This window comes from Lithobates pipiens, unplaced genomic scaffold (assembly GCF_037356315.1).
Source record: "Lithobates pipiens isolate NorthernLeopardFrog02 unplaced genomic scaffold, aLitPip1_a1.2 Scaffold_28, whole genome shotgun sequence".
Lineage (NCBI taxonomy): Eukaryota > Metazoa > Chordata > Amphibia > Anura > Ranidae > Lithobates > Lithobates pipiens.
Genome location: NW_027507789.1, coordinates 16353212 through 16425300, shown reverse-complemented (window position 1 = coordinate 16425300; position 72089 = coordinate 16353212). Strand labels below are relative to the sequence as shown.

The 72089-nt window shown below is 44.2% G+C and overlaps 2 protein-coding genes across 3 annotated transcripts; both read right to left on the bottom strand.

The window, feature by feature from the left end:
* Positions 1-1790: 1790 nt before the first annotated feature.
* On the bottom strand, positions 1791-9559 carry WFIKKN2 (WAP, follistatin/kazal, immunoglobulin, kunitz and netrin domain containing 2). Its single transcript, XM_077458774.1, has 3 exons — positions 9168-9559; positions 8649-9075; positions 1791-5030 (listed from the first exon to the last, which is right to left on the bottom strand). Exons 2-3 carry the CDS (start codon positions 8847-8849, stop codon positions 3528-3530), a joined length of 1704 nt encoding a protein of 567 aa, XP_077314900.1. The 5' UTR covers positions 8850-9075; positions 9168-9559; the 3' UTR covers positions 1791-3527.
* Positions 9560-14557: 4998 nt separating this feature from the next.
* LUC7L3 (LUC7 like 3 pre-mRNA splicing factor) lies at positions 14558-60855 on the bottom strand. Of its 2 annotated transcripts, XR_013263464.1 has the most exons (12): positions 60673-60855; positions 54633-54699; positions 51715-51754; positions 51470-51614; positions 48478-48552; positions 47369-47473; positions 45695-45856; positions 43379-43698; positions 38171-38325; positions 33042-33232; positions 31511-31575; positions 14558-14824 (listed from the first exon to the last, which is right to left on the bottom strand). XR_013263464.1 is itself a non-coding variant. In XM_077458773.1 (11 exons), exons 1-10 carry the CDS (start codon positions 60769-60771, stop codon positions 33075-33077), a joined length of 1326 nt encoding a protein of 441 aa, XP_077314899.1. In that variant the 5' UTR covers positions 60772-60855; the 3' UTR covers positions 31110-31575; positions 33042-33074. The 2 variants fall into 2 exon arrangements, 1 of the variants encoding a protein (XP_077314899.1); XM_077458773.1 differs by lacking the exon at positions 14558-14824 and having other exon boundaries at positions 31110-31575.
* Positions 60856-72089: the final 11234 nt, after the last annotated feature.

Here is a 72089-nt window from a genome sequence, read left to right as displayed (position 1 = left end):
ACTTGCTATAATTGATGGAACAGTTAAATGAAAAAAAGGAGTAGATTGAGGAGAAGGACCTCCAAGGTAGTTTTCTTTGAAATACTACCTGTGCCTTGAGCCACACCAGAAAGGCAGCAGGAGCTTAGGGAACCGAACAAGTGGCTGAGGAACCGGTGTAGAAAATAGGGGGTTGGGTTCCTTGAGAACTGGGCTGACTTCTCAACCGGCTCTTTTGTAAGGATGGGCTGCATCTTAAAGGGGATGATGCAGCTCTATTCGGAAGAAAGATGGCCACAAAGTTGGAGAGGCTTCTAAACTAGAGACTGGGTGGGGCAGAGAAGGCAATAGCTGGCAGTGAGCAAAGGACAGAGGGCAACTTCATGTCCCAATTGGTTTTCCCAACTAGAAAGAATGCCCTGCTAGATTACGAATGATCCAAGTATGATCTCAGATGTGGCAATACAGGACACCTCGGGATCTAGCGATCATAGGTTGATAGCATTTAGCGTAAACCATAGAAGAATGAGGCACAAGGGATAGCACAAGAACACTAAATTTCAAACGAGACAATTTTTCAGAACTGCGGTCATTACTACATGACATCAATTGGGACCAAATCCTAGAAATATTGAACAAAGAAGAAAAACGGGAATGCTTTAGTAGCATATTAAACAAAGGTATCACACAGTGCAATCCAATGGGCAATAAATATAGAAGAGCGAAGGTTAAATCTGGGTGGCTAAAACGTAATGTAAAAAGCCTCATTAAAGAGAAGAAAATGGCCTTTAAAAAAATATAAAGGGGATGGGTTACAGTCAGCATTCCAACACTACAAGGAATACAAGAAGAAGTGTAAGAACGCAATCAGGGGGGCTAAAAATGACTATGAGAGACACATAGCGGAGGAGAGTAAGAAAAATCCAAAGGAATTTTTTAGATATATTAACAGTAAAAAGGTGAGATCAGAGCACATTGCACACATAAAAGGTGAGGATGGGAGGATGATTACGGATGACACAGAGAAGGCAACTGTACTAAATGCCTTCTTCTTCTCAGTTTTTACACGGAAAAAGGAGGGGTATACCGAAAGGGACAGTACCGTTAGTGACACATCACTAGGCATACCCTCGTGGCTAATAGAGGCCGGATTGAAGTAAAGACTTAATAAACTTAGTACAAAAAAATCACCAGGACCAGATGGCTTACACCTGAGAGTCCTCTGAGAACTCTGTCAGGTTATAGCCAGACCATTGTTCCTAATCTTTGCGGACAGCAGACTGATAGGAATTTTACCAATTTTACCAATTAAAAAGCAATTACTTTTTACATTGGGCCAGGCAGGTTTGGACAGCTTTTTTCCCTAAATAAATTAAATGATAATTTAAAAACTGCATTCTGTATTTACTCGGGTTATCTTTGTTGTGTAATATTAAAATTTGTTTGATTATCTAAATCATTTAGGCGTGACAAACATGCAAAAAAAGAAAAATCAGGAAGGGGGCAAATACATGTATACAGCACTGTACGCCTTAACACATGGCAATTAGTTCACCACAATGGAAAGCCTAAATGTGAATAGACCTTGCAGAATTAATGGATAAAGTCTAAGGCTGGATTCACACCTATGCAGTTTTAGTGCTTTTTGCATTTTGCAGATTTTCTCTACAGAGCGTGTTCCATAGTAAACCATGGTAAATGGACTGTAGTACAAATCTGCAAAATGCAAAAAGTACTAAGAATGCATAGGTGTGAATCCAGCCTTAAAGCACATTCACCCACCCGGCTTGAAGTATCAACACAACCACGACTGGGACACAAAGACATTTAGTAAGGAAGATGAAAGAAAACACAAGCTGGACTAGAGCACAGTACAGGATACATTATGTCACCATCACAGTGATATATAAGCTTTGCAAATCTTTAGTACATGGGATACGGTGAGAATATGTTACAAGGACAACAAAAATGTTACTTCTGGTCAACCATCACAGTGCTATGATCTAATCTGCAGGTATATAATTGCATACAACTTACAATATCAAGACACAATGAAATGTAGACCCTGTTAGTGGCCATCAGAGGCAAGGACGGAAAACTCACAACATTCCTTAGTAGTCAAAAGACAAAAACACAGAACAAAGCTTAAGGAGAAATATTATAATTCATAACGTTTGCTAACTATGTATCATCAGCCATTAAATGAAATGCATAGACCCATTCACACCTTTGCATGCGTTGGGGCGAGTTGTTTTAACGCACTCTATTCCATTTCTCATCATCAAAGTAGCATTCGGTGGTGTGAGCTTTGGAAGAGGTAAGTAATTTCTTCCTTATAAAGATAAACTATATTGTCAAAAGTATTGGGATGCCTGCCTTTACACGTACGTGAACTTTAATGGCAACCCAGTCTTAGTCCGTAGGGTTCAATATTGGTTTGGCCCACCCTTTGCAGCTATAACAGCTTCAACTCTTCTAGGAAGGCCGTCCACAAGGTTTAGGAGTGCGTCTATGGGAATGTTTGACCTTTCTTTCAGAAGCGCATTTGTGGCTGAGAAGGCCTGGCTTACAGTCTCCGCTCGAATTCATCCCAAATGTGTTGTATCAGGTTGTGGTCAGAAATCTGTGCAGGCCAGACAAGTTCCTCCACCCCAAAGTTGCTCATCCATGTCTTTATGGACCTTGCTTTGTGCACTGGTCCAAATAATTTGGTGTGGGGTTGTTTTTCAGGGGTTGGGCTTGGCCCCTTAGCTCCAGTGAAGGGAACTTTTAAGGCGTCAGCATATCAAGACAATTTGGACAATTTCATGCTCTCAACTTTGAGGGAACAGTTTGGGGATGGCCCCTTCCTGTTCCATAATGACTGTGCATCAGTGCACAAAGCAAGGTCCATAAAGACATGGATGAGCAAGTTTGGGGTGGAGGAACTTGACTGACCTACACAGAGTTCTGACCTCAACCCAATAAAACAACTTTGGGATGAATTAGAGCAGAGACAGTGAGCCAGGCCTTCTCTTCCAACATCAGTGCCTGACCTCACAAATGCGCTTCTGGAAGAATGGTCAAACATTCTCATAGACACACTCCTAAGCCTTGTGGACGGCCTTCCTAGAAGAGTTGAAACTGTTATAGCTGCAAAGGGTGGGGCAACTCAATATTGAACCCCATAGACTAAGACTGCGCTGCCATTAAAGTCATTCATGTGTGTGTAAAGGCAGGTGTTCCAATACTTTTGACAATATAGTGTAAATTTCATTTAGCTAAGCAAATTGTTCCTTGTGCATGCAAAAAAAATGTCCCAAACTTTCCTTGCACACAGCCCACTGCATGGAGAATCCCAAATCACATGTTAATGTTTAAGTCAAAGTGAAATTACAATATTAGTAAGTTAGAAAAAACAAATGGATCTCCCGAAACTGTCCTGCACCAGGAAACATTCAAAAACTTTCAATATTTTGGGATTTAAAAAATGTCAGATCCTGAGCCTGGACAGTTTTGGAATCCCCAGAAATGTTTGAAGGTACTGCACATGCTTATACTGATATTGATTACGGTTGGCTTAAAATCTCCTTCAGAAGATCACATGTTTTACTGTGGATGACTTCACGCAGTTTGCGCACGCGGCGAGCGCTCGACATGCCAACAAAGCTGTGCGGTTGTAGGACAGCCATGCCGTTATGCACATCACCCATTATAATGATCTGACCACTGACAGAAGTCATGTTGGGACACGGACAGCTCCAGTCCATGTTCAGCAGGGTGACTTCCAGCGGCTGCTTTCCAAGAAACTTAAGTCCCATTTTTTCATCTTTCAGGATATCTTCAACCGAGACCAGGGCATTGCCTGAATCCTGGTCTTCAGTCAGCTCAATGATGCGCCCCAGAATGGCGAAGTCACTTTTGCAGAAGCTAGTGACCAGTTTCTGCCGAGGTTTACACACTTTGCACTTCTGGTTCTTGGGGAACGGGCACATGTCTTCACACATCTCTTTGCTCTCAAAGTTGTTTTCATTACCTCCGCAGCCACCGTAGATGAAGGACTGGCACTGGCTCAGTAGTTTGTTATAAGCCCATCTTGGCTCATAGGCCTTACAAGGGCCTTGTAGAGCAGGGTAATTGCAGAAGTTGACGGGTCCATTCATGCAAGTCATCATACACAACTCATACGTTTCAAAGTGGTTCCAGTTGCTGTTGCAGTTACCATAAACAAAAATAAAACAGTTGTTTTTCTTGGCATCAAAGTACCACCGAGTCTGTTCCTCCCCACAGTCCTCACTATCCGGTGGCTTCAGGCACTCATTAGTTGGGAAAAAAGTTTTGTTGGATTTTTCCTTAGCAGGCTGTTCCTTGACTGACAAGGGGAAGTTGACCTTGATGAGGCCTCCAGTGTTCTTGGCTGTACACATGTAGACACCGGCATCTTGTATCTGAGTATTGTAGATAACTAGCTGAGCAATGTTGGTGACCACTATATTTGCAACAACATGGTTGGGTCGCATGACCAGATTTTCCTTCCCCTCGATTTCCTTCTCCCATGTTATTTCTGGTTTGGGTTTGCCAGTGACGTCACAGTGAAAACTGACAGTATCCCCTACATGGACCACCTTGTGAGTTGGGTTGCTGACTAAAGTGGGCGGAATCACATTTAGGATGGCTGTCTCAACCGAAGGAATGGTTGGGTTAGCCGTTGTCTCTGAAGGCAATGGGCTTGTATGGGGCCAAGACAGGTGATATTTACAGGTGACCACAGTTAATGTGATCCCCTTTGTACAAGCTTCAGCATCCATAAAGCATTTGTTGTAGTAGGTAAGTCCGTCGGAGGCACAAGTAAAGCTGGGTTCCTTCTCACATCTGTCTCTGCATTTGCAAACCGGTTGCCCATCCCAAATTTCGCACTCGGAGCCTTGCTGGGTGCACATGAAGAGGTCGCACGTTGCTTCCTTCGGCATGGCGACTGGACCTTTCTTTCCTTTTAAATCCATGTATCGCGCTGCCACGCAGCTCTTGGTCCCACATACGTTAGGACAGCACTTTTCATAAGTCTCACATTCCTACAGAAAAACAGACCATGTTACAGCGTTGTATCTAATTTCTTTAAACATTCCTCCTCTGCTCTGGCTTGTCACTTTCTACTTGTGACAACTAAACCTACCAACATTGTCATTAGATTAGATATTGGGGTAATACAGGTTTCGATACTCTGAAATTTCAAGGAGAAATACTCCATGAGGAGATAGTGAATGACATCAAAACCTGAAGACCATGTAAAGGAGTAATATGTGACCACTGTGCTGTGCTATCCATATTCCCATTGCCAGTGCCGGGACAAGGTCATTCATTGCCAAGATGCCAAACTGCACCCCCCCCCCCCCATTCATGATGTGCAAGCTTGGGGAATCCTAAGACCACCAGTCAACCGCTTGTCAAAATCACTGTGCAGCTCACTTTTAACATGCTTGTGTTGATGGCTCTTTCCTTGACACTTCAGCGCTGGGTGGGGTGAGCTGTGCTCTCTCTCCCACTCATTCTTTCTTCTAGTGCAGCTCCTGTGCATCTGTGAACACCGCCACCTGCTTGTTAATACAGGAGCACTACACTGGCAGGAAAGAGGAGGGGGAGCAAGAACACAGCCTACATCACCTCCCAGCTCTCTCCTCCTCTCCTTGCTGCTCCCAGCACTGGGTTGACAGGAGTAGTGATGCCGTTATCACTACTTCTGTCAGCCCTGTAACAGAAGAAAGGCATCACTATCCCTACAGTAAACCATTGTGCCACCCTCCCCCGCCCACCCCTTGTCCCATCCCTGCCCATCACACAAGTTCCTGGAAGAGGCTGCAGGATACTTGGTGCTGCAGCAACCACCAGCTGGAGTCTGGACCATGCATGACATGGTGTAGATATTTGTCAGCACATCAATGATATTCAAGTTAAGTCCAAGCGGTTTTTATCGAAGTATGATCACATCACAAACAAGAGTCCAAGCAGGCTTCTGACAAAGGGGTCCTGTGTGATTCTGAAACGTTGCACTCTCTTATTTGTGATCATACTTCAATAAAAAAAAGTTTGGACTTATCTTGAAGATGCGTGGTGTGCTGGCAAATATCTACACTGTGTTGTGCTAGCTCCTAAACAGTCAGCATCTGAATATCTGTATGCAAAGTTATGCAAAGTTACACAAAACCCAACAAACCCAGTCCTTTGGAGTAATCGTTGCACGTCATACTAAGAGGAACTATTGATGTGCCAAAATCTATTGCAACATAAGACAGCCTCGCTTTGTATGAAACCACAAAAATGAAGCTAAAAAGGAGAAATCTTCAGTGGCTTATTCTATCTGAAGCATCGAATATGTCAGCACACCATAATGAAATATAAGTGTTTTTGTATTAATTTGTGTATATAATAAAGCTGACATTTTGGGGCGAATGAGAACCTCTTTCTTAAAGTGCCATGACCAGCTTGAGACAAAGCGGGACATCTCCCTTTTTTGATGATTCTGACTACGGTGTCTCTTTGTTCCTGCACTTGAGTGATAGACAATAAAAAGTGAAACTTTTAGCAAACTAAAAAATGACATAAGATGTAGTCTATCAGTAATATTAATACAGTAGTTTTTGTTTGAGTCCCCTCCGTAACAGTTTTATTATTTCCTGATCCTGCCAGTGGATATTATTTTTTCACTTCCTGTATATGAGTGACAACACTGTTCATTCTGAAGTAAAGTCAACCAGCAGCATTGTAACCCTGTGGACTGGGTAGCCCTACATGGACATGTCAGTTTAAATGCACTTTAAGTATATTGTGTCTTGGCTTGGATTTTTGTCTTGTATTGTGTATGATACTTTGGAAAACTTTTCAATAAAAGGATAAAATCTGTAAAAAGAAAAAAATGGACTTTAATCACTTCCATACTGGGCCATTGTCATATGATGTCCGCAGGAACACTATGTTCCTCTGGGCGGGCGTCATATGATGTCCTTGGCTTCCTGCCGGTGTTGTGTCGAATACTGTCCCCCGTCGGCTAGTGTCCGCCCTGTACTGCGCTTGCGCAGTACGGAAGACAAGGAGACGCCAAAAGTCTCCGAAGATGAATGGCGTCTGCGTCCAGCCTCAAGCCCCACCATCCAAGTGGACATAGAGTTAGAATAAAAAATTGCAGAGCGAAGTGAGGCCGTGCCCAAAGCGAGCGAAGCATGGCGCGCGAAGCAAGCCCACGAGGGGCCCTGTTACTAAGTGCTGCAGTATGTCAACTTGGATGGTGGGGCTTGAACCTGGACTCAGTGCGCAGGCGCCGTTCATCTTTGGAGACTTTAAGAGTCTCCTTGTCCTGCGCCTGGGGTGGACACTATGCGATGGGGGGACAGTTTTTAGCAGAACACCAGCATAGGGGCACATGCGCTCCCGCCAGCCACGATGTCTGCCAGGCACACGCTATCGCCAGTGGCCACCATGCTACAGCTCAGTTTTAGGCTCTTCGCAATCTTCTTATAGCCTAGGCCATCTTTATGTAGAGCACCAATTTTTTTTTTTTTTCAGATCCTCAGGGAGTTCTTTGCCAGGAGATGCCATGTTGAACTTCCAGTGAACAGTATCAGAGAGTGAGAGCGATAACACCAAATTTAACACACCTGCTCCCCATTCACACCTGAGACCTTGTAACACTGACGCGTCACATGACACTGGGGAGGCAAAAGGGCTAATTGGGCCCAATTTGGACATTTTCACTTAGGGGTGTACTCACTTTTGTTTCCCACGGTTTAGACATTAATGCCTGTGTGTTGAGTTATTTTGAGGGGACAACAATTTTACACTGTTATACAAGCTGTACACTCACTACTTTACATTGTAGACAAGTGTCATTTCTTCAGTGTTGTCACATGAAAAGATAGAATAAAATATTTACAAAAATGTGAGGGGTGTACTCACTTTTGTGAGATAGTGTGTGTGTGTGTGTGTGTGTGTGTGTATGTGTGTGTGTGTATATATATATATTTTTTTTTTGGGGGGCAGCTTGGTCTATTACAGCAATTAGAAAAACAACAGCTCTATTGGCAGGATAAAAAGGTAATAAAATTACAGGGAAGACTCAGAAAACAAAAGCTGTGTTAATGCAACTGACAGACTGCATCCTAAAGCCCCATACAAACTATCAGATTTTCTGCTGATTTTTGCCTTCAGATTTTTTTTTTTTTTTAAAAGGTGTTTATTTTTGATTTTATAACATAAAAAAAGCGATACAGAGAAGGCAACAAAAGAGGGACTGTAAGTACAATTGCGAAAGGTGTATTTGTCTTCAGATTTGCCAAAACCATATAATAGGACGTCAAACCTTAGGAGTTTCAATTTGTATGCAATCAGGCAGGGCCCCTTCCACTACATGGTTTTGGTAAATCTGAAGACAAAAATCAACAGAAAATCCGATCGTGTGAATGGGGCTTAAGTCTTTTATTTTGCTTCTGTTACATTTTTCTCTCAAAACAAGTTAGGTAGCCTCTTCTACTATCACACAAATAAAAATATCTGAGAAAAATGTAGGGGTCTGCCATTGCTGGCCACCTGAACCCCCTGCTTGCCTAGCTGCTATGCTGACCCCCCCCTTGACTTCAATACCGAGTTGTGGAGCAAGCATACGGATCGTTACTGTATGGGATGATAAAAAAGGGACTCACCTGGTCGGCGTCACATTCGCGATGGCAGGTGCTTTGCGCATCCACCCACAGGTTTGGATTCATTTCATTGGGACATAAACCGGCATGAGAGTACCTCACATGCGGCAATGCATCTCCTTCTCCAAGCAGGTTGAGTAGAATCAATATGAAAGTCTCTGCCGGCAACATCCCGATCCAGGTACAACAAATTAAACGCCGCATTCTGGCTTGCAGTAATTCACTTAAAAATTCTAAAAAATACGAACGAGTCTGACGGCTGTGTCCACAGTGAACACTGCGATCCCCCCGTCTGGTCCGAACTGCACCGGATTAATGGTCTTATTAAAAAAATAACCCTTTAATTTCACACTTTGCATACGATTTATTCCATGAATTAATTCGGGAAATCTTGATTTTTCTGACAATACTTTTTTGTGCTCGGTTTAGTCTGTGAATTTCAGAAAAAAAAAAAAAAAAGTTGGAAATAGTTTAAAGGATTCAGCATGCCCCAGTAATGTACCCACCCCACCTAAGACCTACTATTGTTCTGTTCACGGGTGAACGGTTCTTAATTTATGTAATATAATGGAAGGTAGAAAGAAAAAGAAAAAGGAACGGCGAGCCCTATAAGATATCTGAATTTAATCAGAAGAGACATATTTATATATTACGGTTCCTTTAGTTTAGCACAGAAACTTTATATATCAAATTAAGAGATTAATAAATTCCTCTGTGGGTATTATGAAACAACACCGTTGTTCTTTGTTCGATCTCGGTGGAACGTTAAAAGGCGGAAAATCCTAATGAATGAGCTGCCTTCGCACAAGCTATTTTTATGCTATTAATTTCTCTGTCTGAGCCGATTTGGAAAATCCAAAACACAGACTGCCTACTGACGACATTTGGCATCGAGTACAGGAGTGAAAAAAAAAAAGAAAACGGGGGCTACAATGGGAGCTGGGAACCGTGGGGCCATTCCATTCATCCTGTGAAGGCATCGACTAACCATTCCAACAAATTAACAATGGCCAAAGTCGCCCACCTCTCCCCCAACTTTGTTTTTTATTTGCCTGAGAATTTTCAAGGCAGCCCCGAGGGGATAGAAAACAAACTTATATATCATTTCACTTGCATCTGTTATAATGGGACAACAACAAAAAGCAACTTGCAGTCCTCACCAAGGTGTTTGCTGGAAAGTATCGGCTGTTCCCATGAGGCACACGGTATATGTGTATGCAGGTTTATCGTCAAAGATTTGCGTCGTGAATGGATTGTTTTTTTTTTTTTAGGTAGGTTTATTTAGCAGGATAACGGCAAGAGAATTGCAGATTGCCATAAAACGTTTAGCCAGGTGCAGTTTTAAAGCTTTTGCCAAAATTTATAACATCAAAGTCTCCTTTTTTTATATTTTGTAAAAATACTGTAAATGAAGAATGCTTTCGTAAACAGGAGTGTTAATAGTTTGTTTTTTTATCAATTAAAGCGGAGGTCCACCCTAAAATGGACCTTCCGCTCATTGGAATCCTCCCCCCCTCCGGCGCCACAATTGGCACCTTTCAGGGGGGAGGGGGGTGCAGGTACCTGTACAGTACAGGTATCTGCACCCACTTCCGGCGTAGATTCTGCAGAAGGTACGCCCCTTTCCGCAGAATCGATGCCCCTTTCCGAAAGTCCCCCGCTGCCTGCTGGGAAACACACGGATCCCAGAGACAGCGGGGACTATCCTTATTGCACAGCGCGACTCGCGCATGCGCAGTAGGGAACCGGGAAACGAAGCCGAAAGGCTCCACTTCCTGATTCCCATACCCAAGATGGCGGCGGCAGCACCCGAGAGACGATCGAGAGATCGGCTTCGGGTGACGACATCGCGGGCGCGCTGGGCGGGTAAGTGTCACTATTTTAAAAGTCAGCAGCTGCAGTATTTGTAGCTGCTGGCTTTTAAAAAAAAAAAAAACGCGGAACTCCCGGCGGACTCCCGCTTTAACAAAATGGAAAGTAAATGAAGAGAAGAGAAATCCGAATCAAAATTTGGTGTGACCGCCCTTTGCCTTCAAACCAGCATCAGTTCTTCCAGGTAGACCTGCACATAGTTTTTTTTTTTTTGAAGGGACTCGGCAGGTAGGTTGTTCCAAACATCTTGGAGAACTAACCACAGATCTTCTGCGGATGTCGGCTGCCTCAAATCCTTCTGTCTCTTCATGATGTTGAAATCGGGGCTATGTAGGACCCAAACCAGGACTCCCTTGTTCTTCTTTAGGCTCGGTTCACACATATCTGGTGCGAATTTCCCCTCAGTTTTCTCTGCAAATTTCCAAAGCAACCATTCAGCGTTTCACCTGCGATTTAGATGTGGTTCAAATGCGAATTTTTGGAGCCGGCGGCCACCATCTTTGACATTAGTTGGTTGTTAAGGAGCGGGCCTGGAAGCCAGTCGCCTCGTCCTTAACAACCCCCGCTGACAGCTGAATGTAAAAAAATATAAAATAATAAAAAAAATTGCCGGTAAGAAAAAAATGGTGTGGGGGGGTCCCCACCCCCATATCCATACCAGTCCATTATCCAAGCAAGCAGCTGGACACCCCCCTCCTAAACCATACCAGGCTACATGCCCTTAACATGGGGTGGTGCTTTGTGGCAGGGGGGCTCTGCTCACCCTACCCCCCACCCCAAAGCACCTTCTCCCCATGTTGATGTGGACAAGGAAGGGCCTCTTCACCACAACCCTGGCTGGTGGTTGTGGGGGTCTGCGGGTAGGGAGCCTATCGGAATCTGGAAGCCCCCAGATCCTGCACCCCCCCCCATGTGAATGACTATAGGGTACAATGTACCCCTACTCATTCACCAAAAAAGTGTCAAAAAGAAATAAAAAAAAAAAAAGACAGTTTTTGACATTTGCTTTATTAAAAAAAATAATAATTATGTCCCTGGTGTAGAGTCATCGTCAATCATGACGGCCACCACTGACCCCCCCAAAAAAAGGGGGGGGCGACATACGCACATTTTTTTGGTTCGGGTTGCATTCGTGTTCAAAACTGATGAGATATGTGATTCAGATGCGTTTCCATAGAAGACAATGAGCCTGGAATTCACATCCCTCCCTTACATGCAGGCCATGTGCTCGGGACACAGACCCACATCTGTCTGATGGACAGATCAGTCTATATACAGTAATACAATGTCAGTGACTGTGTTTCACTCTGGGGCTCTGCTCTGCATCCCATGACGTGACCCTGCCAGTGCGAGGAACAATTTCAAACTCTGCCGCAGTGCCTCCTCCACCCCAGGCTCCAGCTGTCACCAACCCTGAGGCGCCAACTACTCCGATCCGATAGGCACTACAGTGCTGCCATCGCTGTTCAGGACAGGCATAACACCAGGAGAGAAAGTGGCATCTACGAGGGGGGTCAGGAGTCACATGACCCGGTATAGGAATCACGTATCGTATGGGCAGAGGCAGACCTGGCTGTACTAGGGCAGGCAATAATCACTGAGAGATTGGTGAGATAGCAGGTCACCGATCATAGAGGCATGCAGGGGATGTTGATTGCTTCCGTTCCAGCATCGGGACATAGCTCTCCACCGCCGTCTGCCTGCTGCGAGTTAGTTACATGCTGCAGAGCCAGGAGAACAGTAGGACCACCAGCGGCTGCCAAGTTTGCCTAGTGGTAGCACCGGCCCCCGTGATGACTAAAAAAAACACACACCTACTGCAGGGTTGTGCAGTGGAGTGCCGTTCATTTTGAATAGACAAAACCTGTATAAAGTAAGAGTTTATAAACTCTTATGCCGCGTACACACGACCGGACTTTTTGAGGGACTAGGTCCGACGGTCTTTCCCGAATGAACGGACTTAGCCACACATAATCACACCAAAGTCCGATGGATTCGAACGTGATGACGTACGACCAGACTAGAATAAGGAAGTTCATAGCCAGTAGCCAATAGCTGCCCTAGCATCGTTTTTTTGTCTGTCGGACCAGCATACACACGAACTGATTTTTCGGTCCGGCGGGAAAATTTAAAACATGTTTTATTTCTAAAGTCCGCTGGATTTTTGGCAAGCAAAGGTCCGATGGAGCCCCCACACGATCGAATTGTCCGACGGACTTGTTCCGTCTGACCTTTGCTGTCTAAAAGTCCGGTCGTGTGTACGTGGCATTACTTTATACAGGTGGGTTATGAATTTTTTTTACAAATGTCATGCAAGCACAGTGCCTTGAAAAAGTATTCACACCCCTTGAAATTTTCCACATTTTGTAACGTTACAACCAAAAACATAAATGTATTTTATTGGGATTTTATGTTATAGACCAAGGAGCATTCATCAGAGAAGCAGCCAAGAGGTTCATCTTAACTCTGGTGGAGCTGCAGAGATCCAAAGCTCAGGTGAGAGAATCTGTTCACAGGACTATTAGTTGTGCTCTCCACAAATCTGCCCTTTATGGAAGAGTGACAAGAAGAAAGACATTGGTGAAAGAAAGTCATAAGAAGTCCCATTTGTAGTTTGTGAGAAGCCATGTGGGGGACACAGCAAACATGTGGAAGAAGGTGCTCTGGTCAGATGAGACCAAAATTTTACTTTTTGGCCTAAACGCTATGTGTTGCAATAAGCTAACACTGCACATCACCCTGGACACACCATCCCCACCGTGAAACACGGTGGTGGTGGCAGCATCATGTTGTGGGGATTCTTTTCTTCAGCAGGGACAGGGAAGGGGCTCAGAGTTGATGGGAAGATGGATGGAGCCAAATACAGGACAATCTCAGAAAAAACCTGTTAAAGTCTGTGAAAGACTTGAGACTGGTGCGGAGTTTCACCTTCCAGCAGGACAATGACCCTAAACATACAGCCAGAGCTACAATGGGGTGAATTTAGATCAAAGCATATTCATGTTTTAGAATGGCCCAGTCACAGCCCAGACCTACAGTGCATCTGGAATGTATTCAGTCTTCACTTTTTCAACATTTTGTTATGTTACAGCTTTATTCCAAAATGTATTCAATTCATTATTTTCCTTATAATTCTACAAACAATACCCCATAATGACAACATGAAAGAAGTTTGTTTGAAATTTACAAATTTATAAAAAAAAAAAAAAAAAAAAATCACATGTACGTTTTCATAGCCTTTGCCATGACACTCAAAATTGAGGCATTGGATAGAGATACAGTTCTTGACATCACCACGCACCAGCTGGTTGGCTGTTTGAATGTACCGATCACCTTTTTCTTGGATGTTAGTGCCTTACGAATTTTAATAAAATGGAGTTCTGCACCATGACGCCTCCTCTTTTTACCTTATTTGATATATTACACTATGAATAAGCACTACAGCTAGTGCGAAACGTCAGCAATTTTTCCTTCTTCGCTGTGTTTGTTGAGCTGTGATATGATTTTCCAATAAAAGAAAGTGGTCTTCTGAAGAGTGCGGCAGTCCAGAGCTTGTTTTTCGTCTGATGATATATTCCACTGTTGGAGATTACCTGGGGAAGGTTATTGCCATTTCTGTGAGGAATATTATATCATTGTATAGCCTGCCGCAGGGGAGAGAATCCCTTTACTGGATGAGCTCCTGGAGGTGGTTTCCTTGGCTGTGGGATCCCTGCGTGAGCCTTTCTGATCTCTATAATTTGAGATCCAACAACTCTAGTAAGCAGCAATGGGGGTTTTTTTTCATGAAAAGAACAGAGTGATCCTTGAAGTGTCCTTTCACATTATTTGCCCTTATTAAAGCACTTTATGGACTTTATTACAATTGTTGTTTTGGAAACAGGAATTAAAGGGGGGATATCGATAAACACTAAGTGGTCATAGTGGATACCCCAGCATGGTTAAGAATAGAAGAGAGTGCCAACGTCCAGAATGACTGGATACAGAAGAATTATTGGGGGACTTTGTGGACTTTATAGGCACTGAGAGGGAAACAAGTATTTAATTTATAATTTTATTATTACAAACAGGCAGTACAAAATTTAATTAAAAACACACGTTGAAGAGAATACTTCAATAGGGCCATAATCAGCATAACAAATCGATAAACAATATCACATGAAACAAATCCTTGACTAATTAGCCATAGTTGTGTTACAGATTGGAGCATAGTGTACGTCCGAATCGATGGAATGCTGGTATTGGTCCCATGCCCAACATGTTTTGCATCAGATAAACGCTTCTTCAGGGGCTTAATAAATTAAATTCTTAAAATCAAAAGAAAAAAAACACATATAAATGTTACAGATCATATAAAGCAGTTACAAGTGATATATATAAAACAAAACAACTCAGTTTGGGTACCACCGAAAAAGGGATTAGATTGAAGCATACACCATGAAGATAGTCATATAAGAACAACTGTGGGGACACATAGCCATATAGTATAAGGAAAAAAGAAAAAGGTATGTAGATAATAAAATTACCCTTTCTATGGAGACACGTGGCCAGATTAATGAATATTCAGAGGGCTCGAACAATTATACAGAAGTTATAATATATAAAACAAGGGGCTGAAAAGAGAGAAATTATTATATAACTTATATAAAAAGTGTAAAGTATTCGGGATATGTGTATATATAAATATAGTGTACAGTACTATGTTGAGATAGGGAGGCTCACCAAAATTACTCGTTTAGCGTTCCAAAAGGCAAGGTGACTTGTAATAGGATTCAATCAGAGGGGTGGTAGAAGATCAACCCTTTTAAGGGAAATGTTCCATAGGTAGATTCAAGGAAAGATACAAGCAGGCGAGGCAAAATTTCCAAGCCTTGTTATAAAGGATATCTGAGGGATAAGACCAATATGATATCCATTGGAAAGTAGCACATAAAATAAATATCAAAGAGCTCAAACTCCATAAACATATATTTGGCCGGTAAAAGTTACCTTTACCTTTAGATATAATGTATAGCCAGGTGCAGTCATTCAGACATCCTTACGGCAAAGGGAGAGCAGCATGTAGGTACTCCATGGTAGGGAGACGCCAATAAGGCATCTCCTAAAATGCCTGTGTCCCGCCCGGTGACGTCTGACAAGCCCCGATGGCCGTGATGATGTCAGGACGGGCCAGCCGGGAATCTCCGCCGTACGTCACATGCGTCCCCCCGCCCTGCGTCTGTGCCAGACCGACAAGCGGACGCAGGGCGTGGAGGAGGGTGCCGCGACATCGCCGGAGGAGGTCCCATTCGTCCCCTCCACTGCGCGTGCGCCGAGCCGGCAGGTATACGCAGAGAGCGGAGGAGGATGCCGCCGGAAGAGGTCCCAGCGGCCAGCCAGTAGGAATTCGCCGGCCGCATAGGGAACTCAATGCGTCGACATGGCAATGAAGCCTGTGATGCTGGGCGGCCGCACAATGTCTAGACCATCCGGGTGCATAGTTCAAAGAACCCCCACAGTGGCAACCTCAGACCTGGTATATACAGAATCCACAATTAAGGGAAAAAAGAAAAAAAATTATATATACATCATAAAAATTTATTTTAAACCATAAAGCCAATAAAGTATTATTGTGGAGTGGACACAAGGAAAAAAAAAAAAAAAAAAGGAAAGAGTGATAATACAAAAATTAGCAATATATTATATTAGTACAGAAATTTTTTTTTTCAAACAATCAAAGCTAAAGTGACAAATCGAAGTAAACAATCGTCTCGATTGTTTACTTCGATTTGTCACTTTAGTTTTGATTGTTTGAAAAAATTTTTTAACAATTTAACAAATTGCGCATATATCAGAGGTTATATTAAGATAACATACTGTATCAAAACTAGAATGAATTAAAAAGTTGATGAGAAAAAAAAAAAAATAATGTTTTAGAGGAACGGTTCATAGGACTGAGACTCATTGATACCGAGAGCATGTGTGGCATTCAAACTCTCTTTTCTAATGCCGCGTACACACGAGCGGATTGTATGGCGTACTTAGTCCGTCATACAATCCGACGGACAGTCCGTCGTACTTTCCACTGAACGGACTTGACCACACACGGATACACAAACAGTCCGTCGAAAGCTTGCGCGATGACGTGTACAGCACGTACGACGGGACTAGAAATAGGAAGTCCAAGACACAGCAAAGCACCCTTCCGCCGTGTAAATCCTTTCTGGGCATGCGCCATTCTTAGTCCGTCGAACTAGCCTACTGACGACCGTATTGTCCGCTGAAACCAAAGTACGACGGACAGAATTTCGAAAAAAACTAAATTCTTAGTACTCCGGACTGCACGCTGAAAAAGTCCGCTGAAGCCCACACACGAGCGGATTGTCCGCTGAAATGTGTTTCAACGGACTAAGTACGTCAAACAGTTCGACCGTGTGTACGCGGCATAAGGATGGATTTGTCCCAATCCCCACCCGCATATTGGGGGGGGGGTCACATCAAGTGCGATAAAGGTAATAACTGAAGTGTCGAATTTGTGATACAGATCTAAGTGTCTGCTAATAGACGTCACCATCTTGCCTCCCAAAGAAAAATAAACGTGATCTTTAATCCGAGCACGGAATTGCCTAATAGTTTTTCCTACATAGAAAGCGGAGCATCTGCATGACATGAGGTAAATTACTCCACAATCTGCATAGAATTTAGGAACAAATTTCTCTCCATTAGGAAGTGTAAAACAATACCCAGTTTGAATCAGGGGGCAGAAAGGGCATTTGCCACATTTAAAAATTCCATGACGGGGGCGATTGTGGGAAGTATGAGGGAAATGACTGGAAGTCAATTGGTCTCGTAAAGATCTAGATCTATGGAAAGTAATGTTAGGTCTGGAGTCAATATATTTGGCAAGAATAGGGTCTTCTCGTAAAAGGTGCCAGTGTGAGGTTAGTACTTCGCGTAATTCAGTATGATGATTAGAAAACCAATTGTTGTTTTGTTTTGCCTAATCCTATGTTTTTTTTTATCACTTTGTGTTATAACTCCCTTAATGCAGAAAGGGGGATAATATCATTTGGTCGTGCACTTTATTCTATACACATATTTATTGGCTGAATATTCAGGCTATTTTTTAGTTGCAGCACAAGTTTGCCATCACAAATTTGTTTTGGGTCAGTGCAGATATTCCACTATACACAAGACTTGAAAATTGCTCTGTCAGATTGGATGTTCTCCAAGGACGGGCAAAATGTCACTCTAGAATAGATCAGCATTTCCCAAACTTTTTTCAGTCAAGGCACCCTTTAAAATTAGACAGCTAATCTCAAGGCACCCTTTAACCACTTGCCGACCGCTGCATGCCGATATACATTGGCACAATGGCAGCGATGGGCAAATGGGTGTACCTGTACATCCCCTTTAATTGGCGGGGCTAGCTGGTGCCCGCCGCGTACAGCGTGACTGTGCCCGTGGGACCTGCGGCCACGATGTCCGCCAGTGTCCCGGCGATTGTGGCACGGAGCCTCAGAACAGGGAGATGCCTATGTAAACAAGGAATTTCTCTGTTCTGCCTAGTGACATGACAGAGATCACTGCTCCCTGTCATCAGAAGCAGTGATCACTGTCATGTCCATGGTACCCCCCCCAACAGTTACACTCACTCCCTAGGACACACTTAACCCCTTCCTGCCAGTGTCATTTATACAGTGGTAGCACTGATCACTGTATAAATGACAACGGCCCCAAAATAGTGTCCGCCATAATGTCGCAGTCACGATAAAAAGAAATTGCAGATCGCCGACATTACTAATAAAAAAAAAAAATGAATAATAAAAATGCCATAAAAGTATGTCCTATTTTATAGCCACTATAACTTTTGCGCAAACCAATCAATATACGCTTATTGAGGTTTTTTTTTTTACCAAAAATATGTAGAAGAATACATCAGCCTAAACTGAGGAAAACATTTATTTTTTTATAAATCTTTGGGGGATATTTATTATAGCAAAAAGTAAAATATATAGTTTTTTTCCCAAAATTGTCGCTCTTTTTTGTTTATTGCGCAAAAAATTAAAACTGCAGAGGTGATCAAATACCACCAAAGGAAAGCTCTATTTATGGGAAAAAAATGACATCAATTTTGTTTGGGTGTAACGTCGCACGGCCGCGCAATTGACAGTTAAAGCGACGCAGTGCCAAATCGCAAAAAGTGCTCTGGTCAGGAAGGAAGTAAAAATCTTCCGGGTCTGAAACAGTTAAAATTATGAACGGTCTCAAGGCACACCATTCTAAAAACGTTAAAAACAATTCTAACCGTTTTACATAAGGCAGCAACATCCAGATGTAGGATACCCAATGTTATGCCGTGTGCACACGGTCGGACTTTCCGGCAGAAAAAGTCAGACGGAATCTTTTCATAGGATATTTTCCGATCGTGTGTGGGCCTCATCGGACTTTCTTATTTCGAAAATTCTGACGGACCTAGAAATAGAACATGTTTTAAATCTTTCTAACGGAATCAATTTCTATCGGGAAAACCGTTCGTTTGTATGCTGTTCCGACGGACCAAAAACAACGCAAGGGCAGCTATTGGCTACTGGCTATTGAACTTCCTTTATCTAGTCCCGTCGTACTCGTTGTACGTCACCATGTTCTAGATTAAGGATCCTCAAACTACGGCCCTCCAGCTGTTGCGAAACTACACATCCCATGAGGCATTGTAAAACTCTGAGATTGACAGACATGACTAGGCATGATGGGAATTGTAGTTCCTGAACAACTGGAGGGCCATAGTTTGAAGACTCATGTTCTAGATGATCGGACTTTGGTGTGATCGTGTGTAGGCAAGACCGTCAGAGTTTATTCTGATGGAAAAAACGGTCGTGTGTACACGCCATTAGAGTTGATTTATTCTTTCAAAGCAAATACACTTTTGCACACTGGTATTGACTAGTATTCCAATGTTTCTCTTCTCCCACAATTTCTCTCCATCAATCAGCTAATGTGACCCCAGTGCTGATGTAGAGGAGGGTCAAACAAGGATGCTGTGGAGGAAACAGACATCCTCCTTATCAACTGATGATGCCATTGGTTGTTAGGATGACAGTGTCTAGTTGTAATGGGGGCATGATGAAAACCCGTGGCTTTGTTTAACTAAGGGGCAGGCTTGATCCACTTGTGTACAACGTTCAATACATTTTTAGGCATTTTGCCAAGGCAACCCTGGAAAAACTCCAAAGCGCCCTGGTTGAAAAAGGCTGCTCTAAAATGTTCAGGCTGGAAGAGACATACCCAAAAAGACTTGCAGCAAAAGGTGGTTCTACAAAGTATTGACTGGCAAACTGTGGTGTGCAAAAGTATTGCACGCCACAGTTTTTCATATATTTTTTGAAAAAAAAAAAAAAATGTAACCACTTAAATACCTTCCTGCCCAGACCAATTTTGAGCTTTCAGCGATGTCGCACTTTGAATGACAATTGCGTGGTCATGCTACATTGTACCCAAATTAATTAATTTTAATAATTTTTTCCCCCACAGAGATTTCTTTTGGTGGTATATGAGCACCTCTACGGTTTTTATTTTTTGCTAAACAAATAAAAAAAAGACAGAAAATTTTGAAAAAAAAATATGTTTTTTTGTTTCAGTTTCAAAACGTTGTAAATAAGTAAGTTTTCTCCTTCACTGACGGCCACTGATGAGCTGGCACCAATGAAGTGGCACTGATGAGGTGGCAATATGTGGCACTTATGGGCGACACGGATGGACACTGATAGCTGGCATGGATAGGCGGCATGAATGGGCATGGATAGGCGGCACGGATGGGCACCGATAGGCGACATTGTATGGTTTTGTGCTGATGGATGCCAATCAGTGCCAAACAATAATGCATGCCAATCAGTGATGCCCATTGTGGGCACTGATTGGCATCCATTGTGGCACTGACTGGCATCCCTGGTGGTCTAGGGTGGCATACCTGGTGGTCTGGTGGCGTCCCTGGTGGTCCAGTGTGGGCATCCTGGGGGGGGGGGCTGTGCTGATAATCGATCAGCACAGACCCCCCCCCGTCAGCGGAGCAGCCGATCGGCTCTCCTCTACTCGTGTCTGACAGACGCGAGTGAGGAAAAGCTGATCACTGGCTCTTCCTATTTACACTGTGATCAGCCATGATTGGACACGGCTGATCACATGGTAAAGAGTCTCCATTGGGGACTCTTTACCGAGATCGTAGTTGTGGGGTGTCAGACTGACACACCGCAACAACGATCGCCGCGATGTGTGCCCCCCGGGGGCACGCAGCAGCTCAAAATCCTGAGGACGTCCAGTCAGGATTTTGAAACCACTTTGCCGCCGTCATTTGACAATAGGCGGGCGGCAAGTGGTTAAAAAACATTTATAATTTTCCTTCCACTTGACAATTATGTGCCACTCTGTGTTAGGCTGTGATAGACCTTCTCAACCTTTTCAACACAGAGGAACCCTTGAAATAGTTCTCCAGTCTCAGGGAACCCCTTCTAAAAATTTGAAATCTACAACTCGTGATACATTAGTGTGATGGTCAGTGGGAAGAATGATCCTTACACTTGTGGTCATTGGGAAGAATTATCTCCTTACAGATAGTTAAAAAGATCAATGGTTTCAGTGGGAACTTATCTGAGAGGCAGAAATTGCCCAATGCCGAAGGAACCCCTACAACCTCTGGAGGAACCCTAGGATTCCACGAAACCCTGGTTGAGAATCACTGGTGTATCACATAAAATCCCCAAAAAAATACAATTACGCTTTTGGTTGTACCATGGCAAAATATGGCATATTTCAAGGGGTATGAATACTTTTTCAAGGCACTGTATATATCCCATCCATTACCAAACTTGTCATATTAATAAAATTCTCTCCATCTTTGTTCACAGGGGAAAAACAAAACAAAAAGGGGGCAGACTTGATTGATCACTTGGCCTTTTTCTGCGGTTACTTTTAGGTTTTCTATGAGCCTTCATACTTCCCATTACAATTGCTACTGTTTGGGTTTTTTTTCCTTTAAACTGGCAGTCATGTTTCATTATGATGATAATCACCCCAATTATGATCAGACATTAACACAGCAAAAAGTCCGATTGGACTGGCTACTGCTGAAGTTTAGCATTAACGTCTTAAGCGAGTTCTAAGCCGTTTCCGGACATATAATCACAGTCACAAGGGTGAACAGCTCTAAAAATATTATCCCCAGAAATCATTTCATTGTCAGAGAGATTGGGAGATAGATTAAAATAAAGAAAGGGGGGGGGAAAAAAAAAAAACAACAACATTGTTTAAATTTATTGCCAACTGAATACTCTAATAGAGAGGAATGTTGGCTAAACGTTCATGGCTATTAACCACTTCAGCTCTGGAAGATTTTACCCCTTCATGAGAGGCCATATTTTGCTATTCAGCACTGTCACAGTCACGTAACACTGTGCCCAAACAAGATTTATATCATTTGTTTTTTTGATTTACACAAATAGAGCTTTCTTTTGGGGGTATTTGATAACCATTGTTTTGTTTTTTTTGTATGCGATATACAGAAAAAAAATAAATAAATACTGAAAAGTAAAAAAAAAAAAAAAAAAAAAAAAAAAAAACATTTTTACTTTGGCTATAAAACATATACAATAAAAAAAAAAAATACAAAATGTACAGACGTGTACTCACTTTGGTGAAATACTGTATACTGGAATTTTCTATTTATTTATTTTTTTATATACTAATGGAGGTGATCGGCGACTTGTATTGGGACTGTGCAATGGGCACAGTGATCAGTGCTAAAAATATTCAGTCACTGTACCGACACTGGGTGGCAAGGAGTTAACATCTCTGGCGATCAAAGGGTTAAATACGTGCCTGTGTAATGTGTGCTGCTTTTTCTAGTTGATCTCCAAGTTTCTCGTCCCTGCCCATTCCCTGTGTAAAGAGCTCTGTGTTAAATGTCAGCACAGAGCTCTGGGCTGTGATTGCACACAGACGATCAGCAGGTACTGGCCGTGAATCATTGGTCAGGACTTGCTGACAGGCTCCCGCTATGTACAACCTGTAAGTAGGCAGTGACGTACAGGCATGGTTTTGTCTACAGCAGCCGCTTGTCCAGGAGGGCAGTCCGGTCGGTCCGTAAGTGGCTAAAGTGTATCTTTTTTTTGGATGACAGTTATCAGGGTTAGACCCTCCATTTATCCATATGACCATCACTGAGAGAAAATTCGAACTTTTAGAGTTGTCTCCAGAACAGGAATAGAGGAGAATCTTTCAATTGGGACACTTGCCCTGGGAGGTTTCCTCTAACTTTATTACGGAGACGGGAAGTGAAGGAAAATGTCACTAACAGTGCACACACACACAACACAGACAAACACATAACGAGTAGGGATGGGCTCAGGCGTGTTCGCATGGTCCACGTGCAGAGCCCACCAGGAAGTCGGCGCAGCGCTGCGCTAATCACAGGCAGTGAGACATTGCCCCGATCTCTGCAGCCACGTTGGGGCAACATCTCACTGCCTGTGATTAGAGCAGCGCCGACTTCCCGGCAGGCTCTGCACGTGGACCATGCGAACACGCCTGAGCTCATCCTTAATAACGAGTATCTTAAGTCTCATGTACACTGCTGCTGCTGAATGGATGTTTAGGAGTAGTTGGGCATTTTTTTTTTCAACTGCTCCCGAACTATGTTATTTTTATCAGTACATGTACACAGGGCCGTTTATAGTAGTTTCTAGGCAAGCGAGTTTAGAGTCCTTTTTTGGAAAACAAAAAAATGCGTTCAGATGCTGAGTTTAGAGGCATTCCAAACGCTATACACGATAACTCGCGTTTAGCCACTTGTCGTTTACAGGCGTTTTTCATTTTTTGCTTTTTCTGTAAAAAAAAAAATTTTTGTTTGCACACGCGGCCTGTACACATGGCAAAATTGATGTTTTAAAGAGGAAGTAAACCCTGATGAGTTTACTTCCTCTTTCATTCCCTGCAAAGGCAAAGCATAATGGACTACTATGCATCGCATAGTAGCCCATTATGTGTCACGTACCTGACACAGGAGCCAGCGAAGTCGCCGCTGTCCCCTGTAGTCCGCCGCATCCATCTTGTTGGTGGGGTCTCGCAGCTCCGCCGCTGTCATTCGGGGGAAGCCGCGATGACGTCAATCCCGCGCATGCGCACGGGAGTCGACACACGCGGCAGCTCCATTCTTGGAAATGCCGCGCTCAGTGTGCCTGCGCGCCGCTGTCTACGGCGCATGCGCCGTAGACAACGGTGCCCGTTTTCGGGCAAATATCTCCTAAACCATATAGGTTTAGGAGATATTGCTTGGACCTACAGGTAAGCCTTAATCTAGGCTTACCTGTAGGTCAAAGTGGTTTGTAAGGGTTTACAACCACTTTAAGTGTAGGTTACTATCTATCAAGTTAAATCGTTCAGGAGAGGTTGTAAAAACATCCCATGTACATTAAGCCTGAAGCAGAAAGTATATTATTTTGGGGTCAATTTTAATTTTATTTATATACTTTAAAAATTTTCAAATCACATACATATGAACATTTTTTTTGAACAAAATGTGTAATTGTATGTACAGTGGGTATAGAAAAGAATCACCCCCCCCCCCCTTTAAAAAACAAAACAAAAAAAAAAAACAATTTTGTTGCTTTGCAACCTGAAATTAAGACAAGACAGGTTTTGTTTTATCCAGCTGTATTTACTCAGTGCAATATATAACCACCAAGTGAAAGATATAACCAACATGTCCAAAAAAAAAAAATCATCAAAAACAGAATCACTGAGTTGGAAAAAGGCTCCCCCTCCTTATGTCAGTATTTTGTTGAACCACCTTTTGCTTTCATTCCAGCCTTTGTGTATCTACTAACTTTGCACATCTAGACTTCACAATATTTGCCCACTCTTCCCTGCAGAACTGCTCAAGTTCAGTTACATTTGATGGCGACCATTTGTGGACTGCAGTCTTCAAGTCATTCCACATATTTTTCAATGGGGTTTAAAGTCTGGGCTCTGACTTCAACCATCATTTTTGCTATGTGCTTTGAGTGATGGTCATGTTGTAATGTGAACCTTCTTCCCATTGACCGCTCTTTTTCATAAATTCCTAAAACTTCTTGAGAGTTGATGTAGGCCTCTTTGACCAGTCTCCTCCTGGCCGTTTAATCCAGTTTGGAGTGACATCCATATCCAAATACCTTCCACTTAATAATAAACTTCACTGTACTATGAAGCTTTAATAAAGCCTGTCCATAGCTTTACCCCCGGGAGATCTTTTGACCTGCCTTGCCACCCATAGATGATCGTTTACTTCAGTTGCATTACCAGGAACTGAAATGCTCCATGAAAGTTCTTTTCATGCTGAGCTAATCAAAATGACACAAGCTGATCACAGTTAAAAGTCAAACGGCTTTGTGTGCTATTGAAAAGGTGATTCGTTACACCTGATTGATTGTACGAGCCCTATTTAGGAGGGGAGGGCGTGATCCTTTTTCCTTTTCCCTGATGTGTTATATATTTTACGTGGATGTTAAAAGTTGCACTGAGTAAATACAGCTGGATAAAACAAAAATGGTATCTTGATATATGGGGGCAGAAGGGCACGTACAGGCAGAATCACGTACCTGTACATTGCCCTTTAAGAGGAGGGTTGCACGCACAGCGCCGGAAGCTTCGTAAGTGCAATGGCAGCTCCCGCAGCCTTAATGTCTGCGGTGATCATCTCATGGAGAGGAAGAACGGAGGGAAATGATAATGTAAACAAGCATTTCCCCGTTCTGCCTAGTGACACTGCCACCACTCCCTGTAATCAGGAGCGGTGATCAGTGATGTGTCACACACAGCCCTACCCCTTCCACAGTTAGAATCACTCCCTAGGACACAACCCCACCTAGTGGTTAATCCCTTCACTGCCAGTCACATTTACACAGTAATCAACGCATTTTTTTAATTGCATTGATCGCTGTATAAATGTGAATTGTCCCAAAATCGTGCCCGTTGTTTACGATCTGTCTGCCATAATGTCGCAGTCACGAAAAAAAAAAAAAAAAAAAAAAATTAGAAAATTATAAATAAAAATGCCATAAAACTATCCCCTATTTTGTAAACGCTTTTGCGCAAACCAAACGCTTATTGCGATTTTTTTTTAACCAGAAATATGTAGAAGAATACATATGGGCCTAATCTGAGGAAAAAAATAAGTTTTTGTATATTTTTATTATAGCAAAATGTAAAAAAATGTGTTTTTTTTCAAAAATTGTGGCTTTTTTATTTATAGCGCAAAAAATAAAAACCGCAAAAAGGTGATCAAATGCCACCAAAAGAAAGCTCTATTTGTGGGGGGGGGGAGATGGATGTCAATTTTGTTTGGGAGCCACGTCTCACGGTCACGCAATTGTCAGTTAAAGCGATGCATTGCTGAATGGCAAAAAATGCTCTGCTCGATGGCCAGCCAAATGGCCCGGGGCTTAAGTAGTTAAAGGACTCTAATTTTACAGTTAATACGTAAAAAAAAAAAAAAAAATTAAAAAAAAAATAAATTTGGTTTACCTGTAAAATCCTTTTCATGGAGTACGTCACGGGGGACAGAGTACCTTCAAGGCCATTATGATCGGGGTATGCTGCCAGCTTCAAGTGATTGGACAGTAGCAAAAAAAAAAAAAAAAAAAAAAAAGGAGAAGGAAGAAGAAAGGAAATACCCACCCAGCCATAACACCCACACGCTAGGCTTGGCTTCAGTTTTGTAACAAGCCATTAATCAAGTAAGAGATCCCTGTGAACTGTGGTGCAAGACAAGAAAAGGATTTTACAGGTCAGCCAAAAATCCCATGTGCTTTAGGCTAGGTTCACACTGCTGCCAATTTTATTGTGAATTTGAGCCATTGCGATTTCTTAAATTCGCAAGTCATTTAAATTACATAGATTAACATTAGTGCCGTTCACATCAATGCATTGCGAATAACCTGCGGGGGAAAAAAGGTCCGGTGCGAGTTTGATCCGTGTGCGATGCGAATTCAGCTCCATAGACTGCAAAATTTGCAGTAGAATCGCAAGAGCGCATAAAGAATTCGCAACGCGATCGGATAAAAATCTAGCTAAATTTGCACCGCAGCAGTGTGAACGTAGCCTTATTGTACATACAACCCAGGGCACAGGGTATCTTCATAAGCATTACTATAGGGATGTCACAGCACTGAATGTGAAGGGAGGGCAACATAGAAACAATCCAACAAACTCCAGAACAGGTTTGACCCCCAAGTAACCTACAATAGACATCAAGGTTGCATCCACAGAGGCCTGGACATCCACATGGTAAAACTATATAAAAGTATGAACCAGGTAGCATCCTTTCAAACTTGAGCTTGATGCTGAACAGCCCAGGAAGCACCCAGAACTCTGGTTGCATTAGCCATCACCAAGAACAGCAGAAATTTGCTTTCCAGACCACAAAACATTAAAAGATAAAGTTGATGGATTCAACAAGAAAATGGTAGACTTTGAAGCTGTGTGCCCCTTTAGGAAACACAAAGGAGGGAGTCAGATTGATAAATTGCAACAGTTGTCTTTTGGTAAACCTTGACTGCATTAACCACATCCAATGCATGAAGATCCTTGTTGCCTGGCTTCTATAACTTATGCCCTTTTCACACTGGTGTCTTGTGCTTTTCTAGGGTGACAAAACATAGGGGGGGGGGGGTTTCCCATTAAATACTATGTAACTGTTCACGGTGCAGGTGTGATGTGCTTTGAAAAGTCCCGCATGCTGCATCTTTGGTGAAGTTTTTCAAAAGCTTACAAAAAAAAAAAAAAAAAAAAAGCCCCTTCCATTGTAAGTCAATGGGAATGCATCAATTACATCAGTGTAAAACAGCCCTTGCGGCAGAGAAAAAAAAAAAAAGAAGAGCACACATCACAATATCCTGGGTGAGATGGATGAATGAAATACTTGTATAGCGCACAATGCGAACTGAATCGCCTCTAGGCGCCGTAGCGAGCTTCGATCATCTGCTAAAAAGAGGAAGGTCTTAAGTTTTTTCCTAAAAGCCAGGTGATTTTCTTCCAGGCGGATGTTGATTGGTAGAGCATTCCTTAGCCGAGGCCCTTGGACAGCGAATCTTCGATCCCCCTTGGATTTATACCGGGCTTTGGGCACAAGGAGGAGGTGGTTTTTGTTGGCTGATCGAAGACTGCGGTTTGGTGTGTAACGATTTATTTTCTCCATTAGGTATTGCGGAGCTTCTCTATGCACGCATTTGTGGGTGAGGCAAAGGGTCTTGAACGTGATCCGATTTTTTACGGTTAGCCAATGTAAGCTCCTCAGCGAAGGAGAGATGGATTCCCAGGTTTTTTTTTTCCTGTTTTCAGCCTTGCCGTCGTGTTTTGGATCAGTTGTAATCGCGCAAGTTGATATTGTGGTAATCCTATGTAAAGCGAATTTGCGTAGATGGAACAAGGAAAACCGCCTTAGGTAGAAAGGATGGCTGAGGCCACAAGACCACCTTGTCACGATGACTCACAAAAACTTTTACAGGCAAGAGTAGCCAATTCAGAAATTCGGTGAGCCAAAGGGCAATCAAAAAAACAACCTAAAAAGGAATATCCTAATATCCCTGATGGGTTAAAACCAAAGATCTCCAGCACAGAAAAAAAAAAAAAAAAAAAAAACACACCACCATCATCTAAGACACGCAAAACAATTTAAGCTATGCCTAGTTGGGAGGGGATTCTGTCTCTTTTGTTCTGAAGTTGACAGCATAACACAATGGATATGAAGATATCCTGTGTCCTGGGATGCACGATAAAGAAATCTCATTTTCTTTTTTGCTCACAACATAGGAATTCAGATACTGTCAGAATGTACAAAAAAGCAGGCCAACTGAGGGGTGGGGAAAATAGCAAAAACCATAACAAGCCCGCACAGAACTGGGGGCCACCTGCTGCCCAATTGCTACCTTAAGGACCAACACCTGAATCTAAACTGGATGAAGCCAAGTCCCCTACCAGCTAGGAGAACCTACCAACACAAGCATCCGAAGTGCACAAAGAACCAATATTATGGCAAGGACATAAAAAAGGTCACCACCTGCAGAAAACAGTTCCACACATAAGGGGACACCGAAACTGAATCAGCAAGGAGGTAATCAACCAGAACACACAAAAACCAAAAAGGGAAACCAAACCAAATTTTCCCATCCGAGAACAGGACTCAACCCTGATGGGGACCTTGGTGAGCACCCCTACCTGCTTAGTGGTTTTCTTATTATCACCACTGGCAGATTCACAGAGGGTATAGAGCACTGCTTAACATTTGCTTCATCAAAAAGGAAAAAGGTTTCACAACACTTTCAGGCGAGGCCCAGGACGCCTGAGGGTGCTTCCCTTCCACAGAGAGGAATACCTTGAATAGCAGATGCAATGGAAAGGTCCTTACAGTTGTAAGAGCTTGAAAGACCCAAGGCTGGAGACAGCAGATGGATCCTCCAAATCCAGGGTAGTACACGCTGCATCAATAAGGTGTGAAACAACCCCTTATTCTTCTAAAATAACTGCAGTGCTTCACAGGCAGTTCAGACATAGACTGTAGGGACTCAATCCAAGTCAGATGGTCACAGAAACAAGTAGCCAGGAATGTTCAGAAGAAGGCCCTGGAGCAAGCTTTGAGCCTCTGCGGGAAGTATATGCGTTCAATTGGACAAATATGGCCACAAATTCCTAAACGACTGCAGTAGAGATTCCTTACAACAATGTGTGGGACTAGGCCTTGTCCAGTTGAGCGGAAGAATACGCCAATGGTTTAGTCAAAGGAATTCAGACTGCAGGTGTTGGTTGCAGAGGATACCGAGTACATGCCCCTGGAAGAGTTAGAAGAATATGAGCCAAAGTCACTCAATGCAGAACTGTCCCCTTTGGGCAGACAAGTTGCACCTGCATGGCAGTGATGCAACTTGACCCAAATGCGCAAAGCAAGGCCTCAGGTACTCAACAAATGCAGAAAGTTGGAGCGAATAAGGGTCAGGCAGTAGAACGTGGTAGAACGGCAGTAGAACGTGGTACAAATCAGAAATCAAATTTCCATGTTATTCTTGAGAGGAAGGAGAAGCTGCAGGATGATGCTTCTTTAATGATGATCAATAAGACAGAATACAACGCGACGCTCCACCCAGTGGATGCATGTCAGCCCTAAGTTCCTCAAATGTTAACCCTAATTACAGTAAAACGGTTGATGGTGGGAATTTAGAGCTGCTCAGTGGCCAAATAAGGGAGCTCCTTGATGCTCAGCCTGAATGGTCTACTCACGCTGACTCTTTAAGAGCAGTGCAAATGCGGAGGCAATGCCACAGCTCTGAAACTGTAAAAGCAGTTCTGTGGCCAATTTTTACCAGTAGTTGATGTGTGGAAAGCACCACAAGCAAAAACCAGTGACCGAAAACCACTCTCAGGCTAGACCTGCAACATCTAGTCCAGTGGGGTCTGAATATGGCACTCCAAAATCAGGCTGAAGAAAGGTCTAGCAAAAACTAGTAAAAAGGTTGGACTATTCTCAGCAGTGTCCTCTGGAGTCGCCCTTACATCCAGGAACTTGAGCTATTCCCCTACACCAGTGATGGCGAACCTTGGCACCCCAGATGTTTTGGAACTACATTTCCCATGATGCTCAACCACACTGAAGAGTACATGAGCATCATGGGAAATGTAGTTTGAAAACATCTGGGGTGCCAAGGTTCGCCATCCCTGCCCTACACCATGTGAATCAAAGTGCAGATCCCTGTAGCCTAGGATTATAAAAACACTCCTCTGCACCTCCCCTTCCTTCGCCTAGATAACCGATTAGCAGGGGACTGCACTGTCCACTGTTCATTCCTGTGAGGACCGGAAAGTTCAGGGAAACCGCAATGAAAAAGCAGGAGCCAGCAGCACTAAAAGTAATAAACTGCATGTTCTGGAGGTAAGAATATTTTCAAAAGTTGAGGATTACTACTTTAATCTCATTTTACTCCTGACCCGGGGATCTTTTTCATTAGGGAGTTCTATCAATTTACCTTAAAATGATACTAAAAGCTTTTTTTTGGTTTAAAGAGAACATACATGTTATGTTATACTTATCTGCTCTGTGCAGTGCTTTTACATAGAGCAGCCCAAATCCTCCTCTTCTTAGGTCCCTTGAAGGCGATTGGGGCCCCTCCCTCCTACTGAGTGTCCCCACAGCAAGCAACTTGCTATGTGGGCACCCCAAGCCGAACCGCTGCTCTGTGTGATCAGACACAGCCACGGCTCGTCCCCATCCCCTCTCTCCTCATTGGCACACTGACAGCAGTGAGAGCCAATAGAGGGAGAGGCCGAGGCCGTCGTGCAACATCGCTGGATCCAGATGGGGCTTGGGGTATTAGGGGGACCCGAAGGGGCTGCTGCACATAGGTTTTATTTTTTTTATCTTAATGCACAGAATGCATTCAAGAGAAGAAGGGACAAAGCTGCGAACAGGTAGGGTTTGTATTAGGGTGAATTTTTGTACAAAGCTCATTATATACTTTCTTGCCTGGCCATCGATAAAGATTAGAGATGCGTTTCAAAGAAATATTTTATTTAGAAAAAAATAAACTGCACAACTTTAAACAGTAACACATTTATTTTAAAAAGCATTTCATACCAAGCCAAAATGACATCAGCGCACATTTACAAGAGAAATTAGAAGTTGCGTTTATTTATAATCTATTTTCTACTAGTAAAAAAAACAAATTAACGTGGTTCACAATTATCTTGTGTTTCCAAGTCCGAACAAAAAAAAAAATAATAAAAAATAATAAACTTCTGATTTAATATGCAAGTCATGGCTGTTACACTTGCTTGCGTTTGTTTAAATTAATTTTCTTGCGCCCTGACATTTGGGCAACAACATTTAACCAGAGACTGTACTGAATCGACTCTACAGAAATACTTCAGTTCTCAATGTAATAGTTTAGAACCAACTCTAACCGAGTTTTAATTTTCATTTTTACAGGTTCTGTCACCTCATTTAAAGCCCATCTTCGATTAAGACATCTTGTGAGGTCACCTTGATCTTCGCAATGCAGTCCTATTGGGTAAAATACGAAGAGAAATAAAACAAAAATGCTAAATTAGTTGCCATTCCAAGAAATAAGATCTTAAAATCTATCAAAGAAAAAAAACAAAAATCATCTGGCTCTAGACTCGTCCCCCATTCTCTAGAACTTTCATGCAACAGGAACCGAAACGATCTAATACTAGATCGGAAAAAGGGATCCGTGGAAAGAAAAATTATATATTTTTTTATTTTTAATTTAAAATTTATCGATCCCAGATCTCTGCTTTTTCCATCAAAAGTCCAAAATAGCGGACTACCGTGTAAACTGCCTGATACAATTCCTCCTACCTGGTAGGAAAAATTTAAAGACATACCTCTGTAAAAGCTTGCACTGAATGTAACAAGTCGATTACTAGCGAGCATAGACAGATTTGCATTTAAAATCTTTAAATAATTTTGTTTTACTGACTGGGCATCATTGCATCCCTAGACACAGTCAAAAGAAAAATTGCCAGAACTGTTAAAGATGTTAAGAACAGCAAAAGTCTAACATAAAATTAAAGAAAAACTAAAAACAAAAAAAAAAAAAAACAAACCAAAAAAATAAAAAAATATATAAACACTCGTTTGTGGCTTTGCTTGGTAGACAAAGACAAAAGTAAAACAAAAAATACACAAAAAAAAAATAAAATAAGCTTATGCTATTACAGGTAACATCATTCAAACATGGATTTTGGAAGAAAGGAGTACCTTGCAAGAATACCTGATTAGTATGACTGAATCCTTGATTTTTAATTTGGCATTTTCAGGGGCCCGCTTACAACACCAACGCTGCATGAGGTATGGCAGACAGCTTGAAATTATTCATAAACCCTACACTTCGAACAATCCAATTCTACAGGCTCTCGAGTTACAGAACAAACTGCATTAGAATGCAAGGCAGTAAGGCAAATGACTCCAAAAACATCTTTCACAATTTTTTTTTTGTATTTTTTTTTTTTTAAAAACAGCTTTTATTTATTTCTTTCAACAGTAAAATTACGGCTGGTTTTAAAAGTGCCTTAAAAAAATAAAAAAAACGCGCCTCTTAAAATTAAACATTACTGCCGATGAATTAAAACTGTCTTTAAAACAAGTTTATAAAAATGTATGATCTGTGTGTTATTTACGCCAGTAACTTATCAAGCAATTGAAAAACGGAAAAAAAGAAAAACTAAAACATGTCTGATTGAAATAAGTTTAAGATTAGAGATTCTGGGATGGCTTATGTGACAAAGAGGACGCGTTATGGTGGCAGAGAGGGAGGAGAGAGATTTGGATGGGCGCGGGTCACTACGAATACAGAATAAAGGAGATACCTCTACATGTGTGATGGGGCTACACAGCGCTCTCCCTTCATGGCAAGGCTTCCTGTCTTCATCTGTGCATACTTACGCTGCACCGTAAAATTCTAGCAAAACATAAGAGCTATAAGAGAGAGGCACAAAAACACTTACCTCCGGCTGATCAGAGGTCAAATCAGATCAGTTTTAATTGGACTGAGTGTCACCTTCAGATTTTATGTCTTCGCTGGACCCGTTCACAGAGGTCAGGGTGGGCAATTCCTTAGAGTCGGATTTGCGAGATTCGCTTTGCCCATCTCGGCTGCTGGACTTGTTGCTTTTTCTGTCGTCTGAACTCCTTTTTTCTACGGATTGAGAAAACCGGCAAAATTGATTAACAGTGGCTTAACAAGAACAAGATAAAACATGTAGGTGTAAATATTATGCATAGATGGATGTACAATGCATACTTACACTAGCAATAAACATCAAGTTATTCATACAAATCACATATAATATAGAGGCTGTCCAGCAGGGAGGAGGAAAACACATAGGCAGGAAGAAGAGATGTAGATTTTAATTAATGGGAGCATTTTTGTCTATATAGCGTATATCGTCTTCGATATGTATGGCTAAAGCCCCGTACACACTATCAGATTGTCTGCTGATTATTTCCTTCAGATTTACCAAAACCATGTAGTAAAAGGGCCTGCCTGATTGCATACAAATTGAAAATCCTAAGGCTTGACCTCATATTATATGGTTTTGGTAAATCTGATAGTGTGTATGGGGCTTTATTTAAACTATTGTGGTCCTCCCTCTTTAACCTATTGAGTTTATTTATTGCGGCTACTTTGATTTTTATTCATGTAGATCTATCCCTTTTTGTGTGAACGCGTGTGTTGATCCAAAACGATTTACGTGTAGCCGTTGGATTGCATACATCCTTTTTATCATTATTTACTATGGTTCGGGGCTGCTTGCTTGTATGGCCCCTTCTCTCTCTTCCTAGCAATGCACTTTTCTCCTCCCAGCTGGACAGCCTGTATTATATGATTTGTATGAAAAATATGATTATTGCTGGTATATGTATGCATTGTACATCCATCTATGCACGATATATACACACACACCTATGTCTTTGATTTGTAGAGCTAAATCATATGCAATAAGGCATCTGGAAAATATGAATCCCGGGAAAAGCAGTAGGGACCATGAAACACGGTGACATTTGGATATAGGATAATTGCTTTGTTTTTATGATATGTTTATTTAGGTCATCACCTTCATGACTATTTTAAATAATTTTCTTGTAATACTTTTTTTTTTTATATTTGGTGCTATATACACTAATCCAATACCGGTCAGTCATCTGTGAATACCCCAGATCATTTTCAGCTTTTTCTCTAGGGACACTGGCTGCATAGAGGAAGCCTGAAAAGGGGTCCAGAAGGAAAAGCAGCGTGAACATAATTAAAGTGATTGTAAAGTCTCTTTTTAAAAAGTAAAATAAAAATACAAATGTCATACTTACCTGCTCTGTGTAGTGTATTTGCACAGAGCAGCCCAGATACTTCTCTTCTCCGGTACCTCTTCGATGCCCCTGGCCCCTTCCTCCTGCCCCCCCCCCCCCCCCACAGTAAGATTGCAATGGGGGGGCACCCGAGCCAACCTGCAGGTCGGCCCCGCCCCTCTCTCTCCCACAATTGGCTGGCTGAGTGACAGCCGCGGGAGCCGACGGCGCTGCTGCTGTGTCTCAGCTAATCAGGAGGGAGAGTCAGGCAGCCGACGGGATTTGTGGACATGGCTGGACAGAGAGGGAACTTAAGAGGGTGATGGGGGGGGGGGGGGGGGGGGAGAGGAGGCTGCTACACACAGAAGGCTTTTTCCATGGATGCCCTCCCTCCCGACATTTTAAGCCCATGCTGGAGCCATCTTTTGGCTATAGTGTGGGCGCCAATTGGTTAAGACAGTAATGGGGAAAAATGTCAGCTCTAGGAACTATATAGGCAATAAATGACGACTAGCCCTTTGATGGCTTTTTTGGGGGACGGATTCCACAGTTAGAGTGAATGTAAACCCTCCTATCGTTTTCAGCCAAGGAAGCTTCCATCTTGACCTCGGTTTAATCTTCAACAGCAACGGTGCTGCACATGTGATCAGATATGACACCACCCAATGAATGGTTTGACGGTTTGGTCGAGAGAACCACCAGTGTAATCGTTACGGAAACACAACAGTTTTCTGTACCTGTTAAATCAATGGGTATACTTCAGCTTTAGTATCCTCTTTAAGCGAACAATAACGGTGAAGTGATTCAGAATACTGTAGCGAGAAGCTCGGTATGGCAAAACATTGGCAGCATTCAATGCCAGAAATTGCAGAATTTGTATTTCTTTCCACTCAGGACAAAAATCCTTTAATAATCTCCAATGACGCCATGTTCCAGACCCAGACTGTACACAGCATCTAGGCTTCTGCTCAGCACCCCCCTGGCACCATGTCATTTAACTGTATCATTACAGAGCCTCTGTGGCCCCAAAAGGCACCTTTGCCATTTGACAATAGAATGGCAGGCAGGAAATGTAACTGCATATGCTGGATTCTTGCATCTCTAGGCAACTGCCTCTGTTTTCCCCGGACCCTTTTCTGCCCAGCTTGGAGCATTCCATGTTTTCCCACCAGCCCTGGAGTTCACGCATTCTTCAATGAAGGAAATAAAAATCCTTGTAATGGCTGCAACAGTTATGCAGATCCAGAAACATATCCAAAGAGCTCCATGGTAAGAAACTTGCCATCAAAAAAATAAATACAAACAAAATATAATATATATCTCCTTTTCCTCTCTATCCAAAATGTGAAAAAAAAGAAAACACTTTAACATTAATTTCATGTATTAAAAGGTTTGTGTGTGACTTTTGTAAGAGTAAAACAGACCCCAAACCATTACAATTTGCTGAGAGAGAGAGAGCGAGAGAGAGAGAGCGAGAGAGCGAGAGAGCGAGAGAGCGCGAGAGAGCGAGAGAGAGAGAGCGAGAGAGCGAGAGAGCGAGAGAGCGCGAGAGAGCGCGAGAGAGCGAGAGAGAGCGAGAGAGAGCGAGAGAGAGAGAGTGTGAGAGAGTGTGAGAGAGAGAGAGTGTGAGAGAGAGAGAGAGTGTGAGAGAGAGAGTGTGAGAGAGAGAGAGAGAGAAATATATATATATATATATATATATATATGTAGAGATAGAGAGCGCGAGAGATGTAGAGATTATATTCTATATCTCTAGAAAAAAAATAATAAATATATATATATATATATATATATATATATATATATATATATATATATATATATATATATATATATATATATATATATATTTATATTTATTATTTTTTTTCTAGAGATATAGAATATAATCTCTACATCTCTCGCGCTCTCTATCTCTACACATATATATATACACACACACCGCCCACTTTATTTAGGTACACCTGTTCAATTGCTCGTTAACACAATTTGCCAATCATATGGCAGCAACGCCATGCATTTAGGCATGGTGAATACGACTTGCTGAAGTTCAAACAGAGCATCAGAATGGGGACTTAAGTGGCACGGTTGTTGGCGCCAGACGGGCTGGTCTGAGTATTTATAAAACTACTGATCTACTGGGATTTTCACGCACAACATCTCTCGGGTTTACAGAGAATAGCACAAAAAGAAAATATCCAGTGAGTGGCAGTTGTGTGGAGGAAAATATATGTCTTGTTGATGTCAGAGGAGAATGGGCAGACTGGTTCAAGATGACAGAAAGGCAACAGTAACAAAAATAACCACTCGTAACACCCAAGGTATGCAGAATACCAACTCTGAATGCACAAAATATCGAACCATGAAGTAGCTGGGCTACAGCAGAAGGCCACACCAGGTGCCACTCCTGTCAGCCAACAGGAAACTGAAGCTACAATTTGTACAGATCACCAAAATTGGACAATAGAAGATTGGAAAAACGCTGCCTGGTCTGAGGAGTCTGGATTTCAGCTGAGACATTCAGATGGTGGGGTCAGAATTTGGCGTAAACATGAAAGCATGGATCCATTCTGCCTTGTATCATCAGTTCAGGCTGGTGGTGGTGTAATGGTGGGGGGAATATTTCCTTGGCACACTTTATGCCCCTTAGTACCCAATTGTGCATCATTTAAACACCACAGCCTACCTGAGTATTGTTGGTGACCATGTCCATCCGTTTATGACTACAGTGTCCCCATCTTCTGATGGCTCCTTCCAGCAGGATAATGCATCATGTCCAATCCTCTCACCACTGGACAATGAGGTCACTGTACTTCCAATGGCCTCCACAATCACCAGATCTCATCCAATAGAGCACCTTTGGGATGTGGAACGGGAGATCCGCGCCATGAATGTGCAGCCGACAAATCTGCAGCAACTGCCTGATGCCATCAGGTCACTATGGATCAAAATCTGAAGAATGTTTCCAACACCTTGCTGACTCTATGCCACCAAGAAGGCAGGAAAAGGGGGTCCAACCCGCTACTAGAAGGTGTACCTAATAAAGTGGCCGATGAGCAAGCACACGCGCACACACCTGGCCAATGCCCCTGGAAGCTGGAAAAGTGGGACATTGATGTCACGCTCTTTGCCTCATCCACAGAATGCTTTGCATATATTCAAAAGAAATGCTAAGCGTTCTCCAAATCGTGCTTGTGCCAAGTGGCAGAGGTCCTATGTTCACAATGCCTGAGGCCGACCACTCGGCAGGGGACCAAGGGGATGAAGATCACTGAAAGTAGTTGTGTTTTCCAGGAGCATCAGCTAGGTATGACAGACACACACACACACACACAGTTACTACGTATAAAATGCCTGGAATTTTCAGGGCCACATTCACAGAGCTGGTTATTTGCGCCCACCAGATTCCAGGGACAAGGACTAGAGGACTTTTGCAGCTGGAATGGCGGCGACATGCGATCTGCATTCCCTGGTCATTCCAGCTGAGAGAAATACGATTTTTTTTCCCTCCCCCTGCAATCTAGCTGCTGTTCGCATGTTGCTGCACATGGAGCAGATGGATGAAGTCTGAGCCTGGAAAATCAGCAGTATCCAGGTTTGGACATCTGTCCCTAAGCTGCAGCTATCCTCTGTGTGGCTACACGTGAACAGCAGCAGCCGCTGTCACCCGGCATGCCTCAGTCATTTCAGTCTCAAGAATACGCCGATTCTTATAGCTGGAATCCGATGGGCACAGGTAAACCAGCCACGTGAAAAAGAGGCTTAAAAGAAAATAAAGGGGAGGACATACCTTTCTCCTTGGATATGCGCTCGCGCTCTCGGCTCCGGCTCCTGTGTTTGTAAGACTTGCGTTCCTTACTCTTTGACCTTCGCTTGTCTCTGCTGCGTGATCGGTGTTTCCTTTCTGTTCGATTGTGACTGCGGCTTCTCTGATGCTCTCTACTCCTGTAGAAGAGGGAATAGGAGAAATACAAATTATAGAATATAAAACAACCTGTGCTACCTCTAGCAGTTAACCACATTCATGGATCATCGGCAAAATTATCTGTCACCATTGCCATGCAGGCAGAGCTCACCAATCAGCATCTACACCTCAATATAAATGCCAATTATCTGAGATGAAGTATCTAATGGACTTGGCAAAGATCACATTACCTTTCAACAAAGGGGACTCAAATCACAGTTTCATCTTAGTAATTTTTCACTCTCTCAATTCCTTGTAAAATTCAACAGCTTCATTACAATTTAGCAAAACACTTGTTTTACATTAACCACTTAAAGTTAAAGCTTACAAACCACTTTGACCTACAGGTAAGCCTAGATTAAGGCTTACCTGTAGGTCCAAGAAATATCTCCTAAACCTACACGGTTTAGGAGATATTTGCCCGAAGATAGGCACCGCTGTCTACGGCGCATGCGCCGTAGACAGCGGCGCGCAGGCGCACTGATCGCGGCATTTCCAATAATGGAGCTGCCGCGCGTGTCGGCTCCCGTGCGCATGCGCGGGAGTGACGTCATCGCGGCTCCGCCGAATGACAGCTGTGGAGCTGCGAGACCCCACCGAAAAGATGGATGCGCCGGACTACAGGTGACAGCAGTGACTTCGCTGGCTCCTGTGTCAGGTAAGTGACACATAATGGGCTACTATGCAATGCATAGTAGTCCATTATGCTTTGCCTTCGCAGGGAATGAAAAAGGAAGTAAACCCATCAGGGTTTACTTCCTCTTTAAAGACCGAGGCTCTGAGATTTGGTGTTTACAAAGTTAAAGTTTTTTTTTTTTTTATGCTAGAAAATTACTTAGAAAAAACAAATATAAAACGTTTGGGGGTTCCAACAGCTTAGAGAATAAAAAATGGCAGTCGTTGCAATACTTTATGTCAAACCGTATTTGCACAGTGGTCTTACAAGCGCACTTTTTTTTGGAAAAAATACACTTTTTAAATGGAAAAAAAATTAAAACAGTAAAGCTAGCCCAATTTTATTTTTTTTTTATATTGTGAAAGATAATGTTATGTAAAATCGATACCCAACATGTCACGCTTCAAAAATGCACCCGCTTGTGGAATGGCGACAAAAAAAACTTTTACCCTTAAGAACCTCCATAAGCAACAAAAAAAAAAAATAATAATAATAATAATAATAATAATAATAATACAGGTTGCATGTTGAGTTTTTTTTGTTTTTGTTATTTAAATTTTATTTATTTATTTTTAAGAAAAATAAATAAATTAAAAAAAAAAAAAAAACGTAAAAATAAAATTGTGTCACTTTATAAGAGCTATGGGCGGAAGTGACTTTTTGTCTCCCCAATTCTTTAAAGTAGGAGTAAACCCGCTGACTTTTTTTTTTTTGACCTGCAAGGAAAAGGTATAATGAGCTAGTAAGTCACCAGTTCTGCGTGCTCTTCAGATTATACGAATTTGTTGCAATAAAACCACTTTGGAGGTATTTCTCACAAAGGCCCCTTTCCATGGCCACCAAGTGCTCAACTGTACCGAATTCGGCTACTCTTTTTCAATCAGGCGGCGGCTGTGTCTGCTTCCAGAACAGAGAGATGCTGCTGTGAGCAGGAGAGGCAGGATAGCTCTCATGTAGATCTTGCTTGGAATCTTGTGGTGGTGAAGAACAAGAGCAGCGGCCAAAGGCAACTCTCGATCTATGAATTTCTGAACAATGCGGTGGACCTCGGTCCAGTAAGGCTAGACACGACCAGAAGATATGGAGGAGAGAACCCAGTTCCTCCCCACACCTTCAGCACCAGCATGTGCTCTGAGGGAACTTTCTACGGAACCTCACCGGTGTGTAGTACCACCTTGTACCCCCCCCCCCCCCCGGGTGGCCAATAGCAGCTGGTAAGTCTGGGAGACCACATGGTGAGTAGGGGACATTTCCAGGCACAATAGCTTGAAGGTTGTGGGTCTTCTCTAGAAGGGTTCTGGGGAAGGTAAACAGCCCACGAAAATGGGCCGATTGGAGTTTTTGCCAGAAGGAGAGACCCACCAAGGGTGAGGAAATGACGGACCTGGCATCTCTTAAGCTCCTTTAGATCCTAGAATATGGCGTCACCAAGTCGTGGACTGAAGGATGAGTTCCCCACCACCAGAGTGAGCACAACGGAGAAGTCGCAAAAGGCTTTTTTGGGCAACCCGCCATGTTTCACCCACAGTTGGGTGGTCTAAAATCCTTTGAGGCAAATTCTTCAGGCACCAAGGCAACGCAACCAGCTGGACCACTGCCAGAAGTTGTTCCACCTGAACCCAATGTTTCAGGGGATTGTGGCGACACCAGTCCAAGACTCGTGTCAAATGGCAAGCCATAAAAAAGGTACATGTTGGCATCTGGCAAGGCCATGCTGTCCACCGCGTTTGGCAGTCGCATAATAGGCTAGGGCAACCTTGGCAGTTTCTGGGCCCAGAGGAAAGGGGTAATAAAGCAGTTTACTGCTTTGAGAAAGGAAATCGGATGGGGAGGGCCTGCAGGTGGCATGAAAACCGAGGCATGATGTTTATTTTTACTATGCTGCACAGACCAAACCAGAACAGGCCATGCTGCCAGGACTTGGTCTTTTAAATGTTAATGGCCATCAACAGAGGAGGGAAATGGAGGGGGAAAATATCCTCCGCCCTACTCAGCAAAATGACGCCCAGGTATTTGATATGTGATTTTGCGGATTTGAAGGGGGGGGGGAATCAGACCGTAGTAGTGCGGCCATGGAGTCTGACATGGAGATGTTCAGCGCCTCCGATTACCAGGAATCAATTCTGAAATATGATAGTACCCCATAAGTCTTCAATTAACGTAGGATGTTAGGGACAGACACCAGAGGGTTGGATACAAAAGAATAAGAGGTCACCCGTAAACGCTGCGATTTTTGGGGAGAGCGTGTCATCCAAGTGAAGGCCCATGTTTAAGGTTCTCCTTGACTGACCGAACTAAGTGTTTGAGGGTCAGGATAAAAATTAAAGGGGACAGGGGGCACCCCTGTCTCATCCCATTAGCTATCCTGAAGGATGAAGATAGAAGACCATTCACCTTCACTTGTGCAGTTGGGCGAGAGTAGATGGCTTGCACTCAGTTCATCATCCGTTGGCCTAACTCTACGCAATGAAGGGTCTCGAACAGGAAGGGCCAGTTCACTCCGAACGCCTTTTTGGCACCAGTCGAAAAGGAGCAGCACCGGAGTGCCGCGCGTTCAAGCAGCATGCACCAGGTTAATCGCCTTTGTAGTGTTGCCCCGAGCCTCTCTCATTGGTACAAATCTCACTTGGTCGAAGTGGATCAACTGAGGGATCAAATCTATTCTATAAAAACGTAGCGAGAGAACTTTAGTGAAGATTTTAAGATCCACGTTTAGGAGCGAAATCTGACGATAAATTCTGGCAAAGGAGAGGTTCCTTGCCCTCCTTCGGGATCACCGTGATGTAGGCCAGTAATGTGTCCTCACAGATATACTGCTGCTTACAATGAGGCAACTGCAGAGCATGCCCCTTGGGTACATAAAATTCAACTGCAAGAAACACCCCATAGATACAGACCCAGCTGCAGGGAATACCTCTATGGTACACAGAGTGAAAATGAATACCTATAGAGCTGACTCTGAACCCAGGGGGTATACAGAGGCAGCTGTAAATAATTAAACCCCTAGCATGCAGGGAACAATAACCCTAGGATGCACAGAAGCAACAGGAAGTACCTCTATAGTAAACAACTTTGTCCACAAGGGGGCAGAAGAACACAGCAGTGTCACTATACTCTAACACAAGAAAAGACAGCACACTAGGTTCATAGTTCTGTGATGTTAGCAGCCCCGAATGACACTCTGTAGTATCTCCCCTCCTCAACTATATTTAAGTTTGAGGTCCTCTAAAAAGCCTCTCATTTATCTGATTGAGGGGGCAGAGAGGCTGATGGTAGGAGCTCTCACACAGCAGAGCAATGAACAATGTCTGGAGTGACCACTCTGTACATATTGCCTTCAAGGCTTACGATTTTAGCAGCGACTCTGCCATAACCGACACGGCGGTATGATTAGGTCAGATTTTTGCGTCTCACATCGGTATAATGGTTTTGCATAGAAATTTGGGGTTTTACATCATAGGCCTGTAATTTGTAACACTAACACACTTAAATCTGTCCAAGAGTTTAGTAGATATCCCGGGTATAACATATGAAACACAAAATTATAATATATATATATATATATATATATATATATATATATATATATATATATATATATATATATATCCCCACGATTCACTATTGCTCAATTCTGCAAGTGTTCTAATTTAAAAATCGCTGTTTTCTAGCTCGTCTAAAACCACTTTTGACGTAAATGGACACATTAGTTGCTATGGACAATCTCAAGTTTCCAGGCAGCAAGAATGGCATTTATAAAATATAAAACAAACGGAATGTTTGATTTCACACAGTAATCTGTAAGATTACAGCGTACCGTATGTGTTATGAACACAGAGGCATCAGGCGGAGGACACAGTCCACAGACACAGTGGAGGGACATTGCAGGATCCTAGGGACGATGCAAGTAACCTGCACCAGGATCCTGCAATGCAACCCAGAGTGTGTCTCGGGGGTTACCGCTAACAGTACTGAAATTTAACCCCCGAGTAACACTCGGGAAAACCGCCAGGGAGGTTAATTACTTTATGGGGCACACAAGTCACTGATCTCACCTCAAATCTTAAAACTTGCTAACAGGTACCTGCACCGTTTGTCTACATAGCAGCAGTGGGAGGGGTTAGGAGCAAGGGCAGACACAGAAATTCTCTCTATAGTTATAGTCACAATATGAAAAAATAAATAAAAAGGGATGCGAAACACACAAGTGCTGATCATCCACTGCTGGAAGGTTTCTATTTTCAAAGTAAAGGTGTGGTGACTGTGTCTCTCCCCCAATACCCCATTACCCCCCCCCCCCCCCCCCCCACCCAAGGAGAGACGGTTGAGGGCCCATTCCTCTCTTCCTCTCAGTATACCTGCTTCTCTTCCTCTCCCGACTCCGGGACCTCTTATGCTCACGAGACCGGCTAACTCGTCTGTCTGATGTTTTGCTGGAATTTCGGCTACGTGAACGGCTTCTTTTGCGCTTCTCTCTCTCACGGGTCCTCTCCTTTTCTCGCTCTCTCTCCTTCTCCTTTTCCTTCTCTTTCTCCTCCTCATCTCGTTTCCTCTTCTTTTCCCTCTCTTCCCTCTCTCGCTCTCTTTCTTTGTCTTTCTCTTTATCTTTGTCGTCTCGTTCTTTCCTTAACCGATCCGGTTCACGCTCAGGTTCTACTGATTTTTTTCTTAATTTTTCCTTTGGAAAACAAAAATATACATTACACGCTGAAAGAAAGATTTTGAATACAACAATTAAGATAGTCTAAAAGGATTTTTTCCTTTACCCTGCCACCCTTGTTTCCTTTATCCTCTGTGCTTTCCAATGTTATTAAAATTTATGTATATCCCCATTTGTAAATAAATCCAAACCTTATTTTGGGATTCAGTTGGCCTTCATTAACTGCTTGCCGACCAGCCGCAGTCGTTACACGTTTAACTGGAAATTGCGCAGTCATGCAACACCGCTTTGTTTTGGTATTTGGTCACCACTGGGTTTAACCGCTTGCTGACGAGCCGCCGCAGTTGTACTGAGGAAACATGGCTTGGCTGCGTGAATCGCTGTTATTTTACGTTGGTAACAAACGCCCATTAGAAGGCGCAACCCCCCCGCTCCTCGAGCCAATGGGAGTGCCCACGGAGAACCGGGAGCTGTGGGTGTAAAAAACACAGTTTCCGACGAACTGACAGATCGTCTGTTCATACAGAGTATGAGCAGCGATCTGTTCGTTTCCCTGCACAGTCCCCCCCCCCCTTCAGTTAGAACACACATTAACCCCTTCACTGGCAGTGACATTTTTAATCACCCTGATCGCTGTATTAATGCCAAAGGTCCCAAAAATGTGTCAAACGTGTCCACCATAATGTCACAGTCACGATATAAAAAAAATAAAAAAAAAGGTTTTTTTTTTTTTTTTTTTTAATAAAAATGCCATAAAACTAGCCCCTATTTTGTAGAAGCTATAACTTTTGCGCAAGCCAAATATACGCTTATTGCAATTATTTTTTTTACCAAAAATATGTAGAAGAATACGTATCGGCCTAAACTGAGACAAAAAAAAAAAAAAAAAAAGTTTTAGATTTTTTTGGGGATATTTATTGTAGCAAAAAATAATGCGTTTTTTTTCCAAAATTGGCGTTTTTATTTATAGCGAATAAAAAAAAAAAAAGAAAAGGTGATCAAATACCACCAAAAGAAAGCTATATTTGGGGGGGGGGGGGAACGTCAATTTTGTTTGGGAGCCACGTCACACGACTGCGCAATTGTCAGTTAAAGCAACGCAGTGCCGAATCGCAAAAAGTGCTCTGGTCTTTGGCCAGCCAAATGGTCTGGGGCTTCAGTGGTTAATATAATAAAGTTTTTCATTTTTAAGCAAAAAAAAAAAAAAATAAATAAATAAATAAAAATTCATTACTTCTAGTGGGATCATGATAGTCCATTACGGACACATTGCCCACCACCCTATCTGGGATGGTCGCTGACACCACTAGTGACAGTGATCATACTGTACACTAACACTTCACTAATGACACTGACTCAGAAGGGGTTAACATCTAGGGCAGGAGTCTTCAAACTATGGCCCTCCAGTTGTTCAGGAACTACAATTCCCATCATGCCTAGTCATGTCTGCGAATGTCAGTTTTACAATGCTTCATGGGATGTGTAGTTCCACAACAGCTGGAAGGCCGTAGTTTCAGGATCCCTGATTTAGGGGCAATCAAGTGGGTTAACCATGTGCCTAGCCATGTATAATGTGTGCTGCTTTTATTTTACCATCTGGTGTTGCAGGGAGAAGAAAAAGCCAGGTGGCTGTTCACAGTACACGGTTTTATGTAAACAAACTGTGTGCGATTGGCCACAGCCAACAAATTAGCTAACTTCAGCCAAAATTATTGGCTGAAATCAGCTGTCAAGCTTGTGCTGTGTTCAATCACAGCACAGGTCAGGGGCTGAAGCGCACGCTGAAAACCCGGAAGCAAGCCAGTGAAGTACAGGTATGTTGTCCAGCCTAGCTGTGCTGCCTGCATGCAGGGAATCTACTGTAGGCAGGTGGCAAGAAGTCAGTCAACAGGTGCAAATAATGTAGCTGCTAACTTTTAAGTCTTTTCAATGACATTTCCGCTTTAAGACACCCCAAAGGGCACATTGCATAGCCAGGGTAGTCCTGCTGCGTGTATCATTATCATGGACATACCTTTAATTCCTCCACAGTGCTCTTAATTTTGGCATAACCCATGTGCTGTTTCCCCATGAGGTGATCGTCCACTCGGGATTGAGCATCTCCGACGATTAAAAAGGCACCGCACACTTCACACACCTCCATCTGTTTCTCCTGGGCTGCAAAACTCTCAATTGTCTGCAAAAGTTAAGAAAATATTTTACGTTAGAAGAGAAGAAAAAAAAAAAAAAAAAAAATAGAGCTCAGAGATAATAAAAAATTAAAAAGGATCTGTTAGATCAGTGCAGAATAAGAATATACTAAAAAATATAAAAGTCCAGGGACATAAACAAAATCCCAAGTAAATAGAAAACAAATGAATGGAGCTGTGGCTGCTGCTGTCCTGAACTCATAGACCAATGAGATGGAAGCAAACAAACAAACAGGGGAAAGAACAGCGCTGAAAAACAGACGCTCAGGTACAAGACAACAACACTTTATTCCATTGGCAGTGAAGATAATCACCAAAGCATAAAGCAGTCTGAAACTGTTCATATAGAGACCTGGATGAAGAGCTGACAGTACCTGGAGCCACATGGACTCAGGGGAGAAAATGCTGAGCCATGGAGCAAGAGATAACAGGTTCGCCACTGGCAGAGGGGCCCGACCAGAACCGCAGGGCAAGGGGTACGATGGAGAGGGAGCCACAACTGTACGAACCAGTAACAAACGGGCACTCGGACTGTGTGGCGGAAGTCCGATAAGGAGATCCAGAAACTATGGGGCAAAACCCTGCTGCTGAGACCGATCACAAATAGAAGGAACTACATGTTTCGGGGGTGACACCCCTTCTTCAGGAGAAAAATTTATTTTATATATATATATATATATATATATATATATATATATATATATATATATATATATATATATATATATATATATATATATATATATATATATATTTTTTTTTTTTTCTTTCCCCTGTTTGTTAAAGCGGGAGTCCGCCGGGACTCCGCGTTTTTTTTTTTTAAGTCAGCAGCTACAAATACTGCAGCTGCTGACTTTTAAAATGGCGACACTTACCTGTCCAGCTCGCCCGCGATGTCGGCACCCGAAGCCGATCTCTAGATCGACACTCGGGTGCTGCCGCCGCCATCTTGGGTATGGGAATCAGGAAATTGAGCCTTTCGGCTTCATTTCCCGGTTCCCTACTGCGCATGCGCGAGCCACGCGGCGCAATCCGGACGGTCCCCGCTGCCTCTGGGAACTGTGCGTTTCCCAGCAGGCAGCGGGGCACTTGCGCAAAGGGGCGGGCAGTTGCGGAAATGGGCGTAATCTACGCCCCTTTCCGCAGACAGCTATCCCGGAAGTGGGTGCAGTTACCTGGATTATCCAGGTAACTGCACCCCCCTCCCCCCTGAAAGGTGCCAATTGTGGCGCCGGAGGGGGGATTCCGATGAGCGGAGGTCCATTTTAGGGTGGACCTCCGCTTTAACTAGGTTTACAATCACTATAAACCCCACTGAAAATCTGGAGGGAGCGTAAAGCACATAATTACTTTGATCTACACGAGTCTGAAAACCGGAGTTCTTTATTTTTAGTCTTACAATGGACTGGAAGCTTCAATGGTAAATCACAGTCAAGAGGCAGATTACTGACAATCATACAGGCCTTCTCAGAAAAGCAGCTGTGTCTTCTAAAACTTACCGATGTGGAAGACTTGAGAAGTTCACGCTCTTCTTTCAACTGTTCTACAAGTTTCATCATTCCCTGCGCCTCCTCCACCTTCCCCTCGGAGCCCAGCTCCTCAATCTGTTGACAGAAATCAGAAATACAATGTTAAAAAAGGATAAACTCCAGGCAAACTGCTAAATACATACATTTGAAATACATAGGTTTTACCCAAAGGGTCTGTAATTCTGTCCATCCAGTCCTTAGACTGACACATCTGTCACACAGCACAGATGTAATCTATACACTGGGGGGGGGGGGGGGGAGGACCTCTGGGGGAATCTAGGATGGAAAAGGACCTGGGGGTCCTAGTAGATTATTCAGCAGTGGCATGCAATGTCAAGCTGCTGCTAACAAAGCAAACAGAATATTGGCGTGCATTAAAAAGGAGATTAATTCCAGAGATAAAATGATAATTCTCCCGCTCTACAAGACTCTGGTCTGGCGGCACCTGGAGTATAACGTCCAGTTCTGGGCACCAGTCCTCAGGAAAAATGTACTGGAAATGGAGCGAGTACAAAGAAGGGCAACAAAGCTTAAAGTGTCTGGAGGATATTAGTTATGAGGAAAGGTTGCAAGCACTGAACGTATTCTCTCTGGAGACTAGATGCGCTAGAGGGATATGATTTCAATTTATAAATACCGTCCTGGTGACCTCACAATAGGGAGAAAACTTTTTTGTGGAAGAGTTTAACGAGACATGTGGCCACTCATTAAAATTTGAAGAAAAGTCACTTTTTTTGCTTTCTCAGTTGTTTCTTATTTGCCTGGATTTCCGATTTAAGTTCATATAATCACATTTTCCAGCAGCAAGGCCCGTCTGCCCTAATAGCATTATACTGTATGTCCATTACAGTATTAGCAGTCATTAAAAGACACAGTCATCTTGCCCAAGCAGGGTAAAGTGACAGTGCCTAGGAAAAGGACATTCCACAACTCCAATATACTTACTTTACCCAGCTTTGCTCAGCTCCTTGCCCCACCTGCAGACAGCATTATATAGCATTTTGCGGGTAAGGAGGATCAGGTGACCAGGCCAGCAACCAGCCATTTGCATTACATTTCTAATTATATTCTCGCCTCACCTGCAGCAACAGACCCTCGATTTTATCTGTCAGGACCTGAACCTTCTCCTCGTTCTTTCCGGCTGGACCAACAGACTGATGAAAAACAACACACAAAAGATGTCAGAGAGAAGTGAAGATTAAGAACAAAAATGTACAAACCCGAGAGACCTTTAGTGGAATAGAAAGTACATTTGTCTGAGTGACCCGACAATATAGATCACCTCAATCATCCCACAGACAGCACCCCACCACCCCCTATAATCCTAAACCCCCCCCCCCCCCCCCCATGCTCTGGTTGGCAGCTGGTCTAACACCAAAAAGCATCTAAAACAGGAAAATTACCATAGATTGGGATTTAACCATTTTAGCCTCAGGGAAAATACTCGTATGTCGTCTGGTCCAAGGAGGTTATAGATCGGGATGAAGCCTGCAGCTACAGGTGTTATCCCGGTATCTTTATTCCAGCTAGCTAAGGGCATTAAATGTAAAAGTAATCCTAGCGGCTTATAAGCCGCTGGATCATTTTCACAGGCATCGGAAGGGGGCCTCACGGGTTCTGCCACCCCAGTAGGAGAGGCCAGTGGTTCTGCCTGCTGAACAGAGATGACCTAAACATCCCAGATCATTTCTCTGATGCAAGAAACCGGACGCGATGAGCATTTTGTCACTTACAGTTTCGGTCTAATATAAAACAGGCACTTACTGGCCTGTGAAAGCATCGGATCAACCAGTCTTCGTATGGTCTGATGCTTTTAAGGGCAGAGGAGAGATATGGGGGTCAAGTAGACCACAGATCTCTCAGTAAAGCATACCTCTTACTGGCAACACTATCACAAAAGGATGTTGTTCAGCCCTTGTGATAGCAATAAAGTTGATAAAAAAATAAAAAAAATTGAAAAAACACTTTTTAAACAAAATGCATGTAAAAAATGTAAAGCGCCCTCATCCACCCGTGAATTAAACTGTTCACACCACACATGGGCAATGTGAACATTGCAAGAGCAGTTTTTCTAGCACCAGACCTCCTGTGTAACTCTAAACTGGTAATAGCTGATAAAAACGTCAATAAATTTATAAATACAAATGGTTATTTACAAAAATAAATAACCATTGTTGATGGGAGAAATGGTGCCCTCTAGTAACAAGTACTGATTTGTTGAACAGGCCTAACAACATATTTCTCCGATCTGTTTCATTAGGAGGATAAAAGCATAAAATGTGTTTATTGAAGCATGCGGCAAACCAGAAACCGAATATTCCCCAGGTGGGAGGCTGCAGGGAAAATGTAGGGAATAAAAGGAACCCCAGCGGGTCATGCTACTCTAATGAGCCATTATTTGCATTAACTCATTTGAAGCAAAGATTTTGGAGAAGGGCGGTATGCCTAAAACAAGTATTCAGCAACATACTTCCACTATGCCATCTAGTATATGCTGAGTGTAACATACATGGACACACACAAATATATACACACACAAATATATACACACACATTGCTCTAGGCCGGTGTACAAAAGCAGAGTTCTATACACCAACAGGGCCATTCTGCCAATAATCCCAGACCAGGATCTCTCGCTCTCTGTCAGCTGCCCCATAATAAAATATTAATATCTTGGGGGGAAATGAATGCACATCTTTTTGCAGGGGAAAAAAAAAAAAAAAAAGTAAGCAAATTTATTATTTGTTCCCCCAGCAGCCTGCAAAGCATTGCACGCCTGATCAAGGGAGTAATGTCAGGCTCCTGCAGATAAGCTCTACAGCCTTCAGCCTGCCCCTCCGATAGTGGCAGGGCTTGTGAACTAACTAAGAGCGCTCAGCAGCACCCTCACCATTTCGAGAGCTACAAGCCATCAGCCGCAATGGATGAGGGTACTTGTAGTTCTCTCATTCACCGATCGCTGTGAATGATTGACGCTGCTGTGTGGGCAGAGCTGTGCCATTTTCAAAATGGGACAGCAGGAATGGAGAGAAGATAACCCACAGGCTGTCACATGGGAGAGGAGTGGGTGGGGGGGGGGGGGGGGGGGAACAGGGGTACAAGAGGCAGATCTGTAGAATTTTACACCTGAATCATGGGTGTAATGTGGAACTTGCTCTTTAAAGGTGAACTTATCCTTTAGGATAAGTTCATCTCTCATAATATGTCACACCTATCTTCAGGTTTTAACATGTTACGAATGGACTGCCCCACACCTCCCCGATCCCCACTGTGACAGCTGGCAGGGTTCTTCTTCCCCACTAGCAGTCACAATTTAAAAAATTTTTTTTAATAAAATCGGGGCTCCGGCTGCATCACTAATTGACAGGGCTCTGTGCATGGAAAACTGCCGCCTTGTAGTTTTCAATTAACTATCATGGCGCTCTGGAGTTCCATGGTAGTTCATTCATGCTTCCTGTCCGATTGTGTCTGCTCATCCATACGGGATGTACCCTCAAGCTGGAGTTCCGCTTTTTATCCTTGCATGCCCTAGATCAGCGTTTCTCAACTTTGTTATATTTTTTTTTTTCAGTCAAGATACCCTTTAGAATTCTGCAAAATATCAAGGCACCCCATTCTAAAATATTAAAAATAAAATACTAAAGTTTCACATAATGCAGAAACATTCATACATGTAGGACACCCAACATTACAGATGACTTATTGTTTCAAAGCAAACACACCTTTGCACACTAGTACTGACTAATATTCCAACATTTCTTCTTCCCAGTTCTCTCCCCTACCCAGCTAACATAACACCAATGTTGATGAAGAGGGGCATGGTGTGGTAAACATGGATGCTGTGCAGGATTCCAATGTCCTTATCAACCAATGAGGTCATTGGTTGTTAGGACACAAGTGGCTAAACAAGGTTGGAATGGTGCAAAATAAAAAACTATGGTTTTGTGTAACTAAAAGGCAGGCTTCATCAACCCTCTACCTTGAATCCAATTTTTTTTTTTTTTATGCACATATTTTTCCTAAAGGAAAAGATGTATAAGTAAAAGGAAAGGAGGAGATATGAACACTTACACCGGCTGCTTGTTGGCTTTGGGATAGAGCCAACCGTGCATGACCCCTCCGTATCCTCCGCTCTACCTCGGCGAGCAGGCTCTGCAGATAGCGCAGGAACTCGCGCTCGTATCCCACCTTCATATAGCGAGAACTTTTCTCATACCTGGGAGGGAAAGGCACACAGAGCTCAGCGACAACATGGCAAAAGCAGTAATGGAAAGGAAAACGAACAAAAAATAAATAAATGACATAACATCACTCACTGTTTGCGGAGGTTTTCATCGTGGATCTTTTCACACGGACCTGTAAAGAGGTGAGAAATACAAATGTCATTCCATGTCGAAGGCTAACAATGTATGCTGGATCTCAGAAGCACCACTGTGGCTGTACTGCAAGGGCTCATATACACCGACGCATTTGAACTTACAACACCAAAATCCAGTGGATCTCAATGCCGGAAAGTCCAGAGTTAGCATCCAGGGGCGTTTATCCATCCCTATAAATGTGTAACCACGCGAATGACTGGTTATAGGAGTACAGCCAACAGCTCCTAACAGCCTGTCATTAAGGTCTGATTCACACCTATGCATTTTTAGTGCTTTTTGCATTTTTCAGATTTGCACTACAGTCCATTTAACATGGTTTCCTATGGAACATGTTCTGTAGTGAAAATCTGTAAAATGCAAAAAGCACAAAAAAATGCATTAGGTGTGAATCAAGCCTTATATAGGCTGCTGGCTATAGCGGTACACAACACCTTCCGACACCTCAGTACTCCACTTATTGAGGGAAAGTGGTACAAATAGCAGGTGGTTTTCATTTTTACCTTAAAATGCATAGAAGGCAAGCAGTTCCCTCCCAAAATACTTACCTGAGCCCAATCACAATCCAGCGATGTGCACAAGAGCAGAGGCTCTCTTCCTCCTCATTGGCTCCGGCTGTCGGGGAGGCTGAACCGGGCTCTGCGTCTTATAGACATAGAGCTTACTTAGGAGTATGCACGGGCACTATGGGGGCACTCCACAGAAGGGTATGGAAGGAGGAGCCAGGAACGGCAGCAGGGGACCCCAGGAAGAGCAGAATCAAGGCTGCACTGTGCAAAACCCTGCACAGAGCAGGTATCAGTTTTTTTTTTTTTTTTATATAAAAATGTTTGCCTTACAATCAAAGTTACGCTTTAAAAAGAAACTTTAGGTTTGTTTTTGTTTTTTTAAGTCAGCAGGTACAAAATACTTTTAAAAATCAGGTATTTAACAGTGCCTGAAGTCCAACGCTGTCTTCCCGCAGCCAGCTTTTCTTTTTTTTTTTTAACTGCTGCAGGTCCCCTGTGCCACCATCCAGGATAAGGGAGCTCTCTGTGGCTTCCTGAGAAACTAGAACCATCAAAGTATTGTGTATAAAGGAGGTGGTGCAGCTCTCTAAATGGTCCTGCAGCCTCTTGGGACATATGAAGTATTCAAGGAGGCTGCAGGACAGGAGGGGACAGGGTGTCATCCTTGCCTAGGTGGGGATAGAGGAAGTTGGATCAGGTATCAAAAAATACTTACTCCCCAACTCCCCCCCACCCACCCCCCCCCCCCCCCCCCCTGTAAAGCTTACCATACATTATACAAATTTTCTTTTAGATTTACCAAAAACTATATGAGCTCAAACACTTTCAATTTGTAAGCAGTCAAGCGGGCCCTTACACTACATAGTTGAAAGTAAATCTAAAGGAGATTGTATACAAATTGTACAAGAAAATAGTATAAAGTATGGCCAGTTTAACTTACAGGCTGAGGGTAAGATGCGCACCAGCAGGACTTCTTTTTGAGTGAGGCCTGCTTTAGGAAATGTGTCACAAAGCAGCACTTTAAAGTGATACTAAAGTCTCGTTTTTATTTCTTTAAAAACCAACAATACGTGTTATACTTACCTGCTCTGTGTAATAGTTTTGCACAGAGCAGCCCCGATCCTCCTCTTCTCGGGTCTCCTTCGGGTGCTTCTGATCCCTCTCCCCTGCTGAGTGCCCCTATGGGCAGCTCCATCAACCCATTCAGACACGGAGCCATGGTTCAGCTTCGCCGCCCCACCTCTCCGGATTGACTAACTGAATGATTGATAGCAGCAGGAGCCAATGGTGAGACCAATCAGGAGGGGGTGGACGGCCGAGGCACTGGTGCGCGTCGCTGGATAGAGGGGGGCTGCTGCACACTGAAGGTTTCTTTATCTCAAGGCAAAGAAACCACTAAGATAAAAAAATAAAAAACAACCTTCTGCATTTACAACCATTTTAAACTGCCACTAAAAATAGAATAGAAAATCTATGATGCAGTCTGTCAGTGGCATTAACAGCAGTTTTTGGTTTTCCAAGTCCCCTCGTAAACAGTTTGGTGATCCCATCAGTAAATCTGGGTTTTTATATTATTTATTTTATTGTTTTTTTTATTTTTTTACACTTTCTGAAGCAAGCCAAACTGTCCAGCACTAATGACAGTTACAGGAAATACAGGGAGTAACGGCTCATTCACACCTTACATGCATGAAAACTGATGGGAACACCATGAAGATTTCACTTGCAGAGACATCAGTTTGAATGCACATTAACATCAGATTTCATGCGCCATATTCACACCAATGTTGACATCATGTCAGTTTTTTGCTGTGCAGAAAAGTTGCAGGTTCCTGCGCAGAAAAAAAATCTGCATGCGGTGTGAACAGGATACAGAGATCAGTTTATCTGTAAGGGTACAAAAAACAACGGAAGTATCTGCACCATGGTGTGAACGAGGTCTAAGGGCCGCTTCACACTAGTCCAATGCTGGACATTGCATGTGATTCGCACCGCATTGCAGCTCACATGCGGTGTCTGTGCAATGCGAATTCAGCCATACAATTTGTATGTGTCAATTTGCATCGCATTCGGACCAAACTCAAACAGGACCCTTTTTTGTCCGCACTGAAATAGGATCACATTTTGCAAACGGATTGCAGGTTGTCATTAACGAAACATACCCTCCGCACTCATTTTGCACGAACAGGTTGCGATTTTGATGTGGTGCCGATTTGCAGCGAATTCGCACCGCATCTACTGTGAACCGGCCCTTAAGGATCAACGATGACCGGAAGTCGGCGAGAATTTCAGTACCAGAAATCTGATAACTTTACATTTTCAATTTGCATTCCGGACACGGTTACCTACCTAGGTCTGATCTTGTGTTTGTGAAGAGTTCTGCCGGACAGAACTCACACAGGTAATACTTGCACACCTGCCGAGGAGAAGAGAAAAGAGTTACGATGTTATCTATGGTCAAACTGCAAAATTAAATCTTCACATCCACATTGAACTCCCCATATATTTCTAGAATACTCCAATCAGTCTGAAGGATCTGTAAACATAACTTATTAAAAATCCCACATACAGTATCTCACAAAAGTAAGTACACCCCTCACATTTCTGTAAATATTTCATCCTATCTTTTCATGTGACAACACTGAAGAAATGACACTTGTCTACAATGTAAAGTAGTGAGTGTACAGCTTGTATAACAGTGTAAATTTGCTGTCCCCTCAAAATAACTCAACACACAGCCATTAATGTCTAAACCGCTGGCAACAAAAGTGAGCACACCCCTAAGTGAAAATGTCCAAATTAGGCCGAATTAGCCATTTTCCCTCCCCGATGTCATGTGACTCATTAGCGTTACAAGGTCTCAGGTGTGAATGGGGAGCAGGTGTGCTAAATTTGGTATTATCGCTCTCACTCTCTCATAATGGTCACTGGAAGTTCAACATGACATCTCATGGCAAAGAACTCTCTGAGGATCTGAAAAAAAAAAAAGAATTGTTGCTCTACATAAAGATGGCCTAGGCTATAAGAAGATTGCCAAGACCCTGAAACTGAGCTGCAGCACGGTGGCCAAGACCACACAGCGGTTTAACAGGACAGGTTCCACTCAGAACAGGCCTCGCTATGGTCCACCAAAGAAGTTGAGTCCATGTGCTCAGCGTCATATCCAGAGGTTGTCTTCGGGAAATAGACATATGAGCGCAGCCAGCATTGCTGCAGAGGTTGTGGGGGGGGGGGGGGCATCAAATTGGTCTGCATGGCTGTCATCCCAGAAGGAAGACTCTTCTAAAGATGCACAAGAAAGCCAGCAAAGTTTGCTGAAGTCAAAGACCAAGGACATGGATTACTGGAACCATGACCTGTGGTTTAATGAAGAAGAAATGAGGATAAAGGAGCGCCCGGTGATAAAAGAGGTAATTTGTTTGTTTTTTATTTGAAGTTTCAGCAATAAAAAGGAGGCCAAAGCATCATTGCTGCCTCTGAACTCACAGAAGTCCTCAGCACTGGCTAACTGTCCAGATCCATGCGCCAAAAGCACCCTCCAACAGGATTATCATTCCACCATTGTTTTTAATATTGAAAAAAATACTCCGACAGGGATCTGTTCAGATAATATGCAATACTGGTACCAGCATCCCAAAAGGAAATATAAAAATATAAACATAAAACACTGTTTTTAATAGCAGCCCCGATGAAGGGGGAGTCTCTAATCCCCCGAAATGTGTTGGCCTCTTTATTGCTAAAACTCCAAATAAAACAAACAAATTACCTCTTTGATCACCGGGCACTACTTTATCCTCATTTCTTCTACATTACACCCGGAGTCTAATGTAATGACGCACACCGAGGTAGCAGCCCAAGCCCATAACAGGGCTCATCATCACCTTTTTCAAACTGGGCACGGACATCTGGAAATTAAATTCTTTCCCTCTGCCCACACCCTACCAATCTACAACACTGACTGATAATCAGTCCAGCGTGATCTACACCCATTCTTCTCAACGTGGTCTGATGAGACCAAGATAAACGTATTTGGTGTCAGATGGTGACAAGCGTGTGTGGGGGCAACATGGTGAGGAGGACAAAGACAAGTGTGTCTTGCCTACAGTCAGGCATGGTGGTGGGAGTGTCATGGTCTGGGGCTGCATGTGTGCTGCCGGCACTGGGGAGCTACAGATCATTGAGGGAACCATGAATGCCAACATGTACTGTGACATACTGAAGCAGAGCATGATCCCCTCCCTTCAGAGACTGGACCGCAGGGCAGTATTCCAACAGGATAACGACCCCAAACACACCTCCAAGACGACCACTGCCTTGCTAAAGAAGCTGAGGGTAAAAGTGATGGACTGGCCAAGCATGTCTCCAGACCTAAACCCTATTGATCATCTGTGGGGCATCCTCAAACGGAAAGTGGAGGAGCGCAAAGTCTCCAACATCCACCAGCTCTGTGATGTCATCATGGAGGAGGGGAAGAGGACTCCAGTGACAACCTGTGAAGCTCTGGTGACCTCCATGCCCAAGAGGATTAAGGCAGTGCTGGAAAATAATGGCGGCCACACAAAATATTGACACTTTGGGCCCAATTTGGACATTTTCACTTAGGGGTGTACTCGCTTTTGTTGCCAGCGGTTTAGACATTAATGGCTGTGTGTTGAGTTATTTTGAGGGGACAGAAAATTTACACTGTTATACAAGCTGTACACTCACTACTTTACATTGTAGACAAGTGTCATTTCTTCAGTGTTGTCACATGAAAAGATAGAAGAAAATATTTACAGAAACGTGAGGGGTGTACTTTTTGTAAGATACTGTAGCATTTAAAGTGATTCTAAAATAAAAAAAATAAAATTTGAACAAAGCAGCCCCTACCTTCTTTTTTGGTCCCCTGCCAGCAGTCCTAGCTCTTCTCCCCAATAGCAAGCCTTTTGCTATGGGGCACTCAAGCAGGCTCGTTAATGAGCCCCGCTATGTGTGTCCATTTCCACACACACAGTGCAGGTTGGCCCCGTCCTCTCTCATTGGCTCAATGTTTCCCGCTGATGTGGAAAGAGACACCCGGAGTGGCCACTTGCTCCCATACACATTGCTGGATTAAGATGGGGCTCGTGTAAGTAGTAGGGGTGGCTGCAGGGGGCTACAAAACCCTTAAGCCTTTAGAACTACTTCAATGCAGTGACAAGTATTCCCTATGCCCTGGGAAAATGCCTTTAAGCCCCACACATGTCACACAGCCTGCCTTCTCAACTATAGAGGAGCTGAAAAGAGGAGTTTCAGGAGGCGGAGTCAGCTGCGGGCAGCAAGGTACCATGGGATATGTAGTTTACAAGTCAAAGATAAAACGGAGGGAAGAAGCTGGAAATCACGCAGAGAATCCAGGAAGTTGTGGAAAGAGACAACCAGCAGACAGGCAGCGCTCACACCATGAAAGGAGATCAAGTCTCTACTGGAACGTCAAATAAATGTTTCAATGCTGACGTAAAATAAAAGTGTATGCTGTGACTAGATTTAAAGTTTGGCTAAAGGCAATTTATTTTTTAATAGAGTAGAGAGGAATTAGACCCCCTTTCTGGTTTTTGTTGCCATCTGTGCCGCCCTTAAGAAGATTTATCCTTTGTCCTCTTTACCATTATTGAAAGTAAAAGAAAAATCACAAATGTTGGCTCTTCCCCAGAAAAGCAATAGAGAGGAGATCTTCCAATAGAGACACTAGTTCTGTGATTCCCTCACTTTGGAGGGATTCCCTCACTTTGGAGGGATTCCCTCACTTTGGAGGGATTCCCTCACTTTGGAGGGATTCCCTCACTTTGGAGGGATTCCCTCACTTTGGAGGGATTCCCTCACTTTGGAGGGATTCCCTCACTTCCTGTTGTGGCTATGGGACAGGAAGTGAAGGGAAAACTCCTCAATGGGACACAGATGACAAAAAAAAAAAAAAAAAAAATAAGACAAAGGGGTTATGACCCCCCCCCCCCCCCCATCCAAAATGAAAACAAGTGTTGCCTTTAGTTTCACTTTAATAGAAAGTAGAAGTTGGTGCCATGCAGAGCCGGTGGATGAGGAGACATGACAGGTGCTCACACACAGCCCGCATCCATCATCTGGCATTAGGGGAGATGAACTTGTCACCTCTGACATTTATGGCTTTAATCCGCCCCGAGGGGCGACGCTGATGAAATTTTATGGTCGGTGAAGCAGTCGGCACAGCCAGGAAATTCCCAGCTGCCGATCGCAGAGCCGGCGTACGGTCATTGTTCATTATACTGATACATTGTAACTGTGGGGTGTTCAGTTTACAGCGGAGCCCTCCCTTCCGACAACCAAAACTCCCATCATTACCCAGTGTGTGGGGGAGGGGGAATACATCTCTGGGGAATATGGTTGGCGAGCCAATGGACGGTGTGTGGAAGGCTGATCTGGTCATGCGACCAGTCCTTTATTATTAGGATATTACCAACTCCAGTTCAGAAAAAGTGGATCTCTGATTGGCTGGTGGCTGAAGAGTTGGGGCAGCCAATGACAGCAGGTGGGAGGGAAGTGATGTTAGAGGGGCTACAGACAGCATCGCTCCCCTAACATCCAGGAAATGTCCAGACACAGCAACTAGCAGCTGAGCGCCCCCTGGGGGAGGTCGGTACACGTCACTCTGCATTACCACAAGTGCACCAGGTGATGATATAATATGGATATAAATATAGATCCAGTCGGTGCACCCCTCTGTAGATAGAGAGAGCACCACCCCCCCTGCATATAGAGAGCACACTGCCCCCCCCCCCTTGCATATAGAGAGTGCAATACCACCCCCTCTGCATATAGAGAGCGCACACTGCCTGCTCCGTGCACCCCTCTGTATATGGAGAGAGTACACAAACCCTGGGGGACACTGCATCTGGAGGCAGGCTATGATAGGTGGCAGGCTACCACCAGATGCAATGTGCCACTTATCATAGCCTGCCACCAGATGCATTGTGCCACTTACCACCCATAGTCTGCCACCAGATGCAGTGGGCCACCTATAGCCTGACACCAGATGCAGTGTGCCACTTGCCGCCCACAGCCTGCCACCAGATGCAGTGTGCCACTTGCCGCCCACAGCCTGCCACCAGATGCAGTGTGTCACTTGCCGCCCACAGCCTGCCACCAGATGCAGTGTGTCACTTGCCACCCACAGCCTACCACCAGATGCAGTGTGCCACTAGCCGCCCACAGCCTGCCACCAGATGCAGTGTGCCACTAGCCGCCCACAGCCTGCCACCAGATGCAGTGTGCCACTAGCCGCCCACAGCCTGCCACCAGATGCAGTGTGCCACTAGCCGCCCACAGCCTGCCACCAGATGCAGTGTGCCACTTGCCGCCCACAGCCTGCCACCAGATGCAGTGTGTCACTTGCCACCCACAGCCTACCACCAGATGCAGTGTGTCACTTGCCACCCATAATCTGCTACCAGATGCAGTGTGTCACTTGCCACCCATAGCCTGCCACCAGATGCACTGTACCACTGTTCCCTGCCGCCAGATGCAGTGTGCCGCTTTCGACCCGTAGCCTGCCATCAGATGCAGTGTGCCACCCGCAGCCATGTCACTTACCTACGCCATCCATGTTCCCCTCTGTCACCTTCCCCATCACCGACCTCACTTGTCACCTTCATTACTGTCCAGTGTCCACAATGTGGGCAGCCGTCGACCTGACCCAGCAGCACACAGCACAGACCACCAGTCCCAGCTGCCGCCAGGGAATGAGGTGGGTGGAGAGAGGAGACACTCAGGCACTATCTGGATAGACGATCACACCAGTCCCCGCTGCCTGCCTCGGGTGCCGAGATGGATGGAGGCAGCACTAGGCATGGGCCTCACTCCCGGCCTGCAAGAGTCTGTGACATCACTGGTTGCTAGATGCCAGGCGGGGCCAGCCCTAGCAACCAGTTCTGGAAATGTAGTTATTAGGGCTGTGTCCTCAATGTCCTTCCGGGACACTGTATTGTCCCAGAAAGAAGGTGTCCGGGACAGAGATGGCAATTGCGGGACAGGCCCGGCACCCTAGTCTGTTCATACATTCTATATTAGAGATGGAACACTGAGCACAAAGGGGAGGAGTTCTGACAACTCCAATGACAGGTCACTCCTACAATTTGGGAGGAGCTTCATCAATATTATAACTCCAGGAGAGTGATTTATAAATGGGAGGAGCCATGACAGGTCACGCCTATCAATATAAGGAAAGGCGGGGCTCTGGTAAGACACACCCTCCTATACAGTACACAGCCATGGTGACCCGTGTATCTTCTCTCACACACACTACGTGACTCCCGCTCTCCCTCTCCTCACCACACAGGAGACCATCCCCCATCACACACACAGGCCGCTCACATCCCCCGCTCAGCCCCGGACTCACATTCTCGTCATCCCAGCGCACGTTGCTCCTCTTCTCATCCGGTGCCAGGTTCCGGTCCCGGCCCATCAACTCGTCCAGCAGCTGCGCGGCGGATAACATGATGGCGAACAACCCAGAGCTCCCCGCTCACCACCCGACCAAGAAAATGGCGGCTGAGGCCTTCCTCCCACACTGCCTAGCGCGTCCCGCCCACCGCGCCGGCTCCGCCTAACTCTGGGAGGAGACAGAGGCCCCGCCCACAGGAGAGCTCCGTCCTCTCCCGCCCGTTTTGCTGCTTCGCGGTTCTCGTCAGTACAGACAGGAGGGGGCGGGGCGGAGTGTTCTGTAAGGGGCTATGATTGGGTGCAGTGTTCTGTGAGGGGCTATGATTGGGTGCAGTGTTCTGTCAGGGGCTACAATTGTATGCAGTGTTCTGTGAGGGGCTCTCATTGGATGCAGTGTTCTGTGTGGGGCTACAATTGGGCGCAGTGTTCTGTGAGGGGCTCTCATTGGATGCAGTGTTCTGTGTGGGGCTACAATTGGGCGCAGTGTTCTTTGAGGGGTTACGATTGAGCGCAATGTTCTGTGAGGGGCTACGATTGGGCGCATTATTCTGTGAGGGGCTACGATTGGGCGCATTATTCTGTGAGGGGCTATGATTGGGCGCAGTGTTCTGTGGGACTACGATTGGGCGCAGTGTTCTGTGGGGCTACGATTGGGCGCAGTGTTCTGTGGGGCTACGATTGGGCGCAGTGTTCTGTGGGGCTACGATTGGGCGCAGTGTTCTGTGGGGCTACGATTGGGCGCAGTGTTCTGTGGGGCTACGATTGGGCGCAGTGTTCTGTGAGGGGCTATGATTGGGCGCAGTGTTCTGTGAGGGGCTATGATTGGGCGCAGTGTTCTGTGAGGGGCTACGATTGGGCGCAGTGTTCTGTGAGGGGCTACGATTGGGCGCAGTGTTCTGTGAGGGGCTACGATTGGGCGCAGTGTTCTGTGAGGGGCTACGATTGGGCGCAGTGTTCTGTGAGGGGCTACGATTGGGCGCAGTGTTCTGTGAGGGGCTACGATTGGGTGCAGTGTTCTGTGTGGGGCTACGATTGGCTGCAATGTTCTGTGTGGGGCTACGATTTGGCGCAGTGTTCTGGGGGGCTACGATTGGGCGCAGTGTTCTGTGTGGGGCTACGATTGGGCGCAATGTTCTGTGAGGGGCTACGATTGGGCGCAATGTTCTGTGAGGGGCTACGATTGGGCGCAGTGTTCTGTGAGGGGCTACGATTGGGCTCAGTGTTCTGTGAGGGGCTACGATTGGGCTCAGTGTTCTGTGAGGGGCTACGATTGGGCGCAGTGTTCTGTGAGGGGCTACGATTGGGCGCAGTGTTCTGTGAGGGGCTACGATTGGGCGCAGTGTTCTGTGAGGGGCTACGATTGGGCGCAGTGTTCTGTGAGGGGCTACGATTGGGCGCAGTGTTCTGTGAAGGGCTACGATTGGGTGCAGTGCTCTGTGAGGGGCTACAATTGGATGCAATGTTCTGAAAAAAATAAAATCTGGGTTCGGTAGAAAAAAAAAGACAGCAGCTAAACACTATAACCCAGATATTGGGCACAGGGACAAAATGTGTGATATAAAGTGCAGCGCTATAAATGAAAAATTAAACAATCAAATGATACAAATATGTGTGTACCAAATAAAGTGCAGATGTGCAAAAGTTAGCTGTACCTGCTATACAATGTTCCATGTATAACCGACACTGTGCAAAAATAAACACATTTAAATCCAGTTTCATATAAAGTATAAAATGGTGAAATCAAACAACTGTATACAAATGTTCATAGGTGGTTTGAGTTCAGTGAGAGATCCCTTGTGAAGTATGAAGCATGAATCAAATACTTGACCACGTGAAACCCGTCACCACAGTGACACAAGAGGCTTACCAGAAAGCCAGCGACCATGTTTATTCAGGGCGTCACAAAATGATTGTTGGATCCAGGATCCGCTAGAGAGATGTCCTGATGTCCTAAACGTCCCTCACCAGAGGCCTCCACAAATGTCGGGCGATGTTCAAATCCGGTCAGATAGCATCAATACCAGGGAGTGCAAATATACAGAAAACTCCAATAGTGCAATAATGCCTCTTAAAGTTGTTGTAAACCCTTACAAACCACTTTGACCTACAGGTAAACCGAGATTAAGGCTTACTTGTAGGTCCAAGAAATATTTGCAGAAAGACAGGCACCGCTGTCTACAGCGCATGCGCCACCCCCTGTGTCACCCCCTTCATAGTACAGGGGTCAGTGTGTCACCCCCTTCATAATACAGGGGTCAGTGTCTTCCCCTTCATAATACAGGGGTCAGTGTGTCACCCCCTTCATAATACAGGGATCAGTGTCTGCCCCTTTATAATACAGAGGTCAGTGTCTCTCCCTTCATAATACAGGGATCAGTGTCTGTCCCTTTATAATACAGAGGTCAGTGTCTCACCCTTCATAATACAGGGGTCAGTGTGTCTCCCCCTTCATAATACAGGGGTCAGTATCTCACCCTTCATAATACAGGGGTCAGTGTCACTCCCTTCATAATACAGGGGTCAGTGTCACCCCCTTCATAATACAGAGGTCAGTGTCTCCCCCTTCATAATACAGGGGTCAGTATCTCACCCTTCATAATACAGGGGTCAGTGTCTCCCCCTTCATAATACAAGGGTCACTGTGTCTCCCCCTTCATAATACATGGGTCAGTGTCACCCCCTTCATAATACAGGGGTCAGTGTCTCCCCCTTCATAATACAGGGGTCAGTGTCTGCCCCTTTATAATACAGAGGTCAGTGTCTCTCCCTTCATAATACAGGGGTCAGTGTCTCCCTTCATAATGCAGGGGTCAGTGTGTCACCCCCTTCATAATACAGGGGTCAGTGTCACCCCCTTCATAATACAGGGGTCAGTGTTTCCCCTTCACAGTAGAGGGGTCAGTGTCTCCCCCTTCATAATACAGGGGTCAGTGTTTCCCCCTTCACAGTAGAGGGGTCAGTGTCTCCCCCTTTATAATACAGAGGTCAGTGTCTCTCCCTTCATAATACAGGGGTCAGTGTCTGCCCCTTTATAATACAGAGGTCAGTGTCTCACCCTTCATAATACAGGGGTCAGTGTGTCTCCCCCTTCATAATACAGGGGTCAGTGTCACTCCCTTCATAATACAGGGGTCAGTGTTTCCCCCTTCACAGTAGAGGGGTCAGTGTCTCCCCCTTCATAATACAGGGGTCAGTATCTCACCCTTCATAATACAGGGGTCAGTGTCACTCCCTTCATAATACAGGGGTCAGTGTTTCCCCCTTCACAGTAGAGGGGTCAGTGTCTCCCCCTTCATAATACAGGGGTCAGTATCTCACCCTTCATAATACAGGGGTCAGTGTCTCCCCCTTCATAATACAGGGGTCAGTGTTTCCCCCTTCACAGTAGAGGGGTCAGTGTCTCCCCCTTCATAATACAGGGGTCAGTGTCTCCCCCTTCATAATACAGGGGTCAGTGTCTCCCCCTTCATAATACAGGGGTCAGTCTCACTCCCTTCATAATACAGGGGTCAGTGTCTCCCCCTTCATAATACAGGGGTCAGTCTCACTCCCTTCATAATACAGAGGTCAGTGTCTCTCCCTTCATAATACAGGGGTCAGTGTCTCCCCCTTCATAATACAGGGGTCAGTGTCTCCCCCTTCATAATACAGGGGTCAGTGTCACTCCCTTCATAATACAGGGGTCAGTGTCACCCCCTTCATAATACAGAGGTCAGTGTCTCCCCCTTCATAATACAGGGGTCAGTATCTCACCCTTCATAATACAGGGGTCAGTGTCTCCCCCTTCATAATACAAGGGTCACTGTGTCTCCCCCTTCATAATACATGGGTCAGTGTCACCCCCTTCATAATACAGGGGTCAGTGTCTCCCCCTTCATAATACAGGGGTCAGTGTCTGCCCCTTTATAATACAGAGGTCAGTGTCTCTCCCTTCATAATACAGGGGTCAGTGTCTCTCCCTTCATAATGCAGGGGTCAGTGTGTCACCCCCTTCATAATACAGGGGTCAGTGTCACCCCCTTCATAATACAGGGGTCAGTGTTTCCCCTTCACAGTAGAGGGGTCAGTGTCTCCCCCTTCATAATACAGGGGTCAGTGTTTCCCCCTTCACAGTAGAGGGGTCAGTGTCTCCCCCTTTATAATACAGAGGTCAGTGTCTCTCCCTTCATAATACAGGGGTCAGTGTCTGCCCCTTTATAATACAGAGGTCAGTGTCTCACCCTTCATAATACAGGGGTCAGTGTGTCTCCCCCTTCATAATACAGGGGTCAGTGTCACTCCCTTCATAATACAGGGGTCAGTGTTTCCCCCTTCACAGTAGAGGGGTCAGTGTCTCCCCCTTCATAATACAGGGGTCAGTATCTCACCCTTCATAATACAGGGGTCAGTGTCTCCCCCTTCATAATACAGGGGTCAGTGTCTCCCCCTTCATAATACAGGGGTCAGTGTCTGCCCCTTTATAATACAGAGGTCAGTGTCTCTCCCTTCATAATACAGGGGTCAGTGTCTCTCCCTTCATAATGCAGGGGTCAGTGTGTCACCCCCTTCATAATACAGGGGTCAGTGTCACCCCCTTCATAATACAGGGGTCAGTGTTTCCCCTTCACAGTAGAGGGGTCAGTGTCTCCCCCTTCATAATACAGGGGTCAGTGTTTCCCCCTTCACAGTAGAGGGGTCAGTGTCTCCCCCTTTATAATACAGAGGTCAGTGTCTCTCCCTTCATAATACAGGGGTCAGTGTCTGCCCCTTTATAATACAGAGGTCAGTGTCTCTCCCTTCATAATACAGGGGTCAGTGTCTCTCCCTTCATAATGCAGGGGTCAGTGTGTCACCCCCTTCATAATACAGGGGTCAGTGTCACCCCCTTCATAATACAGGGGTCAGTGTTTCCCCCTTCACAGTAGAGGGGTCAGTGTCTCCCCCTTCATAATACAGGGGTCAGTGTCTGCCCCTTTATAATACAGAGGTCAGTGTCTCTCCCTTCATAATACAGGGGTCAGTGTCTGCCCCTTTATAATACAGAGGTCAGTGTCTCACCCTTCATAATACAGGGGTCAGTGTGTCTCCCCCTTCATAATACAGGGGTCAGTGTCACTCCCTTCATAATACAGGGGTCAGTGTTTCCCCCTTCACAGTAGAGGGGTCAGTGTCTCCCCCTTCATAATACAGGGGTCAGTATCTCACCCTTCATAATACAGGGGTCAGTGTCACTCCCTTCATAATACAGGGGTCAGTGTTTCCCCCTTCATAATACAGGGGTCAGTATCTCACCCTTCATAATACAGGGGTCAGTGTTTCCCCCTTCACAGTAGAGGGGTCAGTGTCTCCCCCTTCATAATACAGGGGTCAGTATCTCACCCTTCATAATACAGGGGTCAGTGTCACTCCCTTCATAATACAGGGGTCAGTGTTTCCCCCTTCATAATACAGGGGTCAGTGTCTCCCCCTTCATAATACAGGGGTCAGTGTTTCCCCCTTCACAGTAGAGGGGTCAGTGTCTCCCCCTTCATAATACAGGGGTCAGTGTCTCCCCCTTCATAATACAGGGGTCAGTGTCTCCCCCTTCATAATACAGGGGTCAGTCTCACTCCCTTCATAATACAGGGGTCAGTGTCTCCCCCTTCATAATACAGGGGTCAGTCTCACTCCCTTCATAATACAGAGGTCAGTGTCTCTCCCTTCATAATACAGGGGTCAGTGTCTCCCCCTTCATAATACAGGGGTCAGTGTCTCCCCCTTCATAATACAGGGGTCAGTCTCACTTCCTTCATAATACAGAGGTCAGTGTCACTCCCTTCATAATACAGAGGTCAGTGTCTCCCCCTTCATAATACAGAGGTCAGTGTCTCTCCCTTCATAATACAGGGGTCAGTGTCTCCCCCTTCATAATACAGGGGTCAGTGTCTCCCCCTTCATAATACAGGGGTCAGTCTCACTTCCTTCATAATACAGGGGTCAGTGTCTCTCCCTTCATAATACAGGGGTCAGTGTCTCTCCCTTCATAATACAGAGGTCAGTGTCTCCCCCTTCATAATACAGGGGTCAGTCTCACTTCCTTCATAATACAGGGGTCAGTGTCTCTCCCTTCATAATACAGAGGTCAGTGTCTCCCCCTTCATAATACAGGGGTCAGTCTTACTTCCTTCATAATACAGGGGTTTACAATATAGTGCAGTGCTAAAATTAAAGAAAAAGTGCATAAAAAAAAGGAACCATAATAAAATATGGCACAAAAAATATTCATAAAACGAAAATTATAAACAGAAATCACAGCACACAATTCAAAGTGTGAAAAGTGATCCACATAATATTTCAATTTTACTCCAGTGCAACAAAATGCTCATATGTAATAAAATGTAATATGTAATAAATGAATAAGTAAATAGTCCAGTAAGCAGTCACTAACAAATTTGCTGTAGAGAATGAGTCCCAAAAATAATCAACTTGGTATCAGAAAATGTCAAAGAAAATCCACCATCAATCTGAGATCTAGCACCAAGGTCCAAATTTGTGGATCCAAATCACTCCAATGGTATCCAGACACTCCTATTGGCTGGTATAGATGTCCAATCAATCCGGAAGATAACACCTCTCAAAAGACAGGCTCCCCACATATGTATACCCTCATTGGGGAAGCTCCCAATTCACAAGTACATGAAGAAAAACAGCAATCATCCGCACATAGTGTAAAACTTTTTAAAACCTTTTATTTAAAAAAAAACAGGTGTACACTAAGCATAATTCCTTCCCCCCTCCAAATTTCCCCTCCTAGCACTGATTCCCCCAATCATCACTACTAGCACAAATTCCCCTCCTAGTACCCCCCCCCCCCCCCCCCACAACCCCTACTACCAGCACCACCACCAATTTTTTTTTTAATACTAATCTGCATTCTTATCCCCAAGTATACATTCCCTTTGGAAGCCAAAATTCTTCCCAAACATGAATTCCCTTCCTTCAAGTACAATTCCCCCCCCTGCTTAAATCCCCCCCACTTGCACAAATCTTTGCCCCCCACCATCCCCCTACTAACACAAATCCTCTACCCCTCAAATTACCACTCTAAGCATAAATCCTTCCCCCCATCTAAATCTCCCCTCCTAGCACTAATTCCCTCAATCATCACTACTAGCACAAATTCTCCTTTCTAACTCATCCCCCTCCTAGCAACCCCCCCACCCAAATTGTGCCTTTTCCCCACCCTCACAAATATTCTCAGCACAAATGTTTGTTACCCTGAAGCTGCTGTCATTAGTCCTGCCAGCTTGTAGGTAGAACTCTCCTTGCAGCGCCCCCCAACTCACAAGATACTACTGCGCCCCGGGCAGCCATCCCTCTTGCCCACACCTCATCTTGGACCTGCCTTCCTTTACTGAATGGACACAGGAAGTGATCGGTACTGATCGCTTCTGTGCCAAATGATAACTGAGCATAGTATACTGTGTTTACTGTGCTTCAGTTTATAAATGAACAGGAGCCTCTGTCTGATTATTTATCTGCAGTTCATCTGAGGCTACAGAGAAAGGTACTGAAGAATCTGTGTCCTCAATTTCTCTGTCTCTACTTCCATGGAGCTTTTTTCAAGCCGCCGAAGCCGTCCTGAACATATCTAATTGGCCTGTAAATCTTTGGGAATTCTGTAATAACTCCATTCTGTAGACATTCTTCTAGATGCAACCTCATGTGTTCTCGCTGGTATTGGCAGGTGGGATTACCATCTGGCATGAGGAGTTCGTAGGCATTTGCTATCGCATATGCAACACAGTTTGTATCCCCCAAAGGTTGTGCTTGCACATTTATAATCTTTATGTTGCGATCTAGATTTTTGACTACTGCCTGATAGCTTTCTGTGAGTTGCCTCCAGGCATTAGCTCTAAACTTTCGACCGCCCCATAGTAGGGGGTCAGCGACCATCACTTTGCCTCCTAAATAGCAGGATACAAAGGAATGCTTACCCTCTAGGCATGCATGAACCTGAACAGTTGGTCCTGACACTGGAGTTACTTCGTTGCACACAAATCTTACAGATGGGGCATCGGGCACCGCCTCAAATTGCTTTTGTAATACGGTAGTTGCTGCCATACAGACTCCAACTGGTAAACCGTAAGGTGAATAAAAGACATATTTGTAATAAAATTTTAAGCCGAGGTCTGGAAGCCAATCATTAGACAGCGAGGAGGGAAGGACAAATGTTTTTGCTGGGATGTTGCATATGTCACCATCATTCTTCCTCTTTGTAGCTCTTCTTAGAGGTAAGTCTTCCTGCTCTTTCCTGATCACAGGAAGCTTGGCTTCCGAGGGTCCTGGAGTATGGAAAACTCTGGTTTGCACCTCTGTATGGATTCTGGTTTGTGTCTCAGATTTTTTGGTTACTGGTTGAGGAAACCAATCTTGGGACAGCTGGGAGTCAATGACAAGTGTTTTTGCTAAGATGTCACATTCAACACTATCATTTTTCTTCTTTGCAGCTCTTATTTGAGAGCTTCTCCTGATCACAGAAGGCTTGTCTTCCAAGGCTCCTGGAGTATGGAGAACGCCAGTTCGCACCTTCCTATGGATCCTGGTTTGTGTCTCAGATTTTTTGGCTACTGTTTGATGAAGCCAATCTTGAGGCAGCTGGGAGTCAATGGCGAGTGTTTTTGCTGCGATGTCACATTCACCACCATCATTCTTCCTCTTAGCAGCTCTTCTGGTCACAGGAGGCCTGGCTTCTGAGGCTCCTGGAGTGCGGAGAACTCTTTTTGGCACCTTCCTATTGGTTCTGGTTTGTGTCTCAGGTTTTGTTGCTACTGGTTGAGGAAGCCAATCGTGAGACAGTTGGGAGTCGATGGTGGGTGTTTTTGCTGAGATGTCACATTCAGCTCCATCATTCTTCTTCTTTGCAAATCTTATTTGAGAGCTTCTCCTGATGACAGGGGAATTGGCTTCCAAGGCTCCTGGAGTATGGAGAACGCCAGTTCGCACCTTCCTATGGATCCTGGTTTGTGTCTCAGATTTTTTGGCTACTGGTTGATGAAGCCAATCTTGAGACAGCTGGGAGTCAATGGCGAGTGCTTTTGCTGCGATGTCACATTCACCACCATCATTCTTCCTCTTAGCCGCTCTTCTGGTCACAGGAGGCCTGGCTTCTGAGGCTCCTGGAGTGCGGAGAACTCTTTTTGACACCTTCCTATTGGTTCGGGTTTGTGTCTCAGGTTTTGTTGCTACTGGTTGAGGAAGCCAATCTTGAGACAGCTGGGAGTCGATGGTGGGTGTTTTTGCTGAGATGTCACATTCAGCTCCATCATTCTTTGCAAATCTTATTTGAGAGCTTCTCCTGATGACAGGGGGATTGGCTTCCAAGGCTCCTGGAGTATGGAGAACTCCAGTTCGCACCTTCCTATGGATCCTGGTTTGTATCTCAAATTTTTTGGCTACTGTTTGATGAAGCCAATCTTGAGACAGCTGGGAGTCAATGGCGAGTGTTTTTGCTGATATGTCACATTCACCACCATCATTCTTCCTCTTAGAAGCTCTTCTGGTCACAGGAGGCCTGGCTTCTGAGGCTCCTGGAGTGTGGAGAACTCTTTTTGACACCTTCCTATTGGTTCGGGTTTGTGTCTCAGGTTTTGTTGCTACTGGTTGAGGTAGCCAATCTTGAGACAGCTGGGAATCGATGGTGGGTGTTTTTGCGGAGATGTCACATTCAGCTCCATCATTCTTCCTCTTTGCAGCTCTTATTCGAGAGCTTCTCCTGATCACAGGGGGATTGGCTTCCAAGGGTCCTGGAGTACGCAGAACTCTTGTTGGCACCTCAGTATGGATTCCAGTTTGTATCTCAGGATGATCAACCTGATGAAGTTTTTGGCAAGAATTGAGTTCTACACGTTCTTGAGTTCTGGATATTCCAGTCATAATCTGGGGTAATTTACCCTGACCAAAATGGTCCTGCTGCCTTCGCCCTTGGCGCAAGGCTCTCATTTTCAAATAAGTGACGGTTCTCTTAGTAAATTAAGTAACTAAGAATACAAAAAAAAACGAACACTCACAAACAACAAGATAAATATACACGCTAAAATAGTCGGTGGAGAAAGAACCCCACACAGCTAATCCTATCAAATAATCACCAAAATCAGTGCTTTGCAGAAAATGCACAGCTAATCCTAACAAAAAAATCACCCAAATCAGCACTTTATAGAAAATGCACAGCTAATCTAACTAAATAATCGCCCAAATCAGCACTTTATAGAAAATGCACAGCTAATCTAACTTAATAATCGCCCAAATCTGCACTTTATAGAAAATGCACAGCTAATCTAACTAAATAATCGCCCAAATCAGTGCTTTATGGAAAACACACAGCTAATCCTGACAAATAAATCGCCAAATCGACAGAGTGTACAATGCACGTCCTATTACTTGAACTCTGCAGGAGTAAATGGCAGCTGTGCAGGCACGTTCTATTTATACACCGAGCTGCCCACTTGCCACTATGACATCATCAACTGCTGATCGTGATCATGTTGCCATGGTGACATAGTTGCCATAGTTATGTCACCACTGTAAACAAAGATTTTTTTTTTTTCAGCAGAGTACCAAACACAAAACCTTATCTGTCCTTTACAATTAAGTTTTTTTTCCCTTTATTTTTATCTGCTGATCTGTCCAGAAAGTCTATTTATAGTCTTTAACTGCAGGTAGCAGGTCAAGCTGATCAGCGAGAGCGAATTTTTTTTTCTTTTTTTAAATCCTCTGTGTTACATTGATCAGCTTTTATTTATTTATGTAAAAACTTTTATCTAAAATTTGAAAAAAAAAAAACAGTTGCTGTAACTGTCTAAAATGTTGTATTTGGAGTTCAGCTTTAAAGGGGTTGTAAACCCTCGTGCTTTTTCAACTTCATGCATAGGAGGAAAAACTTCTGTCAGTGACCCCCCACACCCCCATTTTACTCACATAAGCCCCGTAATTCCCTTGCCAGAGACCCTCTCTTCCCCTCTGCCCGTTGTCTCAGCTCTTGATTGGATAGATTGATAGCAGCGCAGCCATTGGCTCCCGCTGCTGTCAATCAAATCCAATGATGCAGGCGCCGGGAGACGGGGCCGAGTCCAGCATCCTCTGTCTATTGATGCGCACGCAAGGTAACCCCCCTGGGAGAGTGCTTCTCCTAGGGGGTTATACGATGCGGGGAGGAGCTAACAGTGCCGCCGAGGGGGCCCCAGAAGTCTATGATCAGAGATTTACAATTACTTTAATATATCAGTCACTGATATAAAATCCATTTAAATCTACTGGTTTATATAACACCCCCCTCTTCACAGGCTGATACTGGTGATGCTCAGGGGTGGCCATTATGCTCCCCTAATGGAAGGAGTGAGTGTAGTCAATCTGAGA

Coding starts and splice junctions, on each gene's coding strand:
- LUC7L3 (XM_077458773.1), bottom strand. CDS start 60,771: ATGTTATCCGCCGCGCAGCTGCTGGACGAGTTGATGGGCCGGGACCGG. Junction 48,553..51,469: donor AAAGCCAACAAGCAGCCGGT/GTAAGTGTTCAT, acceptor GTTTTTCATCAG/TCTGTTGGTCCAGCCGGAAA. Junction 47,474..48,477: donor TCGAGGGTCTGTTGCTGCAG/GTGAGGCGAGAA, acceptor TTCTGTCAACAG/ATTGAGGAGCTGGGCTCCGA.
- WFIKKN2 (XM_077458774.1), bottom strand. CDS start 8,849: ATGCGGCGTTTAATTTGTTGTACCTGGATCGGGATGTTGCCGGCAGAG. Junction 5,031..8,648: donor GCGAATGTGACGCCGACCAG/GTGAGTCCCTTT, acceptor GTTTTTCTGTAG/GAATGTGAGACTTATGAAAA.